Source organism: Pinus tabuliformis, chromosome Q (genome assembly GCF_031772625.1).
Source record: "Pinus tabuliformis cultivar Carrire ecotype Pingquan chromosome Q, CPIR1, whole genome shotgun sequence".
NCBI classification, from domain to species: domain Eukaryota; kingdom Viridiplantae; phylum Streptophyta; class Pinopsida; order Pinales; family Pinaceae; genus Pinus; species Pinus tabuliformis.
Window position 1 is genome coordinate 689,418,472 of NC_142296.1, and position 72,089 is coordinate 689,490,560.

Sequence of the window (72,089 nt, forward strand, 5' to 3'; positions counted from 1 at the left end):
CAAAGAGCTGTCAAGAGGCCTTAGATATTTGAAAGGGTAAGTTAACCATTGCACGAATTCTTCGAGACCCAAACTGGGTGCTCCCTTTTCATATTCATGTTGATGCCTCACACAAAGCCTTAGGATCAGCCTTAGGTTAGGTAGAGGAGAAATTACCCTATGCCATCTATTTTATCAGTAAGAACCTGTCAAAGGCTGAGCTAAATTATACTGTGACCGAAAAGGAACTCCTAGATGTTGTGCATTCATTAAATAAATTTAGCCATGACATTACATGCTATCAAACATTTGTGCATACTGACCATGCTGCAATCAAATATCCAAAGAACAAACCAGATGTGAATGCTAGAATTATAAGATGGTTGCTTTTATTACAGCAGTTTGATCTAACTATTGTTGATAAGCCTGGTAAGGAAAATGTTGTTGCAGACTTTCTATCTAGGATGAATCTGCCTGCAGGTGAAGAAGGAATGGTGGATGACCAGTTACCAGATGAGAATTTATTTTCTATTTCAGATCTCTCCCCATGGTTTTCTGATATAGCAAACTATTTGGTATAAACACAATTCCCACCAAACTTGCCCTCCAAATAAAAGAGCAAGATAGTCAGGAAAGGCACCCTATTCACCTGGACTGGGGGCAATCTTTTTAGACTTGGCCCAGATCAAATATTGAGAAGGTGTGTAAGAGAAGATGAAGTTTTTGATATCCTTCTGACCTGTCATGATGGACCTTGTGGAGGTCACTTTGCAGCAAAGAGGACATCATTCAAAGTGTTACAAGAAGGCTATTATTGGCCCACTCTTCATCAGGTTGTGAAAAAGTACATTAGTTAGTGTGATCGGTGCCAGAGGATGGGAAAGCCTACTCCAAGAGATGAAATGCCCCTACAACCTCAGGTGACTTTCGAGCCATTTGACAAGTGGGACATGGACTTCATTGGGCCTATCAACCCTCCTTCAAAGAAAAAATAGTACATTATTGTGTGCACTGATTATTTGACTAAGTGGGCTAAAACCAAGGTGATTAAGGCAGCAGCAGAAGAGAAGGTGGCTGAGCTCCTAAGGGAGAATGTATTCTACAAATTTGGGTACCCTAGAGAGCTAGTCACAGACCAAGGCAGCGTATTTACCTCCAACATGATTGGAGAACTGCTCAACCATCACAAAATCAAGAATAGGACCTCCACTCCTTATTATCCACAAGCTAATGGGAAAGTGGAGGTGACCAATAGGGCATTGGAAGGCATCTTAACCAAGGTAGTGAGCAGCAGCAGGAAGGATTGGGGAGAGAGACTAGTTGAGGCCACCTGGGCCTATAATACAACATGGAAGACCACCACTAGATTTACACCCTATAAGCTGGTCTCTGGGAAAAAGGCTTTCCTGTCCATTGAGTTTGAATATAACACATTGAGGATGGCAGCCCAACTAGATTTGGATCTCAATCATGCATAGAAAGAAATATTGTTCCAAATGGCTTGGATGAGTTCAGAATGTAAGCCCTCCTACATACAGAGATAGTTCAGCTTCAGAGGAAGATCTGGCATGATAAACATATTAAGGAGAAGCGATTTCAAGAGGACGATTGGGCATTGTTATATGATTCTAGGAATAAATACTTCAAGGGAAAGGTAAGGACAAGATGGCTCAGACCTTATGTGGTGGAAAGATGCCATGATAATGGTTCAGTGCAAATCAGAACTATAGATGAAGAAGCCATTCCATTGCTTGTTAATGGACACCGATTGAAAATGTACAAGAGGCCTTTATCAAAGCAAGAGTTCATTGACAATATAAATAAGACAATGATGATGGTGGATCAAGTTCCAGCTCCTCCCTCATTAGGTCACTAAAAAATAAAAAAAGAAAAAGAAAAAAGAATAAGGACTTAGGTGAAAACCTCCATAAGGTGCGTGAGTCCCATATTTGGGTTGAAAACCTCATGAGGCGGCCCAAGGATGAGAAAAAATAGAGAAAAGGAATAAGAAGATCCCTAGGTGAAAACCTTCCTTGAGGTGCCCAAGGCATACATCTAGGGAGAAAAGCTCTCTGAGGCAGCCTAGGTGTTTTTCGAAAAAAAAGAAAAAAATATAAAAAGAGATAAAAAGATGTAATTGTTATTTGCAGGTGGACGAGAAAGAAAGTCAAGGAGGAAAAAGAGGATCTAAAGGGCACCTTGCCTCAAACATATCCATCACCTCCACTCCTTACCATGCATCACTCCATCATTTCTATGTTTTTCCACTCCATTACTTGTATTTAGGCGAAGACTGTGTTTTCTACAGGATCCCCTGTATTCCTATAGCAGCCTATTCCACAGAATATCAATCATCAGCTACAGGTATTCATTAGGATGATCCAGGAACTCCAAATAGCAGACAACAGACTCCAAACAGCAAACAATAGACAACAGATAGCAGATGGCATACAACAGATAGTAGAGGAGGCGGAAGAATGACCATGCAGTAAATAAACAATGCAGCACCCCTAATCTTCGACAACTGTAGCATGTCATCGAAGACCACATGTAAGTATACCACTCACTCACTCATATGCATCATTTAATCAAAAGTTGTAAGAGTCGCGAGGTAGGTGGTTTATAAGTGGAAAGGTGGCCAAAAGGAAATTCTTTCTAAAATCAAAAGAGAATATAAGAGTCTGAAAACAATGATTTACTTTTGATGGCATTAAAATTTGATGTAAGGTGGGGCCCCCACACATATTAGAGTTCGAGCGATAGCACAAAATTTAAGTAAACATGGGTTCGAGAGGAAAATAAAGTGCTTTGCAGGGGAGCAATGAGCATGAGTTATAACTCAGGCTCAACCCCATAGTTGACCATGACGTCAAGGTGTTTGACCAAGATATATGGCCTGAGATTGTTGTGGGGGGGTTCAAGCCTGATGAACATCACGTACACTCCCTACCCTCGTAATGGTCCACCCCAATCGCTCCACTCCATGTCATCTCCTCCACGTCATCCGCCACCCTCATTCATTATGGTCCACCTCATTCACCGTACCCCTTCACCTCATCTGCCATTCCATAGATATAGTGTTGTTTATGGCTAGATTTGGGGTAGAAACACTAGTTCACCAATGACTCAACATACCCTATTTCTTGATGAAAACACTCATAGACTCCAGCAACAAAGTAAAGGAAGGGAATTCCCAACAATTGGCTCACCATGGGTTGATCAGGATCGTCATTGAGGATGCCCTCCAAAGCCTTAGGATCCCTATAACATGGTCAATATTCAGAGACTTACCAGCAGAGGATGAGATCAAAACCCTCACTTGTGATGTTAGTCCTTTTGTCAATGACGAGGAGGCAAAAGAAAAAGGAGAAGATACAGAGCTAGATGGGGATGAGATGGATGAAGAAGAAACTAATGTAGAGGAACATGATGAAGTAGAAAAGAAGGAGGATGATGCTGAAACAAAGGAGGAAACGAAGGAAGAAACTGATGGAGATAAGAAAGAGTAGCAAGAGGAATAAGATAAGAAAAATAGAGAGGAAGAAGGCATTTAAATAGAAGGGGAAGAACACGAGGAGAAGTCACCTAGGGTGTCTCCAGAGGCCCCTGAGAGGGAGGCAACAGCTGCCTTCACTACTCTCAGCACCCCAGTCAAGAAAAAAGGGAAAAGAAGGAGGAAAACCCCTCTATATTTTAGAACAAGAAAGAGCACAAGAATCAAACAAGCGAAGCCACAAATATCAACAAAAATCCCTATTGAGATTGAAGATTCCCCTACACCAAGGGGCAGAGAAGGAATAATGAGAGATCAACTTGAGAGGAAAAGTGCATGGCTGAGAGGACAACTGTAGGAAAGGGAGAACCAACTAGCATGTATGGCCAGCCTCTCCTTGGAGGCCATCTAGTGTAGGATGCCAACTAAATCCTATTCTCTTTACCTCAAAGAATAATGGCTGCAATTTCAGATTAAAACACTATTGAAAAGGTGCACCATGCCATTTCAGGACTACAGGCAGTTTATTGATCTTTGTGATCAAAGTACACTAGAGGATAAGGCCAAAATCGCTGAGTTTTACTTGCACAACATGGCCCTCACAGACATGATTGTTTGGGATCCTAATGCCAAGCTAGGAGATATGCAATTAATGGCTTTGGCATCATGGATGAACCATGAGGAGTCAAGGGCTGCAGGGATGAAAATAATATTGGCCAAAGAGCAGAATGAACCTATTTTCATCAGAGTTGAACAATCAAATCCCAAGGCCCTAATCAACACCCATAATCTAATTGCAAATGATCCTCAACTAGCACCTAGATATCTTGTTGCCCAAGAGCAAGAAATTTCACATTTTGAGGATATGTTTAGGCTTCTAGGAGATGACAGTATACATGCCTGCTCAAGGAGATGGAACACACTGCCACATAGCTTGAAGATCAGAGAATATCACTCCCTTTAAAGGTTGAGAGAGGCACTCAACAAGACACCTATGTATAAGCAATCAATACAAAGATTGAAGGTCAATTGGATAGGCCTAAAACTCAGTCCGCCACTACTACTAGGAATGCTAGAAGGGAGAAAAGGAGAAGAGAGAAAGAGGCAGTGGGAAGAAGTAGAAAGGAAAGCAGGCTTCTATGCATAAGAAGAAGAGACCACAGCAGAGGCATGGGATGTCAGAGAGGCTACCAGAGCCATGAAGGACATGGACATTGACTAAGTTTCTCAGAGGATGAGAAACACTTTCAGTAGGGGGGTGATGATGAGCCTCATCATTGGGTAATTATATGGGCCTTAATTCACCTCCTAGCTTGGTTTAACCAACTATTCTCACAAATTATTGCATACTTTTGATTATATTTTGTTATGAGATGAGTTAGAGTTGGATATTTTGCTTTGTGGTCTAATGTGCATGTAATGCAGGATTAAAGGATAAAAGCAAGGAATTTTAGCAAATACCTTGGTCAAAAATCGAATGGGGCAAGGGAGAGGATTTATAGGAGGGAAATCCTCCTCATTTACTACCCCTCCGTTCGAATATTCCTCCATAATCTCGAAGTGAAACCAGCCAAATCATGAGGACTTGAAGGCAGTCGAGCAAGTGGAAGTAAAAGCACCCGTTTATCTCGAGTTTTGGAGCCGAGCCTCCCTAATTTTAAGGAATTCGTTGGAGACTTCAGTTGTATAAGTAGAGAGGCCTAGGACTTTAGTAGGATTGGAACTTTATTCAAAATTTTGATCGTAAAAATTTACTTTATTTTCGAGCTGCAAGACTTGTGACAGTTGTTGATGTAATCCATTATTTTTTATAATAAGAATGATTTTTGTTTTGAGCCAACACTGAGTTAACTTAGAGGGTTGAAGCTCTTGGGTTAAGGGCCAACTGTGGCATCCAAAGCTCCTCTTTACTGTACATGTATGCTAGCATAGATCCATGGTTTAATCGGTCATTTGCTTAAATAGTTGCATTTCCATTACACCAGTATAGTGCATAGATTCATGGTTTAATTGTTCATTTGCTTAAGTAGCTGCATTTTCATTACAACAGTGTAGAGTAGATTGGTTGTGTTTAAGATTTCTAGTTATCGAATGAGCTTTGGAGTTTATTGTCTTGATTAGGTACTTGGTTCATTTCATCGTTATCGTCTTCAATCACTCCCTTTCTGTAATAGATCTCATTCATATTCAAATTTCCTTCAGCATGAAATACTTAAGCGCAAGCCAACAAACCACGTCTTAATTGGATTATACCCGTAGATCTCCTTACCGTCTGATCCACAACAAACTTAAGAAATCACCGTCTGATTCATTTCAAAACTTGACTTTATGCTCTCCAAATCTCCACCATCGATCTGTCTAGCCTGATCTAATGACTATCGTGAATTCTTCCACCTAATTTATGCACTCCAAATCTCCACCGTCGATCTGTTGTGCCCTCAATCCAACGGTTTTTACGTCACCCGATCGCCAACTAGCTTGGCCAATCTCCACCATTGATCAACCCGCCTGATCCAATGGCTATTGTGTAATCTTGCATGAATTCTTGCACGATCGATATCCACCCGAGATCACACGAGAAAATGGTTTTCTCATGCTACGTGTCACCTAGTTAGGCTAATCGCGCAAAATTTTGGAATTCCACTTACAGCCTTGAGGGCACGCGAGAAACAGCTTACCGCCTACAAAAACCAACTCTATCATTCCGCATGTTTTGTTTCCTTCTGCCTCCACGTAACTTAATTATGTGTGCCCATAGATTCACTTAAACCCCGCAATAATATCTTCGCCACTCAATCTTCCTTTAATCTTATTCATCCATCTATTCACTTAACCTACGTGATAAGATCTCTGCCGCTCATCTTCCGTTAGTCATGTTCGTTCATCTATTCACTAAATCACCCGTGATAAGATCTCTGCCGCTCATCTTCTGTTAGTCATGTTCATTCATCTATTCACTAAATCACCCGTGATAAGATCTTAGCCATTCATCTTCTGATTAGTCGTGTTCGTCCATCTCTTGACTTAACCTCCCATGATAAGATCTCTGCCATTCATCTTCTGATTAGTCCTGTTCTTCCATCTCTTCACTTAGCCTCCCACGATAAGATCTCAGTCATTCGTCTCCCGTCAGTCTTATTCGTCCATCTATTCACGTAATATTTTGCGATAAGACCTCTGTCATTCATCTCCCATTAATACTGTTCTCGTTCGATCCAACATTTCCTAACCACTTCTGCTTTGTTACGTCCTCCTTTCACTGATTTTGACCTTCAATTGCTCTTCTACTTGACTAGGGCATGCTTAAATTTAACAAAACACCAAAAACGCGAAAAGAGACTTAGTTTAGTTTCCTTGCTTAGACATTAGTTTGGTTTGATGCTCTTTACTTCTGTAACTTAGATAGCAGCATTAGGTTAGTGTTGATTTAGCAATTCTACTTAGTTTAGCTTTTTAAGTGGTTAATTAGGATATTGTGTGATTTAGCATTACATGTTGTTTTCTTCATTACTGTAGTAGAGTAAGCTCTCTTAGAATAGATTTACTCTTCTTCCATCAAAGGATCAAGCTTCTTTTGACTCTATAGAATTTTGGCTTGGAACCCCTGGGGCCTCTTGCCAAATGAACAAGTGACAACAAACAAGACCTTCACTTCTACTTGTGCATATAGCACTGTCACCTCAAAGTTTGTACAAACACCGGGTTGATAAGTAAAGCTAGTAGCCCAGGAGATGCAGCATCCTTGCTGCAATACTGGCACTCATCAATAAGGTATGAGGAATTTTTTCATCAAGCACATGAATGTGGCTAGGGAATTTTTAAGCCAAAATGGAACCACTACCAACTCATAGTGGCCATATCTCGTCCTGAAGGTAGTTTTGTGAATGTATTCATCCTTAATCATAACATGTTTATATTCATATCTCAATTCTATTTTACGAAACACAACATCCCCTCTTAGATGGTAAAATAAGTCATCAATTATAGGGAATAGGTACTTGTTCTTCACAATAGCTTTTTTTGCTTGTTGGTATTTTATACACAACCGTAGTGTACCATCCTTCTTTCTAACAAATAGTGTTGGAGATCCCTAGGGTGATACATTGGATTGAATGTATTATTTATCTAGCATATATTTTAGTTGTATCTTCAATTCCATGAGTTTAGGTGTACTCATATGATATGAAGTATTTGTTGCTAGCACGATTCTCATAATTAATTTAATGTTAGAATTGATGTCTCTTCTAGGTGGTAATCCTCGCAATTATTTCAGAATATGTCACTAAATTGTTTTAACACGGGATGTTCCATGCTACCTTCCAGTTCCTTAGCCATGTGTATTTCGTACAATGCACAACCCGTTTTCTTGCATTGCTTCACTTGAAGTGCAATTATTTTCCCGAGCGTGATTGATATCTTTATCCCTTGCAGCATTAACTTATCACTAGTGCCATTGAGGCATTCCAACAATTTACTTTAATAATCAATCTTGGTTTTGTGGGCTACCAACTAGTCCATGTCGATTAAAACATTATATGATCTCAATGGTATCAAATTGAGAGTAGTTGTGTTGGTCATACGATTAATCTCCTTAAATCATGAATCCACTATGTTTGTGACTCGCCTCTTAGCCCCATGTCCAACTAATCCAACTAGGATAATTCATGAGTTTTATTTATCAATTTTCATTTCTTTGCAATCATCGGCCTAATATATATGAAATTAGAATCTAGTTCAATTATAATTGAAACAGGTTGGTTGATGACCATACCTTCTATTTCGATTACTGCAGCTTGTTGTTCTGCCTTCCTATTGTCCAATGCAACATAAATTTGGGCATGTTCTGAGCCACATAATTCACTGTTGTTTCTTCTTGTATATTTTACACCTTTGCACCAATCCACTATTACCGAGGATAGTCCCTCCACAGATGTTTTTCTCCACATCCAACATTGTACAACCCCTTTCTAAACCCTTCATCCTCTTCTTTGGTTGATTTTGAGGGTTTTTTACGTTTCTCATTGTAGCATTTTGTTGATATTCATTCTTCGAAGAAGTAGTGAACTTCTGCTTCTTCCCTCCTTACTTAAATTGTGAGGACTTCACCCATTTTCCTTTGAATTTTATCGTATCTTTCATCTTCAAATCTATTCAGACTTAAGTCTTGTTTTTCCATTTTTCATAGAAGTACCTCATATTTTAGATGGTGTCCTCTAGGGTTTTTGGCTCATCAAATTCTATTATGTCTTGGTAAGCTTGTATTAATCCACTAAGATACTTTTAGATGTCTACCTTCTCATCCTATTGATGTAAGGAACATACCTCAGTAGCTCCAAGATTCCTTTTGTATACTCATCAGCTGTGAATTTCCCCAAATTGTGCTCGTAGAATTCTTTGATCCTGTTATCATAGTAATTTTTGGATAGGTGCTTTTTCCTCTCTTATCGTTCCTTAGTGTGTGCTTATATGTTTTTACACACACAAAAGTGTTAGCCAACTAAGAATCCAAAGAAACAAATTTACTCATTACCTTATTTTATTTGCAATAAGCATATTGAGTTGAAACCATCTAAAACATCAAATATTATTTCATATGAAAATTTAATAACAAATTAGAAATTTTGTCAAACCAAGCATTATATCAGTTATAACTTGGAATCCATATATATTTGTAAAGAAAAAGGAAAATAGCATATTAAATACTCATCATGTGTGTGTATGTGTTAGCCTCTTTAGGTCCAATGTTGAACCATGCTATGATACCACTTTGTAGCACACCTTCCCACCCTATGTAAGGGAAGGTGTTACATCAAAATTAACTCAATATCCAAGGTTTATTATTAATATGGGGTCACAAAATCCTATTTTTCCAACCTCCTTGTTACTAAAAACAAATTCCACCATCGTGTTCAACTCGTCGAGAGATTTTCAATGATAATATTTTTATCTCAATCTAACTTTTGGATTGAAATTTATGTCCATTTAAATATTTTCTCACTAATATTTTCCACATCAACAAGCATGGCTACATGGTAATGTCAAATGTCATATGTGGCTCTGTTACGTATCTCAAAATCAATGTGTCTCCTACCACATCATAGATCCATAGTGCCACCATGTCGTTGTTCCACTCCTTTTAAAAATACCCCACTCAAATCTCCATGGGCGACAATAACTTTCTCATTATCTATTAGATATGTTCCCATTTAACACTCTTCGTAAACCATGTCCACACCCCAGAGATGCTACAAGTGAACATAGCACTAGAAAGGAGGCACAAATGAAAATTGTCATGTTCCTTAATTGCATAAATTGATCTTTTTCCTTTTTTTAGCTCCAACATGACGTGAACCATGGTGCTACCTGGAAGCCACATCATCTAATGCCACATCACTTGTCTCCTTACTCCTTGCTAACATTTAACTGACATTAGGGTGATTTGAGCCATCCACATGTCATCCAAAATTTGACTCTTTAGCCCTAAAACATGGCTAGTTCTACTTTCCGCATAGGCACAAAATCATCAATAAATCCATGTCACAATCAACATGATGTCCACATAACCTTGTTAGGTCCTCATGGCCTCTACCACCTTAGCTAGGGTCATGGGTCCCACTAGGTTGAGCCCCTTTGTGTTTTGCAATAAAAACATGCTATATTTTGTTTCAGGGAAAATATGGGTTGCATGAGAAATCATGCTACAACAAACTCCTAAACCCCTAGAACCTCATATTACCATGCACTCACTAACATATTTGGGTTTGTCACACGTCTAAGGTTTCTTGATATTATTTTTTGTCCACACTCTTAGATGTCCTAGATTCCTGGAAACATCTCCCTCTTGCAAGGGATTTGACCTCGCACCAAGCCTTTGCTAATGGTACCCACCCCATATTTCTTTCAAAATATGGCTCACGTGTATACCATACTAATAGCCTTCGACTCAAGTGGGCCCTCCACTAGATGTAAATCGTACTTATGACATATCTACATTGAATTGAATCTAGTGTCTCCTCAAAAGGGAATTAATACAAATGAATAGGATTTCCAAAATTTTGGTTACATCCACTGGGTATTCGATGTACACAGATTCAATATAATATTGTGCTTAAGGCTCATTCGGCCTCAAGTATAAGCCCAAAACTCTGTAATACTCATATTTATATTTCCAAGGGCTTTTCTCAAGCTTTCCTTGCTGCATATTATTTCTCAAAACACTATTATTTACAAGAATGAAACTCTCATCCCAACTCTATAATTTTAGTGATTATTAATGGACATGATACTATACATGGATTCATCAACACGCCTACAACTAGGAACCAAACAAGCTAAACCATAGCTAACAATGCTATGTGGATTCAATACACCAACACCATACTTAAATATATAATAAATCCCATGAATGGACATTAGATCCACTTCGAGGTCATGAATTACAGTGATACTTTTCCTACAAAATTAAGAGTTCAACTTATTCACATCAATTTAACTCAAAGCTCTATAAACCTTGGAAGGTTCTTATGCATCAAATAGTGGATATCATTCCATAGAATAAACAATACACATACCATTACTAAGCAATAATAATGAGCCTTTAAATTTATAATCATGCCAACCATCAAAGCACTGGTATTAACAATTATCTGCATATATTCATGCAACCAACCATAATTGCATATATGACCAAGAAAATTCATATCATCCACATAAAGCTAGTATTCCAACCTATATAAAAGAGCATACATTGTAATTTCCCATCAAAGACATGTAACAATTTTCAATGATCATTCAAGAATAAAATAGAGCCATATATTATTCATTAACATACCAATCATGGTAATCAATCTCATTCAAATATACATAAGCCATGGAACTTAATTGAATGGTTTGATATGGATGGATGATGAAGGTGGGAATTCAAATCTCCACCGAACCACAATCCAACTACACCACAATATTTCTTGTAGCTATTGACCCCCAAGTAAAATCCACAATCCAAGGGATTTTTTTCTCAGGGATCCCAAGCAGTTTCAACTAGGGTATTTCTCAATTTTCTAAGAGTATGGGTTTTCTTTATAAGTGCTTTATAAGTTGTATTTTAAAGGAAAACACTGCAAGAGAAGTAGCACATTGTCTTGGTGGTTTATCATCTTACTTGGAAAGAAAGGAGTGGTTTATCATCTTCCTCAACAAGAATTATGTGATTCATCATCCTTTTTCTGCAAGCACAACAATGGATTTCCACCCTGACTAGTGGTTTATAAGACTTGCAACACACCTAATTTTTTTATTATCTTACTTAGTCGGAAATAAGTGGTTTATTACATTCCTTATCAAATTCTAAGTGGTTTATCAACCACTTTCAGTAAGCACTCATCACCCAATTCCTCCTCTGAGCCTCCCAATGATCTTTGAAGCTTGGACACACATAGTCCAATAACACCAATGCATTAATACTGGGAATTACATCCCATCAGTCTTAACAGAATTTCTCATGTGTGCAACACCCTTTCTCTTGTGCTCCACACTTTTTTCTCTCTCCAAAAGGTTATCACATGGTATTTCTAGTGTTCATCTATTCTCGAGTCCCCCATTTTTCTTTTCATTCTTTCTTTTTTCTCCAGGCTCTTCAAGGTGCCCCCCATAGGAGTGTTCACTTCATCTCCCCTTCATTTTGGTGAAGTAGGGAAGAATGTGGGCATCTCATTTTCCCCATAATGTCTTTTCCAATGACTTGGTGGTGGGTATTTAGCTACACCATTCACAACTCTGCCTCAGATCATGGATTTGTTTGTCCCACTTTTTATACTAGCCAAATATAAATTATTTTATAATCATAGTCATCATTCTTCATTGCAAAATTAGGTGCTGATAAAATGGGTGTTAAAAAAATGTAATATTAGAATTTGACACATCAACCCCTCTCATCATAGTCAACAGGGCGCAATGTTACATTGGACAACTTTGTAAAACCTCCAAAGTAGACATAGCACATGATTCGTAGACTCAGTCCTCAACAAATACTTGAATTTTGGGTATCCCTAGCATTACGATTATGTGTAGACCTATGGAAAACAACATTAGTTGGGTGTATAATTGTCTCTAAAGTCTTACCTATCAAGAGATTTCCATTAGAAGAAGTTTGGAATAGTGAGTCCTTATACAAAGAACTACTCTCGTAACTGTCATAATTTTTCACTATCATTTCCCATAATAACATGTGATGCACCTCCTTTTGGATTTTTTCTTGACATACCCCCATGTGAAGGAGGTGAGTAGTTCACAACCATTTGTTGTTATTTCTAGTAAGAGAATGGATTTGTCAAAACAATAGGTAACTTACCAATAAGATATTATACAAAAAAGTGATGAATATCACAAATATGTGATCATTCATGAGTAGCATGGTCTCCCTAACAATTTTCACATGGGAATTTAACTTTTTATTTCCTTTAATTAATTCTTTCACCTATGTAGGTTTGGGTTTTGTAACTCACATGAGAATTTTTAGAATTATTTGGTTTTTTTTCTTTTTTTCCACTAGGTTATTGGGAATTATTTAGTTGCATGGAATGCAACAAATGGACACTAGAAATATGCCCAGGACTTTTAGCTTCTTGAAAACTAGGCATAATAATTAGAGAATGTGATACCACAAAACTTTGGCCTAATTAATCAATTAACTAGCTCACAACATCCATGGATAGAAAAATGACCATGCCATTAGCATGTGGTCTTGATTTTCAATAAGATCAATCAATTAATTGATGAGGAGGGTTAGTAGTAATATCATACAATGTGTCAAGCTCTGAATCAATAAAGTTAAGATATGTGGTTATTAGAATATCTTGCTCCTTGGTAGAAGCACCAAACATTAAAAAGTCATTAGAAGTTTTGGATAACTAGCACTGGCTGAACCAATATTTCAATAGTTGATTGGGAATTTCTATTATAGTCAACCACTTACATCATCTCCACTCATGAATATGATTACAAATGTCAGTGGAAGTATCCTTCCTAATTTAGAAAACAAGTAATTCATGATCTCTTGCTCTAAAGGTAATTAGAAATGGTTCAGAAACATTTGCACTAAGGTGGTATAGTCATGATAGGATTTTTGATTAAGTTCTATGTGCGAATTAGCCATGACAATAATTTGGCATGCTAGAGGAGATGCAATTGAATACTGTCATCCACTAGAGAAATTGATGAATACTAGAACTGGCTATGTGAATCAATGGGTTCTCTCTTGGATTTTGATGAGCACCAGTATTGCAGTAATAATGTTGCAACTCCTGTGGCTACCAACTTTACATTATCAACCCTTGGTTCGTACAAACTTGAAGGTGATAGCGTTGTATACACAAGCAGATGCAATGGGTCCACTCTTTGTCACTGCTAAGCTTGGGATAGACCACTATGGTTTCTCAAACCAACCTTCAATCAATTTAGAAGAAGTTTGACTACCAATGAAGAAAGGGGAATTTTGCACTAGTTGGGAGAATTGGAAGATTGTCTACTGCAGTAAGGAAAGACTGAAATAAATTATTTAAACACACCACTTATCTGACTAATTGCTAAGAGATCTTACTTCAAAATAGTTCTAAGATAACATGTGCGTAATCCTAACTGTCCTAGGCATGCAATCTGAAATAACAAAAAATTCTATTGTTGTTTATATGAATGAACACAATAACTCTTTTTTCCTTTTTGTCCCTTTTTGTGAAAATGTGAATGCTAAATATTCTTGGTGATGTGGCAGGTTTGTTAGAGATGGTGATGGAAGGTCAGATTGTTTGGGAGAAAATTTTGGGTCTTCTCCTAACTTCCTAGATGCTTTTTCCACAAATCGGCCTCAAAATAGGCCATTATAGGTCGTCCTACAGGATGTCCTTATGCTTCCTATAGGATGTCATAATGCTCCTACAGGATTTGGCTGAGAGAAATAGGAGTGAGTTGGAAGGTAGTATAGGGATTAGGTAAGGTGAATGATGGAATAAATAAGGCAAGGGGGTGGCTAGGACTTCCTCAGCGCTCAAACCAAATTTTGTAAGATGGCTAGATTTGCTCAATAAACATGGAAAGTTGTTCTTATGAAGTGATGAATTGGTTGAGGGAATTGGTGCATTTTGGTTATCATGGAAGGATGATATTAGGCTAGGGTTTCTGGCATGAGATCTTCCTGCACTATTGAAACTCCTACAATACATACATTACTGGCATTTATCCATGAATCATATCAAACAAGGAAGATTTCCAATCAACTTAAGAAAACATAATTTCATTATTTAGTTGCCTAATTCATACATGGAAATACTTGCATAATATTATGAAACACCATGAGATCTAATAAAAATATGAAGATATCAAAAATGATAATCGAAACCTATTCTTGAAAATTGAAAAGATGCTAGCCTATGTAGCAAAAAACCCTAAATTCCATAAGAAATCAGAATTCTGTCTTTTTGGGGCTAAATAGGAGTTTTTCCTCAAACCATGGTCCCTAAAGGGAGGAGTGAGGCCAAATCCACCTGCTATCAGCCTTTTTGGTATTCCTTTACCTCTCTAAACTATTGCTGAAGCTATGCACAAATGGAAGCAAACTAATCAAATTTACCACTACTTGCAATGAAACAATGCTAAAACCAATTCAACACTTAATCTATGCAATAACCTAAACATACAAGTATAAGAAGAGGATCCTTTTCTGCTAGGGTTGGCACCTAACCCAAGAGCTTCAGCCCTTTAAGTCAACTTAGTGTTGGATCAAGGAAATGTTCATTCTCATATCAGAAAAATTACATAACAATGTTTTTCCACAAAGCTTAAACTCGAAAATGCTTAGTTCTCTTACATAAAAAATCCGAATCATAATGAGGCTCTAGGCATCCTTATTAATAAAACTAAAGTATCCAAAAACTTCCTTAAATCTAGGGAGGCTTGGCTCCCAAACTCAATATGAACTAGCTCTTAACTATCACTGGCTCAGCTGCCCATGATCTCCATCACTCGGTGGCTTGCAACTCCGAGCTAGTGTGATTTCATTGAGGAATATTCGAATGAGTGAGGATTTAATGAGGAGGATCTATCTCTTATAATCTCTCCTCCTTGTCTCATTCGCGTTTCTACCCTTAATTAGCCAAAATTTCCATGATTTTCTCTCAAAAACCTGCAATCAATGCGCATTAGACCACTAGACATACATCTTATTTTTAATCGTCTCATTAAGAAAAATATAACTAAAACATGTAAGGAGTTATGAGAAGAGTTGATTTTAATAAGCTTGGAGGTGTATTAAGGTCCATATAGTTACCCAATGATGATTCTCATCATAACCCCCCTACTGAATGTGTTGCTCATCATGTGAGAAACTTAATCTATATCCATGTCCTTCATTGCCCTGGTGGCCTCCTTGCCATCCCATGCTTCTGTTGAAGTTTCTTTTTCTTGTGAATAAAATCCTGCCTTGCTCTCCATCTCTTCCCACTGCTTTATTTCTTCTTATTCTTTCCTTCCTTCCAACATTCCTAAAAATAGTGGTGGACTAAGTCTCAAGCCAATCTAATTGACTTTGAGTCTTTGTAGAGCTTGCTTGTACATGGGTGTTCTGTTTAGTGCCTCTCTCATTCTCCAAGGAAAATGTTTTTCTCTAATTTTTAGGCTGTAAGGTGAGGTATTCCATCTCCTTTGGAAAGCTTATATCTTGTCATCTCCTAGGAACTTGAAAATGTCTTCAAAGTGTGTGACTGCTTTCTCTTGTACAGCAAGGTACCTAGGTGCAAGCTTAGGATCATTTGCAATCAGGTTGGGGGTGCTGATGACATCCATTGGACCGGATTATTCAGCTCTGACCATAAGTGGTTATGTCTCTTCTCTTTCCATTACCTTTTTCATCTTTGTATAGCTTGCCTCCTCATGATTCATCCATGATGCTAAGGCCATCAATTACAAGTATCCTAGCTTTGAATTTGGGTCCCGCACATTCAATTTTGTCAAGGCCAAATTATGTAGGTAAAACTCAGACATCTTTTCTCTATCTTGCAAGGTGATTTGATCACATAGATCAATTAATTGTCTATATTATTGGAAGGGCATTGTGCTTCTCTGTGCTAAAGTCTTAATTTGGAATTGTAGCCATTATTCCTTGAGATACAAGCCATAGGACTTGGCTAGCATCCTGCACTAGATTGCCTCTAAGGATAAACTAGCCATAGCTACCAACTGGCTTTCCCTTTCTTGTAATTGTCCCCTTAGCCATGCATTCTCTGGTTCTAACTCAGATTTCATCATTGCCTCTTTGTCCCTTATGCTTCTCATTTCTCTGCCCATCTCCTTCAACTTTTCCTCCATGTGGCCTACATCCTCCACTCCTTTTGATTTGGAAATTTGCATCCACCTATGTGTTCTTTCCCTTTCTTTATCAAGTTCAAAGAATAAGGGGATGGAAAAATTTTGTGGGATGACCCTACCCCTTTCAATGAACCTGTAGTAAGAGCTGAGGTTGGGTTGTGGACTAGGCTCTCTGAGAGCTAGGTATTCCTTCTTTGTTTCTTGTTGAGTGACAGCTTCTTGGTCCATTTTCTGAGTTTGTTGTAGGTTTAACAGAGTTCCTTGTAGGATGGCCTCTGTTTCCTATAGTTATTTATGTATCTCCTATAGGAGACCTTTTCCCTTTGATGAGGAAGTCCTTGTGACAGGCCTCCTAACATATGTGATGGGAGATTTGGGAGAGGCTTGTCTTGATGATCCTTCTCCTTGATTTTTCTCAAGAATAGCTATATTTTCTTACTGCTTTGAGGAGTCTTCAATAACAATAGGAGTTTTGGTGGGTGTTTGAGGTCTTCCTTGCCTAATCCTTGTGATATTTCTTGTCCTAAGGTACAATGGGTTTTGTCTTTGTCTTTTTCCTTTTGAATTGATAGTTGTACTTAGGGAAGTAAGACCAGTTGCTGCCTCCTCTGTGGGTTCTGGACATACCATTGATGATTCTTCCCCTTCTTTGCCTTGACCTATAGACCTTTGTTCCTCCTTTTGTTCTGTCTCCTCTTTCCCATTCTACTTCTCATCCTTGTCTCTCTCTTTCTCTTCCTCCTCTAGTTCCTCACTCTGCTCATCTGTCTCTTCTTTTGTTTCTTCTTTTGTCTCTTCTTTATTTTCTTCTTCCTTTTCTTCATCTTTTTCCTCCTATGTTTCCTCTTCATTTTCTCCCTCTTTTTCTTCATCCCTCTCACTAGCAGTGGGACTTTTTTCATATTCAAGAGCTTGAATTTCTCCATCTACTTGCATGTCTTTGAAAGTTGTCCATGTAATAGGGAGTCTTAGGTTTTTTAGAGCATCTTCTAGCATTATTTTGATCAACCCATGATGGGCTAGTTGCTGACGTTTTCCCTCCCGCACTTTGATGCTCATATCTATCAGTGATTAAAGAAGAAAGTAGGGTATACTTAACCTGTGTTGAGGAGGTGTGTCTGGTTCAAATATCAGTTCTTGGAGGAGTCTGAAATGGTATGCATACACCGCACTATATCTCCCTTCACATGATATATATTTAATGAGGTGGTAACTAACTTCATTCCAAGGGTATGGAAGGCTTTCTCTTCTGAACCCATTTTTGTCCTCCATTTCCTCCTCCCCTTCCAAAAAGAATTTATTCTTTGCAAGGGTGTTGTTTCCCTTATCTTCTTTTCTCCAAGGTAACCCTAAAGGGAGTGTGGTGATTATGCTTATAACCTCAGGGGTGATTTCTACTGATAGGCCTTTCACCACAGTAGTTTCATGGGTGCTAGTGAGGTGTATGAGTGAGAGAGAAAAGTCTCTGACCACCTCATCATCATATCCTCTCATTCTTTCAAAGTAACCCATCCAATCGTGCCTTGTGAAAATTTCTACTACAGGAGGTTGCTGATTAATTCTTACTGTATTTGTGGGTTACCTCTCGTTAAAATCTCCTATCATCTTTCCTTGGTAATTATGGAGGCTTGTATGGATATAATTCAAGGATTCTAGTGGGTGAGAGATTCAAATGATAACTATGAAATATAATTCTCCTAGACTGCAACTTCCTTAACCAAATTGAGGATTTTTCTTCTTTTTTTAGCTGGAAAACATGGGAAGGTATAGCTCCTACCTCACTGGTTACTATTTAATGAGGACAACCTTTGATCTCTCCTCCCTTAATTCCCACTGATAATCTTGTAAATGACTTCTTTGTATCCTATAGGTCTTCCTGTAGGATCTTGTAGGTTTTCCTGTAGGATCTTGTAGGTGCCTCTGCACTACAAAATGCTCATTGTCTCCTGTAGGTGCCTCTCCACTGCAAAATGCTCATTGTCTCCTGTAGGTGCTGCTTCAAGAAGGTTGAGGAAATCCTCTTTTTGATGAATTCTCGAGATTGCTAATGCTCTTTTAGTGTGGGAATCAATGTTTTCTTTCCTTATATGGATGATCGTGTGGGATGATGTGCTAGCTATCTAAGTACGAGCACCTCCTTTGGGACTGTTGGTCCCACTATCAGTGAATCATTTCACTCACCTTGTAATCATCTCACACTTCACTCCTCTGTAACTTAACCATTTTTGGCCTTATCACCTTTTTCTACTGATTTGACTGCTGCCACATGTGGAGTGGTCTAACTATTTTCTCCTTGTTGACTGGTTGAAGGTGGCCAAGTTAACTGGCCACCTTTTCTTATAAAACCAACTGTTACATAATCCTACATTTTTTATCATATCGTGCTAACGAGAGAGTATGAGTAAGATGACATACCTGTGGGTAAGATGCCTTAATGATGATGCTCGTTGGAGAATGGTGTCCCTATGTTGTGTATTTGCTGCATATTTTTTTTTTTGTTATTGTCCTCTTTTGATGCTTGTTTCCTTGGATGGAGAGTGATGCCGATGATATTTCTTCTACTACTAATCTCTGAAGGAGCTTCCTTAACCTTGGAATATTTATGCTGAAGATGGCTGCAACCCTATGAAATTTCCTTGGTGGGATAGGCTGCTACAGGATTTCCTACAAGAAACCTACAGGATGTCCTGTAGCTACCTCTCCCCTAAACTTTCATACCTTTCTTTTCAGTTCTTGAGCATGAGTATTGTTGACACGAGTATAAAAGGGTTCCTATTAATGGTAGGTGAGAGGTATATCCCTCAGGTATTGTCCCTATGTCCTCTATTCTCACCGTCTTCTGTTTGTTTTTTTTCTTCTTTGAAAACTGTATATATTTTTTTGAATTGAATTATTGAATGGATGCAGGGGTAATAAGGTGAGGAAAGGCATGTTGATGATGTGGTGGAGTGATTATTTTATTTTTTGACACAGGATTGTCATCCCCTTGCTCTAGGGTCACTTTTCTTGGGATTCCAAAGCCACTGTAATTCCTATAGGAAACTCTTGTAGGTTTTTAGGGAATCCTATAGGGTTTCAGGGAATCCTATAGGATTACAGGGAATCCTGTAGAAAACACAGAGCATGTGTAAACTGAGCTAGGGGAGCTCATAAATGGAGGGATTTATGGGATAATGAAGAATATGGGATGGAGGAATGAAAATATGGATTGTGTAGGTCCTTATGTTCCTCTCAAGTTACATTGATCCTCCTCCTGCTGACCTGCAAACAACATTTTCAAACTTTTTCTTTTCTCTCCTTTTATTTTTTTTTCTTTTTTGAAAACAACTAGTCTGCCTCCAAGAGATTTTCATCCTAACAGCTTGCCCCAGGTGCCTCAAAAGAGGTTTTCACCCAGAGATATTTTTATTTTTTCTTTTTGTTTCAACACCATTGGGCCACCTCAAGAGGTTTTCAACCCAACAGTGGGACTCAGGTCCCTCATGTAGGTTTTCACCCAAGTCTTTTTTTTTTAGGGACTTGTTGGCTTATTGGGGCCTGACCTAGGTTCGGAGTTGAGTTAGCCAAACAAATCCTGCAACTACTGGCCCTTTTAGCAACATTCCGTGGAGCGCGGACTGAGGTCTCACCCGAAGTAGTATGGGAGGGTGCTAGAACTAGGTTTCCACACCCTGGAGATGTCTGATGAGTTCAACTGGTCTGCAGTGTGACCCTGCACACAGGTTGCTTCACGCACTTTCCCATACCTCGCAGTCTGATATATTGTTTCCGCGTAGCCCTACCTAGGGGTTGGATGTCGTGCTCTGCATTATTACCTAATACCTTACTAGTATTCCAACATTAGTTGATTATCTTAGCCTACTTGCATGATTTAAGTTATACTTAACAACATAAACCATTCATACAGGGGCGCGCAGTAAATAAATAGTATATTTGAAAACTATATCAAACATGCATTAACCCAAGAATAGATACACAGAATTATGATAAAACTTCTCTTTATTAATTCCTTCCTCGATTACAGACTTGACTTCGCCCTACGCACTTAGCTGCGGACTACTAGGCATCTTTGCACTCAGTTGTAGAGCCTTCTCCTACTCTTCAACCCAAAGACACACTTTACACTTTGACTCAATCACTTAGACTTGTTCTTACTTCTTCCTTCTCCATCTTCATCTCTACTTAGAGCCTCACTCTATTTATATAATCCCATGGTCCGCGAACCATCGGTAGGGCTATCCAGCCGACCTTACATTACAAAACTAGGGTGGACAACCCTGTGACTCTATCATACTTTTGCGCCCCGTGCCCACAATTCACGGATATTTACAACAATATTCGATCAAAACTTGGGCTTTGAGCCCCAAAACATGCCTTGTGGGGATTCCATGCCCAACAGGCCCCCAACACAAACATCGTGACTCGCCCTCGAGTCACTCTGTCGGCGCGGCGATCTTTGCACGAAGTCCCTCTAACTATTCTCGAACTGCGTGGAGGTCAGCAACGCACTGAGCTGCTACCTACTGGATCTGCTGCATTCATTGTTCCAAGACCTCTGTGTCCAAAATTCTTCTCTGCATCTGTGTCGGTATTGCTTGCATTTATTTATGGTCCCTCGCCTTTGTTTGGATCCTTGGAGCACGAAGCCTATGCCTCTGTCGGTTAGTCAGATAGTCGGGCCACCCGTGTAGCGCTTCAAGTAGCTACCATTCACTTTGCCTAGGAAAGGCTCTCCATTTATTTTGACTAGTTGTACTGCGCCTCCGTCTGTGACCTCCTTAACCATGTATGGTCCCAGCCAATGCATTCTGAACTTTCCCGGGAATTTTTCGAACTTACTGTCATACAACAGCTAAGTCATTTACCTTGAAGGTGCGCAACTTAATATGGCGATCGTGGTAGGCCTTTTCACGCTGCTTTTGTACCTGCTAGTGAAAACCCACCAGGAACCGTTCCTCCTCAAGTTCTTACAATTGTGTGAGCCTTTCTTCTAGAGATTCATAGTCCATCATACCTGTAAGCGCTGCTATGCGCAGACTAGGTACAATATATTCCATTGGCATGACAACTTCCACGCCATAAACTAACTGGAAAGGTGTTTGTCCCGTCAGTTTCTTGCACGTTGTCCTATAATCCCATAGTATTGCAGGTATGCGTAGATCCCAATCGCTTCATTGCACACTTTGGTTAGTGTAGTCTCTAGGATTTTGTTGAATGCTTCTACTGTCCCGTTGCCTTGTGGGTGATACAGTGTGATTTTCTGATGATACACCTATAACTCTTCTGTGAGCATGCTGATGGTTTCATTCAGGAAATGTGTATCACGATCACTCATTAAGATTTTCGGACAGCCAAATCAAGTCAACAAGTGTTCAAACAAAAACTTCACAGCCGTGGTGGCTGTGCAGTCTTTGACTGGCTATGCTTCCGCCCAACGAGTCAACTACTTTGTCGTGGTGATGATGTATCGCGCGCCCATTTTTCCCTGAGGTTTGATAGGTCCTACAAAGTCGATTTCCCACTTTTCAAAAGGTTGCAATGTCATTTTTGGATTCAACGACATCTCATCCCTTTGCGATGGTTTACCGGTCCTTTGACATATATCGCAGGCCTTACAATGTGCTTTTGAATCCCGATGAAGGGTTGGCCACCACAACCCTGCACGGAGAATCTTTTGTGCGGTTGCTCGTCTTGCATACTGTCCTCCTGCAACACCCCCATGTGCTTCCACAAGGATCTAACTTCGTTCAAATTCAGGTACCACCTTCGTAATATCTTATCATTTCCCATTTTGTATAGGTGCCTCGCGATGATAGAAAAATCTACTGCGCGCACCACCAATTCCTTCTTCTGTTGGGAGGAGTATTCCTTCGATGCAGTCCCTGTTGTCAAAAAGTGGATTATATCTTCGAAGTGTCTGTCCACAATGCGCATAGCAAAGAGCTGTGCGTCAGGTAATCCTTCTTCCAAACTAGTAGGTTCCTCGCTCATCTCAATACATGAAAAGTGATCCGGTCCTGCGTTCAAGCGTCCAACTTTTACCATGACCTCAAAGTCATATTCTTGGAACAATAAGAGCCACCTACATATGTGCCCCCCCAACACAGGCATATTGACCAAGTACTTTAGCACGGAATGGTTTGTATACATCTTGAAATGTCCTCCTAGAAAATAGTGCCAATATTTTTGGAGCGCGTACACCATAGCCAGTCCCTTGCGCTCGGTTGTGGAATAATTCTTTTCAGCTTTAGACAATCTACAACTTGCAAACGCAATAGGGTGATCTAATCCTTCTCTGCCCTCTTGTGTGAGCACCACTCCCAGCGTGATACATGATGCATCAACATGGACATGAAACTCCACATCCCATTTTGGGAAGACCAGGATTGGAGCAGAGGCCAATTTCCCCTTTAGGACATCCAAGCTCTTCATGCAATCGTCATTCCAGTAGAATGTGATGTCCTTTTTCAATAGTTTCTCCATCGGCGCAGAGATCTGAGCATAGCTTTTGATGAACTTCCTGTAGTATCCTGTGTGTCCCAAGGTAGCACGCAACTATTTAACACTTCGCGGCGCTTCCAAATTCAGAATTACAGCAATCTTCACGAGGTCTACCATTAGTCCCTATTTGTAGACCACATGTCCCAGTCAGTTCCTAAAGGTAATGAGGAACGTACACTTATTAAGGTTTAGCACAATCTGGTATCATCGGCAAGTATCCAACATCAAGTGTAAGCTTTCTACGTGGTGCTTAACCAATCCCAAGACAGTCCAATAATCCAGATAGTCCTCTAGGAACTTGTGGATATATTCTTTGAAGGCGAAAACTATGTGTGAAAAGATGGCTGGCACATTTTTTAACCCAAACGGCATAACAGTGTATTGAAAGCAGCCCCATTCAGTGGTGAAGGTTGTCTTGCTCCAGTCTTTCGATGCAATTTTGATCTAGTGGTACCCTGAGAACCCATCAGTAAAAGAATATGCTTCTTCCCCCCCGACATTTTCTAATACTTCATGTGTGAATGGAGTTGGGAATGGGTCGTGTACACAAGCGTCATTCAACATCCTAAGGTCCATGCATATTCTTATCTCGCCCTTCTATCTTTTCTCCTACACTACCATAGGGCTTACCCAGTCGAATTCTTCCACCGGCTCAATAATTCCGGCTGTGAGCATTTTGTCCATTTCTACATGGACCTTTTCCTTGTACTTTAGATTCAAGTAGTAAGGCCTCTACTTAACCAGTTTCGCGTCGGGTTTTAGGGTGATCTTCATCATCCCTAAATTGCCAACGATCCCCTTTAAGTCCATAATCTTGGTAGGGAATAAACCTTGGTACTCGTGGAATAACTCAGCGACCTTATCCACCATGGCATCATCCCAATAGTGACCAAGCATTGCAAACTTTGGTTCGGACTCCGTCGCAATGTTTACCTGCTTTGTTTTTACTAGCGCGGTGATGTCAGGATCTTCAATCAATGGTCCTTGAACCTTGCGATATCCTTCAACTTCTGGAATGTTAATTTTTCGTGGATCTTCGTCATCCTCCTTAATGTTTACATTGTAACACTCTAGCGTGGAGCTCAGCTGGTTCGCTCATTTCGGTTGAAGCACTTTCATTGGCTCCTGGGGTATTTTGAAGATAGATACTTTTACTGCTTGTAGTGCATCATCAACAGTATCCCACCAATGATCCTCAAACATGAAGGTTAACAGGAATCCTTCGCACAAGATATCCCATTCACTCATGCCATGGTGGAGCTCCATCTTAGTATACCAATTCATGGGTATGATATCCAGGGTATGACAGAACAGGTGAATCCACTCAGGTTGTGCCTCTTCCCCATAGACCTTGGTCCATTTCGCGAGGTGTGCACGTGGATCATCCCGTCCGTCATATTTTTCTGTTAGCCACATCTGAGGCTTCCCAAACCACATGTGCATCATCCTTCTACATTCACGCCAGTACTCAAAACTTCTTTGATGCGTACCCCACCATTCTTGCGGGCATAGCGCACAGTACCCATTTCAGAGCGTCGAAACGCTGTTGTCCCGGTATTTCTCTTTGAAATTTGTTTAAGAAATATTCCACCTCGCTCAACCCATCATACATAGGAAGACCTCTTACATATGTTTCCACGCAACGCGATGACCTTGTCATCATGTTACAGTTGAGCATGGTTACCTCGTGTAACTAGTTCTGCCATCATTCTATTTCCTCATCCGAATCTGAGGTGCAGGAGCTTTCACACTCCCACGAGAGTCTGCCATCTGTTGTTGGATTCACCTAGTCCTGCTCCCATGCGGTTATCTTGTAGATACAGTCTAGATCATTATCACTATCATAGTCATGCACTGGCTCTATGTAGCGCGATCCTTCCGCAGGGTCTAAAGGTACCACTATGCGCAGTGAATTTTTCTCAAAAATCATCTTGTGCTTCTTTAGATTTATCACTCCATTCATGTTAGTGGCCCAATCTATTCCCAGTAGTGTGGGATAGGGATTGTTGTCATCAACAATCTCTATCACTTCGAAATATGCAAGCACGCTCGCACCTTCGATATCTACCATTATTCCCTACAATCTTCCCATAGGTAGGACCTTTTGCTGATTCGCCATTCGCAATTGAATAGGAGACCATTGTAGTGCAGGCCTGCCCATTTGCTCCCATGTTTGCTTTGGCAGGATGTTCGCATCCAATCCTAGATCCAAAATCACTTGATCCATCTCGTATTCCCCGATCTGCATGGTCAATCTCATCTCTCTTCCTGTTCGCGTTGTGTGCTTCCCGAGCTTTCAGACTACGTGTGGTTCTCCTGGCACAGTCCCAGCAAATCTAGTTATGACTTCTTGCAGTCCCTTCACAACTTTTCTATCACGTAGCAGCTTCATGCATGTCTCTAAGAATGTAGTGAGCATTGATGGGTCCATTTCCGATTCTAGTTTGTTTTTACTTCCTGAAGTAGAGGCATCTACGAAGCTCTTCTTAGCCTCCATGAATGTCTCCTTAGCACGCTCTAAATCGAATTCTAGTTCCTTTGTTGGAGACTTGTGAACCTAGGCACTCTCTTCAAGCTGCTTGCCCTTGTCATCCCCAATCATAATACCACTTCAGAGCACGATATTTACATTCGAGTCTTCCTCGCACAGCTTAGAACTCATCATTTTCATGTTCTGAGTCGGGGGAGTTTTGAGTGCACCTTTATCACGCAACCTCATTATCAGTGTGGGACATTCCTTTGCCTCATGATCAAACTGGGTACCATATAAAAATGATGGTCTCGTCGGATTTGTACAATCATGGGCATAATTTCCCGGTCCTCCACAATTGTAACATATCAGTTGCCTACGACCTCTTCCTAGTCCCATTCCACCTCGACCTTGTCTACGCCCCTAAAATCCAGTGCGCGCCATCCCTGCATTTGGATCGAGGGCTCGTGTTTCGGTCTGAACTCTGTAGGTAGGAGTTTGATCCATCATCATTTCATAAATTCTACAGGTGCACTCATTTTGGCCTACTAACCCGTAGAAATTACAGAACAACTGCTGGGAATTCTGCGTATACTTCTGTAATAGATGGTAGTTATCCGTAGCATGCTTCCCTCCTATCTGACAAATTGCGCATCATAATGCAGGTGCCGCACTCAATCCTGCTTGTGCCTCTGGTCTCAATGGCATTGGTCCTCCTCCTGCCAGGTAGTTCGTGAAGATTGGACAATGGTCCTTGTCATTCCCCTAGCCCTTGCACTTTACGCACCATACCTCTTCGCGCACTTTTGGGCGAGCTGTCCTATCTTGTTTCAAGATTTGCATCTCAAGGCACAAATTTTTCAACTGTGTGTGGATCTGTTGATCTCCCAGGTTAGGATCTTGTATCAGGGTCTCGTGCAGTCTCATTTCGATTTCCAAGGCCTCAGCTTGAGTGGCTAGCTTCTACTATGACAACGCGTTCCTTAGATGTGGCATTAGCGATGCTACAAGCCATGTGTAATGTAACCCATCTGTCAAGGTCATATTGGCTTCAAGCATTGTACACTTTAGTCTCTAATCCAGCTCCCAGGGATTCTTTCTTAGAAGCATCGTGATTTCCTTAAATCCAATGATCAATTGTGTCTCTAAATTTGGCCTGCTAAATTCCTTGTTTAGCGCAGCTTGAATGTCTGTGATCCCTGCGTTCGAATTGTCATTGGAATGATTAATGTACCAAGTTAGTGTGCAATCCTACAGAGCACTGACCAACGTTGCTTTCATTATATTGTCATCCGTGACTCCCTGTGCTTCCCATACAACCCTTACCACGAACCAAAACTGGTCCAGATTTTCATTCCCTACTCCTTTGAACACCGATAACTTTATCGCAGTTGCCATATTGAACTGTGGTGCTGGCGGAGGTGGTATGGGCGAACACGGGGGTGAAGATGGTGAGACTGGCGGTGGTGTAGGTGGAAGTGGTATGCATGGAATTCATTTCTTTATCAAATTGATCACACTTCTTGATGAAACCTTTGCAAGCTCTTCCTCGCTTTCTCATGGAGGTGAAATCAAGGGGCTAGTTTCTAGTTATGTGCTACCTTCATTTCTGTAGATCCTCCCACTTCGCGTAGCCCCAAACATCAATTTATCTGCATAACCCACTTTTCACACAGTAGCATTTTAATCCAAGTGTTCAAAGATTTAATGTACTTACTTTGAGGAAGCGTCGTTCCGCCTTGCTATAATTGACTGAAGTATCTACCATGAACTCGGTGATAAATCCTCCTATAATTTGATCGAGCTAGTGATCCACAATGCACGCAATCTTATCTTTTGATGCTTCCAGTCTGCACACCAAATTTGAAGTCCACACAATAGGTTTTTCGAGCCTACACCTTCCTTGATTGTCATCTAACTTCGTGATCCACTCGTACAACTCAGAGGGAAAGGATGCGAAGAAAATTTCATGGATTTCTGTATATAAGTAACAGTCTAACCACTCTTCCTTTGATAATCATGGATTTCTATTTTCCTGCGCTGCGAACTCATGAATATATCTGTCTAGCCACTCTTCAATTCCTTTCTTTGTTGGATTCTAGTGATACAACATCAGACATCTCTATGAGGATCCTGGTCTTGACAACAAAATCATTTGTTTGCTTATTGGGGCCTGACCTAGGTTCAGAGTTAAGTTATCCAAACAAATCCCAGTACTACTAGCCCTTTCGGCAACATTCTGCGGAGCGTAGACTGAGGTCTCTCCCGATGTAGTATGGGAGGGTGCTAGAACCAGGGTTATGCACCCTGGAGATGCTTGATGAGTTCAACTGGTCCGTGGTGTGACACTGTGTGCAGGTTGCTTCTCGCACTTTCTCGTACCTCAAAGCCTGATATATTGTTTCTGTGCAGCCCTACCTAGGGGTTGGAGGTTGCGCTCTGCATTATTACCCAAGACCTTACTGGTATTTCAATGTTAGTTGATTATCTTAGTCTACTTGCATGCTTTAAGTTATACTTAACAACATAAACCATTCATACAGGTGCGCACAGTAAATAAACAGTATATTTGCAAACTATACCAAACATTCATTAACCCAAGAACAAATACACAGAATTATGATAAAACTTCTCTTTATTAATTCCTTCCTCGGTTACAAAGTCATCTTCACCCTCCACACTCAACTGCATGAGTCCGCCCACTCAGCTGTGGACTACTAGGCCTCTCCGCACTCAGTTGTAGAGCTTTCTCCTACTCTACGACCCAAAGACACACTTTACACTTCGACTCAATCACTTAGACTTGTTCCTACTTATTCCTTCTCCATCTTCATCTCTACTGAGAGCCTCGCTCTATTTATACAATCCCATGGTCCGTGAACCATGGGTAGGTCTATCCAACCAACCTTACATTACAAAACTAGGGCGGATAACCTTGTGACTTTATCATACTTTCGCGCCCTGCGCCTGCAATTTGCAAAGATTTACAACAAGATTCAGTCAAAACTTGGGATTTGAGCCCAAAAACATGCCTTGGGGGGATTCCATGCCCAACAGGACTTGATGGGGTAGAAGATGAGACTTTCTCCACCACCATCACTGTCTTGTTTATTCCATTGATGAATTCTTTCTTTGACAAGGGCTTCTTGTAGACCTTACATCTGTACCCATTGATAAGTAAATGGATAACCTCTACATCAATGGTTCTTATCTATACTGAACCATTATCATGACACTTTTCTATGACATAAGGCCCTAACCATATAGTCCTTAATTTTCTTTTAAAATACTTCTATCTGGAATTATACAACAAATCCCAATCACCTTCTTGAAATTGTTTGTCCTCTATGTTCTTGTCATGCCAAATATTCCTTTGAACTTGAGCCACCTCTGTGTGCGGGAGGGCTTGCATTCTAAATTCATCTAACGCATTCAGTGGGAGAAATATTTCTTGTTATTCTCTAATGAGATCTAGATCTAGTTGTGTTTCCATTCTTAAGGTGTTGTATTCAAATTCAATGGCCAACGGGGCCTTCTTCCCATGGACCAGCTCATAAGGAGTGAATTCTGTGGTGGTCTTCTAGGTGATTTTTTAGGCCCAAGTGGCCTCAACTAATCTATCTGCCCGATCCTTTCTGCTACTACTAATAACTTTGGTCAGAATTCCTTCCAGCTCTTTCTTGGTTACCTCCACTTTCCCATTAGCTTCTGGGTGGTAAGGAGTGGATGTTCTATGCTTGATCTTGTGTTGGCTTCACTAATTTTCAATCATGTGAGATGTGCATTGACTGCCATTATCAATGACCAGGTCTCTAGGGTAACCAAACTTTTAAAATACATTTTCTGTTAAGAAATCAGCCACTTCCTCTTCTATTGTTGCTTTGATGGCCTTGGCTTCAGCCCACTTGGTTAAATAGTCAGTGCACACAATGATGTACTGCTTTTGCATAGATTGAGGGTCAATGGGTCCAATGAAATCCATGATCCACTTGTCAAATGGCTCGAAAGTCACTTGAGGTTGTAGAGGCATTTCATCCCTTGGGGTAAGTTACCCCATCCTTTGGCACCGATCACACTGACTAGTATACCTCCTCACATCCTGGTGAAGAGTGGGCTAGTAATAACCAAATTGCAGCACCTTGAATGATGTCCTTTTGGTTGAAAAGTTACCTCAACAAGGCCATCATGATAGGTTAGAAGGATGTCATAGACTTCCTCCTCCCTAACACATCTTATCAGAATTTGATCCAGGCCTAGTTTGAAGAGGATGCCCCCAATCCAAGTGAATGGGGCGCTCTTCCTCACAATCTTGCTCTTTTCCTTGGAGGACAAATTTGGTGGAAACTGTGCAGACACCAAGTAATTTTCAATGTCAGAAAACCATGGAGAGAGAAATGAAATGGTGAATAAGTGTTCAACCATTAACTGATCATCAACCATTCCTTCCTCCCCTGCAGGAAAATTCAATCTGGATAAAAAATCTACAACAACATTCTCCTTGCTAGGCTTATCAATAATAGTTAAATCAAACTATTGCAATAAAAGTAACCATCTAATAATCTGGCATTTACATCAGCTTTATTCATCAAGTATTTAATTGCAGCATGGTCAGTATGTACAAACATTTGGTAACCTGTAATGTAATCCCTAAATTTATTCAATGAATGCACAATATCTAGGAGCTCTTTTTCAGTCATTCTGTAGTTCAGTTCGGCTTTTGACAGATTCTTACTGATGAAGTAAATGGCATAAGGTAGCATGTCATCTATATAGCCTAGAGTTGCTCCTATGGCTTTGTGAGAGGCATCAACATGTATGTGGAAAGGAAGAACCCAATTTGGGACTCGGAGAATAGGTGCAGTAGTCAACTTGTCCTTTAGGGTGTCCAAGGCCTCTTGACAACTTTCTAACCATAGAAATTCGGAGTCTTTTGCCTATAACCCAAATAAAGGAGAATATAACTTGCTGAAGTCTTTTATAAATCTCCTATAGTATCTAGATAAGCCTAGAAAACTTCTGACATCCCTCCGTTTTTGTGGAGGTGGGTGTTGGGTCAAGAAAAAGGTATATTTTCTCCTTGGTAATTGCTTTATTTCACATTCATCCCTATATGATTATCTCTGTTTATGGATTGAAATAAAGGAAATAATATCTAAAGTTGGATGAAAGAACTTGGTAACAAATTAGAAAAATATAGTACAAGAAACTGACATTTTACTATCCTTGTGTGTAGAAGACGCGGATTGGTCAATAGCCATTCAATTGACAGAGCAGCACCAGGTCGTAAAAGGAAAAGACAACATCTGAGGCAGGCAAGGCAGAAAGAGACCAGGTAAACCAATACTATTTCATGATAGAACCAGATTATGTATTACGAAATCCTCAGGATCCCCTGATCTTGAGGATTCGTTTTTATCTAGTTTACTCTTCTAATGTTATATATAAGGCCGAAAGGCAAACAAAAAGGAGTTTAGACTTATGTGATATCTAATCATTATTTTTGAGACATATAAATTGTTATCTTAGTGAAGCTGTAATCTTGTTACTTATATTAATGAAGAAAGACTGCATTTGATCTTTACTTATATTCTAAGTGTTCCTTAGCAGAGACTTCTAGTGACTCTGGGCCCGATCAAGAGAAGTTCTACTGCTTTCTTGTGTTATAATCTTTCTATTGAGTCTTTATTGATTGTTAATGTTTAGTTAATATCATTTCACTTATTGTGAGGATTGATGATTCCAATTCATACTACTATTCATTTAGATTCACACTTAGCCATGCGATATATCTGAGTAATGCTTTAATTGGATTGGTTATATTAGTTTCAGTAGTAGATTGTTGTTCATTCTGAGTTATGTTATCGTAGATCTTAGAGATATCATTAATTGATTTCCATAATTTGATTACATAGATTAGTTTTTGTTTAGAAGTCATTTATCGTTATTTTCTTTCTTGCTGTTCAATTATCAGTTGTCGTTCAATTAGGAATAGTCGTTCAATTGAGATTGTCATTCAAAATAGGATTTGTTGTTCAATTTTGATTTTCTGTTGATTATCATTGTTGTTTAGTTGTTACAGTTCTCTTTCTTGATCGAGTGAATTAGTCTTCATTCTATTTGAAGGTTGTCAAGCATGATTCTTTACATTCACATCCAGATTCATTTGATTTCAGAATAATTTAGACAAAATTACAGAGTGTGCTAAGAGTTCTTTCAAAGTTATTTATTCCTTAGTTATTTATTTCTTAATTATGTGAATTGAGTTGAAGAGATAGTTATTATTGATTGCAACAATTTACCCTTAGATAACCTCTGAATTCACTGCATAGATTGTTCTGACACTCTTGAGATAAAAAGACTTACCTTGGGTTTACAATTTATGTAGGAATTAAGATTGCCTATTAAAAGACATCTTAGTGCACCAAGCTTTTGGGGTCGTTGTAGGGGAAAGTGTTTCAAGTGATTTCCTTTTTATCTTGATGTGAAAGAAATAGGTTTTAAAAACAGAAGGTAAGAACCTGCGTACCTAGAAGGTAAAGTGCTTGCTTACCAGCCCGCTTTTCAACAAAAGCTTAGAGGTTAAATAGGAATTGGTTTTTATGAATGACTAGGAATAGAAAGATAGAAAAAGAGTAGAACCACCCACCTAAATCTGCAAAACCTAAAGGGTCGGTGAACCTTGGGAGAACGACCTTTGTAGAGGAAATCATAAGAAAAGTAGAGTCTCAAGCATCAGTAGGATTTTGGGCAGTATCTGGAAAAAGTTCTACTATAATCCCTCAAGCAGCAAGCTCACCATCTGTAGCTTACATTGAGATTCAAAGCCAAGTTGGAGGATCTGAACAGAGTCCTAAAGATACAATAATTTTACATTCTGATCCTCTACAAGAGGGAAAATATTGTAACTTAACAGAAGGAGAAGGAGAAACTAGTGGGACTGCTAAGGCAGAACCACAACTATCTAAATAGGGGTCTCCTGTGATCCCAGATCTAGGCAGTGTTGCAAAGCCAGCTCGGGTTGCTAATCCTCCGCTTACTCAAAAAGAACCCCTTGAAATCCCTGAAGGTTATTGGCACATATTTGACCAAATGTAAAACCAGCCACCTCAAGGTCAAACCTTGACATTAGAGTATCCCATAGTCGACCAAGTGGCCAATGCCCCCATGAAAACTATTCCTCTACAAAGCATCCCAACTTTCCATGGGATTATCATAGAGGATCCCAATGCTTTCCTGTTTGAGTTTGATGTCCTCTACAAAGGGTATGATTACAACACTGACCCCCAAAAGCTAAAGTTGTTCCCTTCTACCCTAAAAGGGGTAGCCTTAAGATGGTTCATGGGTCTGGGTGGGTGAACTATTAATTCTTAGGATGATATGAAAACCTCCTTTCTCACAAGATACCAAGACTTTTGTAAGACTAGGGAGCTAAAAGATGAAATTTTTAAGATGACTACAAAAGATAATGAAACACTAGAAGAATATGTAGAACGGTTTAATTATAATTTGCGGAGGTCTCCACACACCACCCTACCGAAAGAGGTCCTAAGAGCTATCTTAATTAAAGGAATAAAAGAGCCATGGTTAGAAACTCTAAAATTAATGGGCAAAGGAGATATTTCTCAACAATATTATGACGAAATCATTCGCTTGTGTGTTAGGTGTTCATGAGGAAGCACACGTACAGGAGCAGGAAGCCAAGATCCCATGAACAGGGGAAGAAAATCACATAGTGGAGGCATAACGTGGATGGAAATCGGTAACCTCCTAGAAGATTTCAAGACGGACATCTTGGGCACTCTCACAACACAGTTGGACATCCTACAGGCTACACAAAAACAAGCCTTATCAGAACAAAACTTGGCCATCTTTTGTCCACGTTGTCGAAATAAGCACAGCCAATGGGAATGCCCATTAGACATGGTGCAAACATGTGCTATCTGTACTAAAGAGCACACCACTAAACAATGTCCATCATTGTCGAGGTTGAAAGTAGTATTCAAGGAAGCAAAAGAAGAAACAAAGCTAATATATATGATGAACTAGCATCGACACTGATAGGCTAAACCTACAGGTATGTCACAAGACACATCCCATTTCTTTCCTTCTTCACAGTTTAATCAGGAACAGAACCTTGGGGCAGCATTGCAAGGCCAATCACCTTACCCAAATTAGCAAACCTAACCATGCCCTATGGCATCCTAGGCAACACAATCATTTCCGGGTAATGGCTGGCCAAATTCTCCTTTTAATCCTATTTGGCAGGGAAATCCTAATCAATCCTAGTGGACCGCCTCCACCTCTCAAAATCCGAATTGGTCTACAAATTGGTAGTGACCTCTGGGGATATCTAACGCACCTATGGGGACAGGTCCTCAGACTCAACCTACACTATCAGCTCCGTATACATTACAGAAAAAATCCCAAACCTCTTCTACGCTCTCAATTTCCAGCTCAGCCGAATCTGAATCCTAATAATAGACCGGTTTAGTTGGTGCATATTATTGAAAGCTCAGATTATGAGATTGAGCAGAAAGAATGTAATGAACTTAGAGTGAGGTCGGGATGTATCATCACCCCTGAGGAAAATAGGGACCAGCCTTCAATCAAAATTGAAATCCCACCTATACATATACCACCACTTGTAATTAATACCGAACTAAAACAATGAGACGAGATAGATCAACATGAAGGCCCTGAAAGACTTACAGTCACTTCTCCCCCATTCCTCAAAAGGTTAATGATACCTAAAGCTACTATTTATCCAGATTTTGATCTTGTAGGGGAACTAAAAAGTATTTGTATTAAAATTCCTCTGCTCCAGGCCATTCAAGACATACCCATCTATGCTAAAACAATCAAATAGCTATGTGTAAAGAAGCCTGCGAGGAAAGAAAAAACCTCACCACCATTCACATTGTACGAACCTTATCTGATTTACTCTTGGAAGGGGAAACTCTAATAATGTATGAAGATCCTAGAAATCCCATAGTGACAGTTCAGATATATGGCCACTCTTTTCCCAATACTCTAGTTGATCTGGGTGCAGCCATTAATATTTTAATAGCAGAAACCTGTCAAGCACTTTGTATTACAGCCCTAGAACCAACCACCACTTTATTAGAAATTGTTGATTGTTTGGTGGTAAGGCTAGAAGGAACCTTATAGGATATTACAATTTCTATTGATTTGTGGGAATATCTAGTAGATTTTCTTGTTATAAACCCAAAGAGTCGATTGGATGGGAACCCTCTGATTCTGGGCCGACCTTGGCTGGCGACATCTGATGCTTATATTGGATGCCGAGAAGGCAGCATGACTATTGCAAAGGGGAATGTTGTAAAAAATCTTGTGTTATATCCTCCTGCCAAGCCAAGTCTGCCCATTGTAAAAATATGTAAACAACCACTAGCGTACCTGGAGGAAAGCATTCATTCACCACTCACAGTAGCAGAGGCACTAGAATTTAAAGATCAGACCGAAGATGACGTTATCAATAATTTTATAAATCACCCAGCTAATGTGAGAAATGTAAAGTGTCAAATTTTGAAAGCAATCCTTGATAATGAAGCCATGTAGGATCCTCTAAAGGATACTGATGACCAGCATATTCAGACGACTATTGTTCATAACAGAAAACCTGTTGAGATCGAACCAGGTAAAATTCTAAATATTAATGATAGTCTCGATAGAAATCAACAACAAAAGCTCATATAGGTCTTGTAGAAATATAAAGGGGCTTTTGCCTGGGATTATCCTAATATGAAAGGAATAGACCCACAGTTATGTACACACCACATATATACTGAGAAGGACTCTTGACCCATCCAGCAGCCTCAATGGAGATTGAATCCCCATCTCAAGGACATTTTGAAATAAGAATTACAAAAGCTGCTGGATGTAAACTTCATTTATCCTATCTCAGACAGTAAGTGGGTCTCTCCATTAGTGGTCGTCCATAAGAAAAATGGGAAGTGGCGTATCTACGTAGACTACTGGGAGTTGAACAAGGCGAGACAGAAAGATCAATTCCCCCTCCCATTCATTGACCACGTCCTTGATACTTTGGTAGGTAAGCAGTTCTTTTCCTTTTTATACAATTTCAGTAGCTACAATCATATTCAGATCGCCCTTGAAGACTAGGACAAAACAACCTTCATATGTCCCTGGGGTACATTCACGTATAGAGTATTACCATTTTGCTTGTGTAATGCCCCAACTACATTCGAGATAGCTATACTCAACATCTTTGAGGATTTAATAAATGAATAACTTGAGGTGTATATGGATGACTTTACTCCATATGGGGATGACTTCGACCAAGCATTGCAAACATTAGAAAAATTCTTAGAACGATGCATTGCCACCAGGTTATGTTTGAGAAATGTCAAGTGTCACATGATTATGACCAAGGGCGTAAGCTTGGGACATTATATCTCTGTAGCAGGAATACAGGTAGATCCAACAAAAATTCAGGTAATTCTCTTACTGCGTAACCCTGTACTTAGACAGAGGTACGTAGCTTCCTGTGATATGCACGCTATTATCGTAGGTGTTATCACTCATAATTTTCCTTAGAAGTTATGAGAAGAAGGAAGCATCCGAGGTAGCCACAAACCAATCTTTTAGTCTTAGGTTCTAGCCAACCTAAGTTTAGAGAGGGCTTTCTCTTTATAATTTAGCTTTGTTTTATGGGATTTTAGGCTAGTTCTCAGTGTTCATGGGATTTTGGTTTTGATTTTGAAGGTTGGGTGGTGGAATTTTCAGAGAAGATGGATACAACTAGGTCTTCAAGCCATTGGGCTATGGAGTCAACAAATGGATAGCATAACTGGATCAGATCATTAAAGGGAATGTTCACAGGGCAGGCTAGCAAAACAAAATGCAAATCTGCAGGCCTAATGGGTGAGATAATTCTAACCAGGGCGGAAAGGCACTTAAGAATCCTTGGACCAGGATCAGAATAAATAACATAGGATGATCATGAGCAAAGGGTAGTTAAAAATACTTTACAATAGACCAGAGGAGAAACTACAGAAGCTAAGGAGAAGTTAAGAATTCCCTAGCTAAGATAGTTTAGGAGAAAACATTCAGAATGTAAAACAATCAAGACAGAGTGCATTCAAGAAATTTCTGAAATATCATTCCATGCTATACCTTTAGATTTTAGAGATACAAATAAGATTATGGAAAAAACATAAGGAAAAACAACATTGAACATAGGAGAATACTTATTTGTATTTCACTTTACTCAAGAATCATGTAAAATATCTGATCTTCATTCCTTGATCCAACAAGCCAATCCAATCATTAATACAATAGAACTTTGATTTGAGAGAAAAAGTCTATAGAAATGTCTTGGAATCCACCCTACATACTTCGAAATGTGAAGTATTTATACAAAAAATAATTACAAAATATCTCATAACAATTTGAGATTTAATCTAGGGAATAAAATATCTTCATGCATGAAGATAGACACAGATGTAGAACTGCTTTTGGTTGTCCCTTTTATTGTGGTTTTGCTGGCTGTTTCTGTTGAGTTTGATCCCTTTAAGCTGGCTGATAGTTGTGGTATTTCTACGCTGGAATCTTCTTTACTTTGATCTTTCACTGATACTCTTTGACTCTGTTACTCTTTGACCCTGTTGATCTGTCTTTTACTTGTTTCACCTGGCTGCCTTCAGATTTACTATGGTAACTTTCTAATGTAAAAAATTTTCATAGAAAATATGTCATTTTATCCCATAATTCTACCTCAGGCAATATCACTTTCAACATTCTTCTGTAAATTTCGTCTGCCTCTGTGTATTTTGCAAATTTGGGCTTGGTGAGAAATAAATGTTTCACCTCATGTTCTAGGAAAAATAGGTTCTCTAATGTATCATATAATACTTTGCCTGTTGGCAGGGCTTTAATGGCCGAAGAGCTGGCTTGTTCCTTGGCCAATCTCCTAAGTCTATCACTATAGTCCAATTGGGTCATGAGTTTGTCATTGATGACCATAGGACTGGGAAGACCTTTGTCCCTCAAAATTTGAAATTTAGCCATAAACCTGTCAATGGCTACCTGCATGTTGTGGCACTTCTCTTCTAAGTTGAGCATGAGGTTTCTTTTGGAAAGAACCTTTCTAATCTCCAGAATGGCTTCAGTCCTATCTTCTATGTTAAGCTCTTGGAGCTCATATTTGTTCTTGTTGTTCAGGAAGTGGATGAGTCGATTTGCATCCTCTGGTTTATCTCCCAATTCTTCCTTCACTTTTTGGATGGCTTCAGTGGCTATCTTCACCAATTCTCTTGCTCAAATATAATTTGGATTGATGGCCAAATATCATTGACAGAGTCAATGATATTGGCCCAGAGCATCTCTTTAGTCTATCCTAGTGGCTCCTGCAGTGTCAAATATTTTTCCAGGACTTTGATTTTCTCACCCATTCTTTGGGCTTTCTGTGTTTCTTCTCTTTGCTGAATTTGGGAAAGTTTGAAATCATTTTCCAAACTTGCCACTTTCTCCTTTAATATTTTGAGCTCTGTATCCTGGATGGACATCTCCTCCATGGATTTTACCAGTTATGTTTCTTTCTCAGTTGATGTACCTGCTTCTGTAGTGGACTCAATTGTAATCGGCAGTGTTGTGGCAGGTGGAGTTGTAGGTGCCAATGATGCTACCATTGTGGAAGGAACTATTGTTGACACTACAAGGATGATAGTTCTAGAAGTTGTGGCGAAGCCACTTTGCTTAGATTGAATTAAAGTGTCCAACTCCTTCTCTGTCTCCTTGAGTTGATCATTTAGCTTTAGGACCAAGTCCATGAGCTCTTCATGTCCTTGTTGTGCTTCTAGGACTTCTTGTGTCTGTGGGTGATGCAGTTGGGGTATCTTTAGCTACTTCTTGAGTGCAACAAAGTCATCATTTTTCTTCTTAATCAACTGCTCTGTAGCTTTTACATTTTTGGGATCGTGTCCCAACCCAATCACTAAGTCCTCTAAGGACTTGATTCTAGTATCTTTGGCCTGTGAGGAGGCCTTCTTCAATTGGAACTGTGTTGTTATATTGTTAAGAGAGTTTTGCAGTTGGTGGGCAGCAATGACTTTCCCTATTAAGGTGGAGTATATCATCTCCTCTGTTTGCTTGTGTAGCTCAATCTGGTCAATGGGATGAACATCCCTTGCCAGTACTTCAAAATACACCTTCTTAAAATCTGATGATGTTCTTGGCTGCTGAGTGGTTGGCTTGATGAAGGTCATCTGAATTTTCCCCTCTTTGACATCAAAGGCTGAAAAGCCTTGTTTGATTGGTAGGGGTCATCTTTAGATATTATGCATAGGTTTGGGCTTTCATCCACTCATTTCTAGCCTTTATTTCTTTGTATCTCTCCTTAATATCTTGGTCTTTATCTGTTGGCATTCTGAAAGAGGATACCTCAACACTTTGCTGCCTTTCCAACATCTGAGTGTGTGATGTGGAAGGTTCTAGGATTCCTCCAGATGGAGTGGCAAACCTGCTTCTATCTCTTTATGTTCTTGTAACCTCAGTTGTCTCCTTTGTATATTCCTGTTCAGAGACAAGATTCACTCCTTTGTCTCTTAGCCTAGCTTGTCTCTACATGGGCTTGTGATGTTTCTCTTTCTGAAGTAGTGGCCCCTTCCCTGTTTGTCTTGAGGATTTTCTCCTCATTTAGAGGAGTCTGTAGAATTGGAGGGGTACTCATGGTGGTTTCTGGTTTATATGATTTCTCTGGTATGTCTGCTTGATCTCGCACCTTTGACAAGTCTGGTACTTTTGATCCCTCTGGCACCCGTGATTACTCTGGTACCTGTGATTCTTTTGGCACCTGTAGGAAATAACCTTCATCAAGCTATTTCTCTAGGTCAATAAGCAAATTCTCAATGTCTACATTGGTGCTGTCTTGATCTACTAAGGTCCCTTCTACCCATTCTGATTGGTTTGCAAAGGCTTCAATTTCAGGAATGGGGTGATGAATGAAAGGTCCTAGCTTGACCTTTTGTTTATTTTTGGTTATGAATTCCAAAGGATCATATATCCAAACAAAAATTCTTTGGAATTTCATGCTCTACAATATTAAATATGCTTCTCAGCCTGCTCCCCTAGAGTTACATATGAAGGGGCCTAGTTGGTCCTTTATTTTGAAGTTAGCCTTCTTCTTGGCATTGACAAAGTTTGTTTCATCTGCACTAATAATCTATCTATAGTACTCTAAAGCAAATAACCTCATTGGGAGGTATTTAGGGAGTTTGTATGGTGCCAGCATGCAACCATAGATTCTAATATTGGTATGGTTCTGGTACAAGTACCAATCAATTACCTTGGACTGTTTTGACAATTGCAAGACCCTTTTATGTCTGAACTGATTCTTGGAGGAGGGCTTCCTATCAACATTGTCACAATTGGATGCACAAATAGGTCAATAAAGTTAGCATATGAATATGGGGAGTGATATTTGTGGACCAATGGAGTCCAAAAAATGACTGATCTAGGCTGACCTTTTGTATCAAGCTTCTGCAGGGTGAATGGAAACTTGTCTGACTAGAAATATAGAAAAAGGTGGCACAAAACAAAGGAGTATTTGAAGACTCTCTCATTTCTCATTCTGAGAAATTGGTCATGCATCCTATCATCTATAAACTTGGCATAGTCATAGATAATAGTAGGAGGCTGCCCTAGAGTGTAGATGGACATGAAAGCTAGGATAATTTCATCAATATATTCACTAGTGGTATAACCTAGGACACTAGATATCATGTCTACAATGTCCTGAACAAATGGGGAAAATGGCAGTTACATATGGAGCAGGATCCTTTGGGATATGTCTTTCTTCTTTGATGAAAGTTTGGAACATCTTAGCCAGTTTTGCAGTGGTAAGTTTGGGGAACTGGGCTAGTGAGCTTCCAATTGAAACAGGAGTCAGGTTTTTCCCTCATTGAAGTTGCAACATCTCATTGATAGATTTAGCAGTGATGGTGAAAAGTATAGTCTGGTTAGGGGACATCATTGCTCTTTGACTAGGAATATAATTGGCATGACAATAGTAGGCAATTTCTGGGAAAATGTGGACTTCTGGGAACTGGTACTTGTAAATTGGACTCCCAAAGACCAATTTGATCAGCATGGTTCAAGTATCTATCCCTGCTTCGACAGTGTACTTTGAGCAGGTATTCTAGGACAGAGGTGTCCTTTATCTAGAAAGCCTTATCAACTAAGGGAAGGTGGTTCAGGTCTAGAAGGGGAGTGGTGACAGGGCTTACATCCATGTAAATTGGGGTAGCAATTCTCAGTTCTTATGGACTTGAGAGTGGGGGAGGTAATTTGCAGTTTTTAGGGCAATGGTGGTTCAACACAGAGTAGGTTTGAGTTCTTTGAGCTTCTTTAATTAATTTTTTACTTTAACTTAGAAAACTCAGTGACTGTTTCTAAAATGGACAGGTTTTCGGTGAATTATGGCTTAAATACCTGGAATTTAATGAAAACTAGCTCTGAATAGGGCGACTGGCAACTACGAATGGACAAAAAGGCTCTGTGTAGGCTGGAAAGTGAACTCGGTGCTCTGTCACATCTTTACCGTGCAATTGGACATAGGTTGACAGCTTCAATGTTCGCAGATGCATGCATGGAGGTTTATAGTTGAAAAAACGATAAAAACAAATGATTGGGGCTTTTTGGCTTTATGCACGAAAGTCAATTTTGGCAGGTACGAGTGTACAGTTGCCATTTTGTCATGTAGCATGGTGAACAGTAACCATTTTTTCGTGTAGCAGGAAGGTGGTAAATGGTTTCCATCGCACCACTTTTGGGCTGTTGGTGGTATTGGGGGGAGGCCGCCCGATTCCATACGTTGAACGACACGTAGCATCAGGGGCCCGACGGAAAACAGCTTTATTGGGTGGGTATTGTTCGGATGCTAGGTCCGCCCGATATGGATAAGGGCTGTCGGATGTGAAGGAAGATGATCTCATGGTGATCGGGCGGGGAAGCTGCACAAAGGCCAATGGGGGGCCCGGCGAGTGATTAAGTGCAGGTGTATCTGGGTTAATGGGGGATTAAGGCGGGGTTAAGGCGTCGGGGTCATTAGCAGAGGGATTAATTGGGTTTTTGCCTAACTTAATCGTAGATCGATTAGTTAGTGGGTTTTCGGGGTTTGGGTGAAATTATAGTTTATATTTAAACTAAGGGTAGGGTTAATTTATATGTAGGAGTTAAATATATATGGGGAAATGGGTTTTTATCGGGATTTAATAAATAAAATTAGTAATTAAAAAATTGGTGGAAAGGGGACACCACACACTATGTAAATTATTTTTCATGTTTTAATGCTTTTCCAATATTAACATAAATACTTAGGATAAGGTGTTTTTGTGGGTTTTTTGGGAAAAAGGGGTTTTACATGGGGGTGATTGCTTTTCCTAGGTAAATAGTGTTTAACCTTAGAAAAAGGGGTTTTATTAGGGAAATGAGGGGAAATGAAGGGGGATGAATGAACTAAAGGGGGGATGAATCTTTATGAGGGGGTTTTAGTACTTATTGCCTATAAGTCATTGATCCGAGGGTTCGGTCCCTCCAAAAGTCAGAGAAATGCTCTGAGTCTCTTTAACATAAAGGTTTTGGTACTTTGAACTTTATTTGTGGGAAATTAGTAAAGTGAAAGGATGAAATGGGTGGGGGAAGTTAATTAATTGACTTTGTAAACCTTATGCACGCTTAATTTTCCCACTCACATTTGGAACTTTTATGATGAGAATGATAAATATGCTTTTTGTCTAACTAATCATCATAACTTCTGCAACCTTTCTTCTACTTCCCCATCTACTCATCCTACCATTTTTACTTCTCTTTATTAGGGTGCATTTGAGCTAGCAAACCCTTATCAACATCTTTCTTTTCTTTACAATAGAGATCGAACTAAATCTAACCTTATTACATCCAAGGGCTCAGTTTAAATAGTTGAGCTCCTTTTACTTACTCTACCTATCTACTTATCTGCCAAGGTTACACTATTTGGCCAGATTTTATTCTCTATCTATAGACATGAAATTGAAAACATGACATAGCCAAGTTTAAACATTTTGACCATCATGGATTGTGGCAAGGATTACAAGCTACACACAATCATTTATTCTGCACAAAACGTAAAATAGGAGTGGCATTTTGGCTTGCTCACTTTCATGGTCCTTTTCTTTTCTTAGGGTTCATATTTTTCAATTTTTTTGACATTTTTGTTGTTTTTGTCCTTTTATTATTCTTTTAGGACATACCCTCTTTACATTTTTTAATTTATCGATATGGAAAACATTTGCAGAAAGCAAAGGTATGTACATATTACAAGTTTTAATATCAGCCATTCAAAAATTATGACTCCTATTGGTATAAGAACCTAACAGTGGCTCCACTTGGGGATGGCATTTCCTTGTGAAATGTCAAGAACTTTGTAGATCAATGACCTTCTGAATTGTTGTGATATTACCCTGCAACTTTCCCTTTTATGCTTCTTCATTATTACTATTTATGACAGTAAAACTTTTAAAGCTTAGGGCCTTCTCTCCGGGCCTCAACTTCAAAAATCACCATCCAATCAAATCTAAACTTTTGAAAGTAAAGTATGTACAAATGCTCAGAGATTTTAGTAACTAGGTTCAATATAATATTTACGCATTCTACCATTCACTGGTCCTCCTTCTGCTTCTGTGCCATCCATTTCTCTAAGGAAGAAAGCATTATTACCTCTAAAAGCATAAATGATATATGGGCCATTCCATAGGAAATCAAATTTCCCATGTTTACCTTTATCTTCTCTTCTTGAATCCCATTTTAGAACTTTGTCCCCTAGGTAAAAATCTTCTGCTTTAGTCCTTTTATCAAAAGTCTTCTTGATCCTTTCCTACACAACCTGAGATTTGATGTACACTTCTTCCCTAGTTTGCTGCAAGTGAATTGTTTGATTGATTCTTCTTTGGATGTCATTTGGTTCAACATGTAATTCTTGGAGCAACTTCATTATTGGTGTTCCCAAGGAAGATGGGAAAACATCGTCCATCCCATAAACTAATTGATAAGGACTAGTACTAATTGATTTCTTTGTGGTTAGCCTGTTTTCCCATAAGGAATTTACTAGATTTTTGTTCCATGTTTTCTTGTTATCCTCTAACAATTTTTTGATGATATTTGCCATACTTTTGTTTGAGGATTCTGCTAGTCCATTTCCTTGGGGGTAATAATCTATGGAATGACCTAGATTTATGTGATACTTACTACAGAAGTCTATCATTTTTCTATATTTGAAAGCTACTACATTATCAGTGATGATTTTGGGTGGGCACCCAAATCTAGATAGGATGTTGACCTCAAGGAAGGTTATTATAACAGTTTTAGTGGCTTTCCTTGATGGTCTGGATTCTATCCATTTGGTAAAATAATATGTAGCAGTGAGGATCCATTTGTGTTTGGCAAAGGAAGGTTGGTGGATTTCACCAATGAAATCAAGACCCCATTGTTAAAAAGATGCTTCAGTAGAGATTGGCTTTAGGGGCAGGGGTAAAAGTTTTTTCTTCCCTTCAAAAATTTGACATTTACGACAGGAGGTTACATATTTCTTTACATCAGAAAACAAAGTAGGCCAATAGAAACTAGCTCTACGAATTTTATCAGCAGTGGTTTTCTAGTAAATATTTCCTCCATAGTCACCTACATGAAACTCTTGTAACACTTTGTTAGATTCTTCTTTTAATAAAAAAATTGAGAAGAATACCCTCATAATTCCTCCAAAACAAAGCATTATCTACTATGCAAAATTTTAAGGATTTCATTTTTAAAAACCTTCCTTTGGTCCTGGATAATTCAGGAGGAGCTTGTAGATTTAGTAAAACATATATGATGTCAACATACCAAGGTGATTCAATAAAGGCTTGGCTGATTGGTGGAGTCACCATCTCCTCTCTATTATCCATTTTCTACAATTAAATTTATATCTAAGGCCTAACAGTTCGATTCAACCATGAGCTTAGCTAGACCTTGGCCTTTGATTAACTTTGTTGGTTTGATTTCTAGGTCATATTCTAATATGGTAGCAATCCATTTCCCTCTCTTTCCATTTGGACCTTCCTGAGTTAGGATGTCCTTAACTACTGAACTAGGGACATAGGCTATTATATGAGATTATAAAATGTTATCTCTGAAATCTTTGATAGCTTTGACCAAAGAAAAGGCTTTCTTTTCCATTATGTTGTATTTTAAGGGGGCATCTCTCAGGGCTTTGCTAAAAAAGGCAATAGGTTGTTCATAACCATGATCATTTTTTTGCAGTAAAAATGCAGCGATTATATGTTCTAAAGCAAATGAAAATGAAATGAAGTCCCTGTCAAATTTTGGACTGATCAAAAATGGTGTTTTAGTTAAGGCTAGCTTAATGTCTTCAAAGGATTTCTTAGCCTCAACGGTCCATTTTAAGGTTGAATCTTTTTTCAACATATTGTTCAATGATCTAATCAATTCTGCCAAGTTAGAAATAAATCTCCTAAGAAAGTTAATTTTCCCTAAAAAGGATTGTAATTCCATAATGTTCCTAGGATGTTGTATCTGTAAGATGGCTTCTATTCTTGCAGGATCTATTCAAATACCATCTTTTGAGATTATCTGGCCTAATAAATTTCCCTCTTCTAACCCAAATAAACATTTCTTGGGATTTAAAGAAATTCCATACTTCCTGCATTTGATGAAACCCTGCCTTAGATGATCTAAGTGATGATTATCAGATTTTGAAAATACAATGATGTCATCTAAATATATTACTAGGAAGTCATGAATTTCCTTGGAAAATTTTATGTCCATGGCTCTTTAGAAAGTGGTCCCTACATTCATCAATCTAAAAGGTATCTTCACATACATGAAGGTACCCCAAGGAGTAGTAAAAGCAGTTTTGGCTTGGTCATCTATGTGAACTAAAATCTGATTGTAACTAGAAAACCCATCCAATAATGAGATTCTGGTTGATCCAACTACCCTTTGTAAGATATGATCCATTTTAGGGAGAGGGTAATTGTCTTTGAGTGAAACTTTATTAAGATTCCTGAGATCAACACAAAGTCTGATCTCACCAGTTTTCTTTCTTGTTGGCACTAAATTTGAAACCCAATTAGAGAATCTGATCAGTGCTATTATCTTGGCCTCATACATCCTTCGGATTTCATTTTCAATAGAAGGCAATAGGATGGGGTTAATCCTCCTAAGCTTTTCCCTGAAAGGTTTCTGGTTTTCTTTTATGGGGATGGTGTGTTGTATGATGCTGGTGTCATAGGAACTGAGGTCCTCATAACTCCAAGCAAAGACATCTTGGAATTCCTTTAATAGTTCGAGGTATTTCACTTTTTCCGTAGGAGGTAATGACTTCGAAAGTTTAATTAATTTTGGGTTTTCCCTAGTGCCTATATTACATTCCTCAATATCAGATTTTAAGGGTTCCATCTTTGGTCTTCTAGGGACATCATTTGAATGAAACAAGTCTTCCAAATGGGTTAATCCTTTGCGCAAAAGGTTGTCTTTGAGATTAATGACTTCAGAGTCCTCGTCCATGTTTCATCAACCTCAACTTGCTTTAGGTTTTCTACATCTGATTTTGCAAATTTAGTGGGGTGAAATCTATCTATTTTTTCATTTTCTATTTCATTAGTTTCTATTTCATATTTAAAATCAGGATCTAATGTTATGTAAATATCTATATTACTATTTACAAATTCTTCTTCTAAGGTTAAAAATTTATTTATCTGTTGGTCATTAATAAATACTTTGCCAGTTTTTCAACTTATCTCGGATAACAGGTCTGTTCCTGACCTCAACAGTGTACTGATGGTTAGGTTGAAAAGGTAACTTACAAGTGCTGGAAAATATTGCTAAACTATGGGATTGCATATTATGTTTCTTTGGGATGACTACAAGCTTAGTTTCTAGGAAAGCATTCATTCTTTCTACAATTGTTCCTCTATAAAAACTTAACCTAGGATTTGTGGTCATATAGACAACATTAATTTGTTTTATAACGAACTCAGAGTCTCCCAAGGCAGAAACTCTTTTGGATCCTAAATTCCTAACTAGTTTGAGACCTAAAATGAGGGCTTCATACTCAGCCATGTTGTTAGTGCACCTAAAATTCAATATGTAAGCATGGCCCTCTGAGTGCTCATTCTCCAGATTGTATATCCACACTCCTACTCCTACTCCTAACTTATTAACTGATCCATCAAATTCAAGGTGCCATAATATCTCATGTTCATAATTATCATTGTTTGGGGGAGCAAAATTTCCTTTGTTTGAGGTGTTTTGATCATTCTTTTCATTGGAAAGCTCTTAAGTTTGGACAGTTTCATTTTTAGCTGTAACTACAATTTCTTTTGGTTCTAAAACTATGTTGTTTGAAGTAGTTTGTTGTGTTTGTTAAACATTATACAAATTAAAAGAATCAATGTCAGAATGCATGGAGTAGATGGGGAAGTTTTGAGGCCTATCCCGGATACTCACTATGCATTTCATTAGGGTTTCTTTGTACAACTTTTTGGGTTGTCCGAAAATGAGATTGTGGCATATGACATGTCAAGTTGTAAAGATCCTTGGATTTTAGCTCCCCATGATCTAGACAATAGCATGCCATATTTAGGTGGGATGTCAGCGACTACTATATCGATGAGAATGATCTTAGTAGGATATTGTACTAAGGTAACACACAGGTCTTTGATTAACCCTAGACACTTTACTTGACTTGAGTCCAATGAAAACAAGTCCCTGTAAGGTCTTGTTATGTCTAAGTTTAATTTTTCCATAACTGATTTGGGCATTAAATTGTTTTAGGCCACAGAATCTAACATTTCATTTTGTAAGATTTTATCATGAATGCTAAGGCCAATATAAAAGGGTGGTAACCCACCTTCTAGTGGTTTTCCATTAACATTAGGACCAAATATAAGCTCAGGTTGATCATCAAACAAGTTGACAGAATCTTCATTCCAAACAATGTTTAAGGTTTAGTTTATTTGAGACTTATAGGTTTCACTTTTAATTAGCTCTATTAAGGGAACTGAAATTTTCAGTTTAGCTACCTCTGCTCCCAAATTGAAAGGAAAAGGGCCTTTTTTGTTTGAGTGCTTGGAATTTTCATAGCAGGAGTTGGAGTAGGTTGCTCATCTTTTTCTGTATTTAAGGTCTTTTTACGTGGATTTTCTAATATGGTGCTTGGTTATTTTTCCACTATCTCCTTGGAGAGGATTGAAGTGGATGGTTGATCATTAGTGGGTTGGTCATTAGTTATATCAACAATGGTGGGGCCAGGAGGGTTCTGATTTGGTCTAGGGAGGATTTGGAGAGTTTTAGTAACTTGAGCTACTTTGATTTTCTTGGGTTGATTTGGCACTGTTTTCTTGGTTTGGTCAGGAGTATCAATTCCTTTTACTCCTCAAGTTGTATTGCTTGTGTACTTCAAAGATGGCATAATCATATCCTTGTTTATAATCAAATGATTCTCCAGATTGTGCCTGCAATTGCTGCAGCATATGCATTTCGTGCTCATCTTGGGTCAAGAAGATAGTTTCCTCATTATCTAATCCCATAAAGTTAATGTGTGTGTCCTATTCAGGGTCATCTGAATGGGATGTTTCAACATAGTTTTCTTGAAAGGGAGGCCCAATATTCTGATCATGTCCATTCTTTCCAATATTTTGACTCTGATTCTTTCTAAAGTTTGGGTTTCTCATTGGAGGTGCCTATTGATTATCCCATTGAGGCTTACTCTCAATGTTCTCTATCCTATCCATCAGTTTTTCCATACCCTTGGTTAGAACATCTATTTTAAGGTCAGATGGTGAGGCTTCATATTTGGCAGATCCTCTCCTTTCATTCCTAACCCTAACTCTTTTTGCTAGCAAGTTGACTTCTACACTAACTGCTACACTCTGCATGTCTTCTAAGGTTTGGGGATTTCTCTCTCTGAGATGGAATGCCATATCAGTATCAAACCCATCAAGAAATTTTATCAGTGCTAAGTTAGGTGTGGGCCTAAGATTGACTGGTATTGCATTGTATATATTGTTAAATCTAGTACAGTAATCGTGGACTGTTTCATTTGGTCCTCTTTTAATGTTTTCGTATTCTGAAAGGATCTTTAGAGGGTTCTTTTTCTTTTCCCATCTATTTAAAAATTGCTGATAAAATATATCTAGACTATCTATGCTATTAGCAGGTAAAGATCTAAACCATTTCCTAACATCACCAGCTAGAGTCTAAGCAAAAAGTCTCATTTGAACATCTCCAATATCAATTTCGTGCAATTCAAAGTAGTCTATCATTTTGTTTACATGATGTTGTGCTGTATAAGTTCCTATGCCATCAAATTGGACAATTTTGTTTTGGTATTCTTGTGGCATGGCACCAAGTGGGGCAAGTAACACAAGAGGAGCATATCTATTTGCCATGGCTCTAAGTTGGGCAGGGCTAAGAAGTGGGGTTGGGGTACTAGGAGATGATACAAGAGTTGATGGAGAACTAGGAGTAATAGGTGATTGATGGGTAATGGTAAATTAGTAGGGAAGTGAAGGTATAAATGGAGGTGAGGAATGAACTTCAGAGGTGGAAGGGAATAATGGTGAACTAAGGGTAGTGGACGCTGGTTTAGAAAACTCAGGGATCTTAGCAGTAGTAAGGGATGATTGAGGGGAATTTAGAATATACTCATCAATTGACTAGTTTGCCTTTTGGACTTCGAGATTTGCGATAAACTCTTGATCTAGAACTATGTCATCAAGTGCACTTTCAAACCTAGTTCTAAATAAGGAAAGATCAAATGACTCATCAAAGGGGAGGTCTTCTAAGAAAAACCACTCATCAAGGCATGAATCTGCTTTGATTTAAGGTGTTGGACTGACTGAACTCTCTCGTCTTTTGGATCTTCTCAAAATTAGGTTGGTATGATCCACTACTAGGGCAAGGTTTAGATCTGGATTAGCCCTAGTATAGTGAGTTCTCCTTGAAGCTAGAATTTCAAGCTTTTCTAATTACTTTATTTTTGTGAAATTTTGTAAATAACGTCTAATAAACCCTTCAAGAGGCTTGAAACAAATATTTGAAATTTTCTAAAAGGTTTATTAAGACTGAGGATTTGAGTCCCCAATATGGTCACCACTATGTTATCACTCAGAATTTTCCTTAGAAGTTATGAGAAGAAGGAAGCATCTGAGGTAACCACAAACCAATCTTTTAGGCTTAGGCTCTAGCCAACCTAAGTTCAGAGAGGGTTATCTCTTTATAATTTAGCTTTGTTTTATGGCATTTTAGGCTAGTTCTTAGTGTTCGTGGGGTTTTGGTTTTGATTTTCAAGTTTGGGTGGTGGAATTCTCAGGGCAGATGGATAGAGCTAGGTATTCAAGCCAATGGGCTATGTAGTCAACAAATGGATAGCATAACTGGATCAGATCATTAAAGGGAATTTTCACAGGGCAGGCTAGCAAAAAAAAATGCAAATCTTCAGGCCTAATGGGTGAGGTAATTATAACTAGGATGAAAGGGCACTTAAGAATCCTTGGACCAGGATAAGAATGAAGAACAGAGGATGATTATGAGCAAAGGGCAATTAAGAATCCTTTGCTATAGACCAGAGGAGAAACTACGGAAGCTAAGAAGTTAAGAATTCCATAGCTAAGATAGTTTAGGAGAAAACATTTAGAATGTAAAACAACCAAGACAGAGTGCATTCAAGCAATTTCTGAAATATCATTCCATGTTATACATTTACTTTTTAGAGATACAAATAAGATTATGTAAAAACCATAAGGAAAAACAACATTGAACATAGGAGAATACTTATTTGTATTTCGCTTTACATAAGAATCCTGTAAAATATATAATCTTTATTCCTTGATCCAACAAGCCAATCCAGTCGTTGATACAATAGAACTTTAATTTGAGAGAAAAATTCTATAGAAATGTCTTTGAATCCACCCTACATACTTCGAAATGTGAAGTATTTATACAAAAAATAATTACAAAATATCTCATAATAATTTGAGATTTAATCTAGGGAATAAAATATCTTCATGCACGAAGATAGAGACAGATGTAGAACTGCTTCTTGATGTCCCTTTTATTGTGGTGTTGTTGGTTTTTTCTGTTGAGTTTGATCCCTTTAAGCTGGCTTATAGTTGTGGTATTTTCTATGCTGGAATCTTCTTTACTTTGATCTTTCACTAATACTCTTTGACTCTGTTACTCTTTGACCCTGTTGATCTGTCTTTTACCTATTTCACTTGGCTGCCTTCAGATTTACTGTGGTAAATTTCTGATGTTAAACTTTTTCATAGCAAATCTATCATTTTATCCCACCATTTTTCATAGAAAATCTGTTAATTTCGTCTGCCTCTGTGTATTTTGCAAAATTGGGCTTGTTGAGAAACAAATGTTTCACCTCATGTTCTAGGAATTTAAAACAGGTTCTCCAATGTATCATATAATACTTTGCTTATTGGTAGGGCTTTAATGGCTGAAGAGCTGGCTTGTTCCTTGGCTAATCTCTTGATTCTATCACTATAGTCTAATTGGGTCATGAGTTTGTCATTGATGACCATAGGACTGGGAAGACCTTTGTCCCTCAAAATTTGAAATTTAGCCATAAACTTGTCAATGGCTACCTGCATGTTGTGGCACTTCTCTTCTAAGTTGAGCATGAGATTTCTTTTGGAAATAACCATTCTAATCTCCAGAATGGCTTTAGTCCTATCTTATATGTTAATATCTTGGAGCTCATATTTGTTCTTGTTGTTCAGGAAGTGGATGAGTCGATTCGCATCCTCTGGTTTATCTCCCAATTCTTCCTTCACTTTTTGGATGGCTTCAGTGGCTATCTTCACCAATTCTGTTTGCTCAAATATAACTTGGATTGATGGTCAAATATCATTGACAAAGTCAATGATATTGGCCTAGAGCATCTCTTTAGTCTATCCTAGTGGCTTTTGTAGTGTCAAATCTTTCTCCAAGACTTTGATTTTCTCACCCATTCTTTTGGCTTTCTGTGTTTCTTCTCTTTGCTGAATTTGGGCAAGTTTGCAATCAGTTTCCATACTTGCCACTTTCTCCTCTAATATTTTGAGCTTTGTAGCCTAGATGGACATCTCCTCCATGGATTTTACTATTTCTGTTGATTTCTTAGTTTATGTACCTGCTGTTGTAGTGGACTCAGTTGTAATTGGCAATGTTGTGGCAGGTGAAGCTGTAGGTGCCAATGATGTTTCCATTGTGGAAGGAACTATTGTTGACACTGAAGGGATGACAGTTCTGGAATTTGTGGCCAAGTCACTTTACTTTGATTGAATTAAAGTGTCCAACTCCTTCTCTGTCTCCTTGAGTTGATCATTTAGCTTCAGGACCAAGTCCATGAGCTCTTCATGTCGTTGTTGTGCTTCTAGAACTTTCTGTGTCTGTGGGTGATGTAGCTGGGGTAACTTTAGCTGCTTCTTGAGTGTAGAAATGTCATCATTTTTCTTCTTAATCAGCTACTCTACAACTTTTACATCTTTGGGATCATGTCCCAACTCAATCACTAAGTCCTCTAAGGACTTGATTCTAGTATCTTTGGCCTGTGAGGAGGCCTTCTCCAACTAGAACTATGCTGATATATTGTGAAGAGAGTTTTGTAGTTGGTGGGAAAAAATGGCTTTCCTTGTTAAGGTGGAGTATATCATCTCCCATGTTTGCTTGTGTAGTTGAATGTAGTCAATGGGATGAATATCCCTTGCCAGTACTTCAAAATCCACCTTCTTAAAATCTAATGTTGTTCTTGGCTGCTGAGTGGTTGGCTTGATGAAGGTCATCTGCGTTTTCCCCTCTTTGACATCAAAGGCTAACATAAGACTTGTTTTATTGGTAGGGGTCATCTTCAAATACTGTGCATAGGTTTTGGCTTTCAGCCTCTCATTTCTAGCCTTTATTTCTTTGTATCTCTCCTTAATATCTTGGTCTTTATCTGCTGGCATTCTAAAACAGGATACCTCAACACTTTGCTGGCTTTCCAACATCTGAGTGTGTGATGTGGAACGTTCTAGGATGCCTCCAGATGGAGTGGCAAGCCTGCTCCAATCTATTTTTATACTTGTAACCTCAGCTGTCTCCTCTGTATATTCTTGTTCAGAGACAGAATTCACTCTTTGTCTCTTAGCCTGGCTTGTCTCTGCATGGGCTTGTGATGTTGCTCTTTTTGAAGTAATGGCCCCTTCCCTATTTCTCTTGATGATTTTCTCCTCATTTAAAGGATTCTGTAGAATTGGAGGGGTACTCATGGTGGTTTCTAGTTTATCTGATTTCTTTGGTATGTCTGTTTCATTTGGCACCTCTGATTGGTCTGGTACTTCTAATCCCTCTGGCACTTATGATTCCTCTGGTACTTGTGATTCTTCTAGCACCTATAGGAAAGAACCCTCATCAAGATTTTTCTCTAGGTCAATGAGCGCATTCTCAATGTCTACATTAGTGTTGTCTTGATCTACTAAGGTCCCTTCTACCCATTCTGATTGGTTTGAAAAGGCTTCAATTTCAGGAATGGGGTGATGAATGAAAGGTCCTAGCTTGACCTTTTGTCTCGTTTTGGTTATGAATTCCAAAGGGTCATATCTCCAAAAAAAAATTCTTTGGAATTTCATGCTCTGCAATATTAAATCTGCTTCTCGGTCTACTTCCCTAGAGTTACATATGAAGGAGCCTAATTGGTCCTTTATTTTGAAGTTAGCCTTCTTCTTGGCGTTGACAAAGTTTGTTTCATATGCACTAATAATCTGCCTATAGTACTCTAAAGCAAATAAACTCATTGGGAGGTATTTGGGGAGTTTGTATGGTGCCAACATGCAACCATAGATTCTAATCTTGGTATGGTTATAGTACAAGTACCAATCACCTACCTTGGACTGTTTTGACAATTGCAGGACCCTTTTTATGTCTAAACTGATTTCCAGAGGAGGGCTTCCTATAAGCATTATCGCAATTGGATGCATAAATAGGTCAATAAAGTCAACATATGAATATGGGGAGTGATGTTTGTGGACCAATGGAGTCCAGAAAATGACTGATCTGGGCTGACCTTTTGTATCAAGCTTATGCAGGGTGAATGGAAACTTGTCTGACTGGAAATATAGAAAAAGGTGGTACAAAATAGAGGAGTATTTGAAGACTCTCTCATTGCTCTTTCTAAGAAACTATTCATGCATCCTACCATCTAGAAACTTAGCATAATCATAGATAACATCATGAGGTTGCCCTGGAGTGTAGATGGACATGAAAGCTAGGATAATTTCATCAATATATTCACTAGCGGTATTACCTAGGAAACTACATATCATGGCTACAATGTCCTAACCAAATGGATAAAAAATGGTAGTTACATATGGAGGAGGATCATTTGGGATATTTCTTTCTTCTCTGATGAAAGTTTGGAACATATCAGCCAATTTTGCAGTGGCAAGTTTTGGGAGCTAGTCAAATAAGCTTCCAATTGAAAGAGGAGTCAGGTTTTTCCCTGGTTGAAGTTGTAGCATCTCATTGATAGATTCAGCAGTGGTGGTGAAAAGTATGGTCTGGTTAGGGGACATCACTACTCTTTGACTACGAATATAATTGGCATGACAGTAGTGGACAATTTTTGGGAAAATGTGGACTTCTGGGAACTGGTACTTGGGTAAATTGGACTCCCAAAGACCAATTTCATCAGCATTTTTAAAGTATCTATCCCTACTTCGACAGTGTACTTTGAGCGGGGATTCTATGACAGAGGTGTCCTTTATCTGGAAATCCTTATCAACTAAGGGAAGGTGGTCGAGGTCTAGATGGGGTGTGGTGACAGGCCTTACATCCATGGAAACTAGGGCAGCCATTCTCAGTTCTTGTGGATTTGAGAGTGTGGGAGGTAATTTGTAGTTTTTAGGGCAATGGTGGTTTAGCACAGAGTAGGTTTGAGTTCTTTGAGTTTATTTCATTAATTTTTTACTTTAACTTAGAAAAATTTGTAACTGGTTTTGAAATTGATAGGTTTTCGGTGAATTATGGCTTAAATACTTGGAATTTAAGGAAAACTAGCTTTGAACAGGGTGGTTGGAAACTGATAATGGTTGAAAAGGCTCTGTGTAGGCTTGAAAGTGAACTGGGTGCTCTATAGCATCTTTAGGGTGCAATTGGACATAGGTTGATAGCTTCGACATTCGCAGGTGTGTGCATGGAGGTTTACAGTTGAAAAAACGATAAAAACAAATGATTTAGGGCTTTATGGCTTTATGCATAAAAGTCAATTTTGGCGGGTATGGGTGAACAGTGGTCATTTTGTCGTGTAGCAGGGTGAACAGTAACCATTTTGGCGTGTAGTGGGCAGGTGGTAAATGGTTTCCATCGCACCACTTTTGGGCTCTCGGTGGTATTGGGGGGAGGCCGCCTGATTCCAGACCTTCAATGACACATAGCATCGGGGGCCTGGTGGAAAACAACTTTATCGGGCGGGCATTGTTCTGATGTTGGGTCTACTTGATATGGATAAGGTCGTTGGATGCGAAGGAAGATGATCGCACAGTGATCGGGTGGGGAGGCTGACATGTGTATACACAGATGAATTTGTGAGGATGAGATTTATGACATCTTGAAGGCGTGCCATGACAAGCCCTGCGGGGGATATTTTGCAGATCGAAGGACGTGGCATAAGGTATTGCAGATGGGCTATTATTGGCCCACTATTTTTAAGGATGCTAAGAAATATGCTCAGGCTTGTGATAGCTATCAAAGGATGGGCAGGCCTGGCCAATCTGATGAAATTCCTCCGCAACCTCAACTAGTCATAGAACCCTTCGAGAGATGGGAATTAGACTTCGTTGGTCCTTTCCATATGCCATCCAATCAGAAGGCCTACATACTAGTTGCCATGGATTGTGTGACGAAATGTGTGAAAACAGTAGATTTACCAAGAGCCACATAGGAAGTTGTGATTAACTTCATTTTTGGACTATGTGTGCAGTATGGGTTACCACAAGAAGTGATCAGAGATGGGGAAGGGAAATTCGTAGGACACAAGATTACTTCCACTCTCACAAATCATCATATTACGCACAAGATCACTTCCCTGTATCACCCATAGGTGAACGGGCAGGTCGAAAGCACCAATAAGGTCATTGAAGCGATTTTGACCAAGACAATCTCAACACACCAAGGAGACTGGGCTGCTAGACTACCAGAGGCCTTGTGGGCCTATTGTACGACTTGGAGGAATACTACACGATACTCTCCATACTAACTTGTGTTTAGCAAAGAACTTATTTTTCCAATCGAATTCGAAATAAAGACTCTAAGGACAACCCAGGAAGTGGGGTTGGATCTAATAGAAGCCCAAACCAAGCGACTCTAGTAGATTAACGAACTAGAATAGGCTTGACTACTTGCTTTGCAACAGACTGCAATTATTTAGCAAGAAAGGGAAAAATGGCATGACAGCCTTATCAAGAAGAAAACGTTTCAAAAATGGGATTGGGCATTGCTTTACGACTCTAGATTCCAAGATTTCTCGGGCAAGTTGTAAACAATATAGCTCAGCCCTTATGAGATTCAAGAAGTGCATAGCAATGGTACTCTTACCTTGACTACCATTGATGGATCTGGCCATTCTTTTAAGGTGAACGGGCACCGAGTACGCCTCTATCACAAACCACTCACCAAGGAGTCTTTTTGCAAGCAAGTGCGCGAGGACCCCTCCATACAAATCTTAGCTGCAGGGAGTGATGACCCAACAACTTTTCTTTCAAAAACTTGAGATTTCATTAAAAATTGTAAATAATGTATATACTCTTTTTGATTAATTACAATTAAGAATAGGCATTACTATGTAAATATTAGATTTTTTATTGCTTTGTGTGTTTGATAAGTTTTATTCAATCAATTGAATGATTGATGTTCAATCGATTGAACAACACATTTTCAATTTGCGATTCTTTTGCTATTCAAATGATTGAATGATTGTTGTTCAATCGATTGAACAACAATTTTGCATTTTTATTTCTTTTGTTGTTCAAATGATTGAATGATTGTTGTTTAATTGATTGAATGACAAGTTTGCATTTTTATTTCTTTTATTGTTCAAATGATTGAATGATTGTTGTTAATCAATTTAACAACACCTTTGCAGTTTTTCTTTTGATGTTCAAATGATTGAACGATTGTTGTTCAAACGATTGAACGATTTCTGTTCAAATGATTGAATGATTGTTGTTCAATTGATTGAACAACACTTTTATGTCTACATTTTTGTTGTTCAAACGATTGAACAACACCTTTACGATTGCAAATTTTTTTGCTGTTCAAACGATTGAACAATTTTTGTTCAATCAATTAAAGATCACTTTTATGTTTTCATTTTTGTTGTTCAAACGATTGAATGATTGTTGTTCAATCGATTGAACGAAACTTTTATGTTCACATTTTTGTTGTTCAAACGATTGAACGATTGTTGTTCAATCGATTGAACAACACTTCTATGTTTTCATTTTTGCTGTTCAAATGATTGAACGATGGTTATTCAATCGATTGAACAACACTTTTTGTTTGCATTTTTGCTATTCAAACGATTGAAGGATTGCTATTCAATCGATTGAACAATGCTTCTATGTTTGCATTTTTGTTGTTCAAATGATTAAACAATCGTTGTTCAATCGATTGAACAACACTTTTTATTTGTGATTTTTGTTGTTCAAATGATTGAACAATTGTTGTTCAATCAATTGAACAACGCTTTTGTTTATGATTTTTGTTGTTCAAACGATTGAACAATTGTTGTTCAATCAATTGAACAAGACTTTTATGATTGTAATTTTTGTTGTTCAAACAATTGAACGATTGCTGTTCAATTGATTGAACAACACTTTTACGTGTTTTTTATTCTTTTCTTTTTAATTTCTACTATTCAGTCGATTGAACAATTGTTGTTCAATCCATTGAACAACACTTTTTGTCTTTTTAATAGGATAAATCTTGAATTTTTTTTAACGGTCATTACGCCATCTTTTTTCTTTTCCTTTGGATTATGAATAAACACCATTTGAATGGATTTGTGTCTGATATAAGAAAAAACGATAATGACAATACCATTATGACCTATGAAGCCTTTTTGTGGTTATCTTTATTCAAAAGCTGATATAGTGTACCTTTATAATGACTGACTAAACATCTCTTTTTTGGACACATGATAAAATGATTCATTATTTTCAAACCATGCTGGCTTATGTTTACACTTACAAATGAATAAATCTCATTGAAATGATGATATGGGGATAAGAGTATAAACTTTCATTGGAATCTTCTTACTTCTTACACCATCCCTAACTCTTAAGGAGCAAATGAGCCTCTCTCATTTTAAAAAATAAAAATTTCAATAGAAAAAATGGACACAATGAGATGTGAAAATGAATCAAACATTGTCTTAAACATGATAGGGGGTCTCATCTCGAGCCAGACTACCATGATCATAAGGATCTAATGATTGACATTCCAATTTGGCTACCAAACCAAGGTAATCACCTTCTTGATGCTTAAAACTGTCAGAAGGGCAAGGGGTCTCATCATGAGCCAGCCTGATCACCTTGTTATATCCTGGTGAATGGCACTATGGTCATTTGGTCACCATGCCAACATAGTGGTCTCTTTATGACAATAAAAGAAGAACCATCTACATACTAAAAGGAGGAATCTAGCTCATTTGTGGGTTTAAAAAGCAACCATGTCGAGGCTATGAACGCCTACTGGCAGCAGCGGCTCTGCTTGTGGTATTGAAGTATCATCTTATACTGCCAAATGTTCTCTAAGTTCTTATCACCTATGGATTTTATTCTAAAGGGAATTTTCCATTTGAACACCACTCTTACAAGCCGATATGCATGGTAACTTATGTCATATATTCGTTATATTCTAATTTTCCAATCATTTTACAACAGTCATTAATATATACCACTGATTATGCCTTTGCTATTAATACCGCTTACAGTGAAATTTTTTTGACATAATGCATTAACATATATGTTCTTGTTGGGCGCGGGATCCCGCAAATGAAGTTTTGGGGCTCAAAGCCCAGATTTTGACTAAATTCGATGTAAAGAGTTTGCGTTTTGTGGGTGTGGAGCGCGAGCTTGTAAATGAGTCATGGGGTTTTCCGCCCTCAATTTTGTAATGTAATGTCGGCTTTAGAAATCTACCCATGGTCTGCAGACCATGGGATTGTATAAATAGAGTGAGGCTCTAAGTTGTAAATCAGTGGAGAGAAGTTGAAGTAATACATGGAGAATTAAGTCTTATCTAAGGGTAGATTCGAATATTGGGTCGTAGAGTAGGAGAAGGCTCTGTAGTTGAGTGCGCAGACCGCTGCAGTTCAGTGCGCAGGACGAGTCAAATCTGTAACCTTTGGAGAAGTAATAAAGAGAAGTTTTACGTCATTTCTGTGTATCTTTTTCCTTTTTTGTGCATTGAATGGATCAAATATAAATTTCTTTTCTATTGTTTATATGATGCGTGAACTTATATGAATGTGTTGATAAAGGGAATAGAACATAAAGTATCTGTTTAGACGAAGCTAACTAACTATCATAAGAATATAAGTAAGATATGTGGTGTAACTGGCGGAATTACTGCAGATCACTACTTTTGGAGCGCGAAATCACCTCCGCCCCTGGTTAGGGCTACGTGAAGGCGAATATAACAGATCACAAGCATTTTGCAGGTCAGGATAGTGCACAAAGTGACCTGCGCGAAGGTACTCACAGTTAGACTAAATCGACCCCTCAGACATCTCAAGGGTGAGGAAACTTGGTTCCAACATGATCCCTCTCCGCATGAGACCTCAGTCCGTGCTCTACGGGCTATTACCGAAAGGGCCAGTAGTATAGGGATTTGTTTGGCTAATTAAATTCAAACCTGGGTTAGGCCCCACTAAGACAACAAATGGTTTCATTGTCGGGACCAGAATCTGCATAGAGATGTCTAATGTCATATCATTGGAATCCAACTAAGAAGGCAATTGAAGATTGGTTGGACAGGAGGATTCACAGGTTTACGGCGCAGGAAAATAGGAACCCATGACTGAAAAAGGGACAGTGGTTAGAGGATCTTCTTCGCATCTTTCCCTACTTAGTTGTACAAGTGGATCACGAAGTTAGCAGATAGCCAAGGAAGGTGGAAACTTGACAATCCTATTGTGTGGACCCCAGAGTTGGTGCGCAGATTGGAAGCATCAAAGGATAAGATCGCACACATTGTTGATCACTGGATCGATCAGATTATAGGAGGATTCATTACTAAGTTTGTGGTAGATACTTCAGTCAGCTATAGTGAGGCAGAGCAATGGTTTCTCAGAGGACTGCGAGGTAAGTACGTAAAGTCTCTGAATACTTGGATTAAAATGCTATTGTGTGAAAAGAGGGTTATGCAATTACCTTGATGTCTAGAGCTACGTGAAGTGGAAAAACCTACAGAAATGAAGGAAGTAAGGGACCAAAGAATAGCCCTTTGATTTCAGCTCCGTGAGAGGACGTGGAAGAGCTCATGAAGGTCTCTCCATGAAGTACGATCCATTTTATAAGGCAGAGGATTCTATGCATACCACCCCCACCCACACCACCACCAGTTTCACCACCTTCACCTTCGTCTTCACCTGTACCACCTTTGCCAGCACCGCGAGTCAGTATGGCAAGCACGATAAAGTTCCATGTGTTCAAGGGAGTAGGAAATGAATATTCGGACCAGTTTTGGTCCATGATAAGGGCCATATGGGAAGCACAGAAGTTATAGATGATAATATAAAGAAATCAACTTTGGTCAGCGCCCTGCAAGACCACATGCTAACCTAGTATATTATGTATTCTAATGACAATCCGAATGCGGGAATCACGGATATCCAAATTGCACTAAATAGGAAATTTAGCAAACCGAAGTCAGAAGCATAGTCGATCATTGGATTCAAAGAGATCAAAATGCTACCAGGCGAAACTCCTTGGGATCTGGATCAGAGATTGAAGTGTACGATTCGCGAAGCTAATATGACTTCGATAGATGGACAACACCACAAATGGTTTGTAGCATCGCTAATGCTAAATTTTAGGAACGTGTTATTGCAGCAGAGGTTAACAACTTAGGCAGAGGCCTTGGAGATCGCGATGATGCTACATGAGACCCCAATGTAGGATCCTAACTTGGGAGTTCAGAAGATCCATGCACAGTTGAAAAACTTATGCCTTGAGATGCAGAGTCTGAAACAGGACAAGAAAACTCACCCGAAAGTGCTCGAAGTAGTATGGTGCATAAAATGCAAGGGTCAACGTCATGATAAGGATCACTGCCCTGTGTTCGCGAATTACCTTATGGGAGGGGGACCGATGCCCTTAAGGTCAAAGGTGCAAGTAAGACCTAGTGCGGCACCTCCTTTGTGGTGCGCAATTTGTCAAATAGGAGGAAAGCATGCTATGGACAGCTGCCATTTGTTGCAGAAGTACACGTAGAATTCGCAACAGTTGTTCTGTAATTTTTGTAGATCGGTTGGACACGATGAGTGCACTTGTAGAAGCTATGAGTTGATGATGGATAGAACTCCCAGCTATAGAGTTTAGGCTGAAATGCGGCACATAAACTAGAATGCATGAGTGGCGTGAACCGGATTTCAGGGGTGTGAACGAGGCCGAGGTGGAGGAGGACCTGGACAAGGTTGCGAACAGTTGATATGCTACAATTGCGGAGGGCCAGGAGATTATGACCGATATTGTACAAATCCAACGCATCCATCATGTCTATATTGTTACTTGTTTGATAATGAGGTAGAGGGTTGTCCTACCCTATTAGCTAGGATATGCAACAAGGGAGTTCTACCACCTCCCCCAACTCAAAACTTGAAAATGATGAGGTTTGATCTACACGAGGAAGATCCAAATGTCAACATTGTGCTCTGAAGTGGAATCGTGACAAGAGATGATAAAGGCAAACAACCCGAAGATAGTACTTGGGTTCGCAAGGCTCTGGCAAAAGAAGCAGAGTTTGATTTGGAGCACGCTAAGGAAACCTTCATGGAAGCTAATAAGAGCTTTATTGATGCCTCCACTTCAGGAAGAAAAGATAGATCGGAGCTGGAAATGGACCCATCTATGCTTATGATGTTCTTGGAGACATGCATGAAGTTACTACGCAACAGTAAGGTTGTAAAAGGATTGTAGGAACTGATTAATAGATGCGCTGGGACCGCTCCAGGAGAACTGCGCGTAGTCTGGAAAATTGGAAAACACAAGACTAGGATAGGGAGACAAATGAGGCTAACCATGTAGATTCGAGAATAGGAGGTGGACCAAGTAATTCTGGATTTAAGATCGGATGTGAACGTTCTGCCGAAGCAGACATGGGAGCGCATGGGGAGGCCTACACTGTAATGGTCTCCTATTTAGCTGCAAATGGCGAACCAACAGATGATAATACCGATGGGGCAATTGCAAGGAATCACCATGGATATTGAAGGAGCGAGTGCTCTAGCAGAATTTTAAGTGACAAAGATTGTTGATTACAGCAATCCCTACCCTGCACCCTCTAGAATTGATTGGGCCACTGACATGAACGGGATGATTAATCTAAAGAAGCACAAGATGATTTTTGTGAAGAAGTCTCTACGTGTAGTTATACCCTTAGACCTTGCTAAGGGATCGCGCTACACTGAGTCGGTATGCGACTATGAAATTGAGGATGATTTGGACTACATCTACAAGATAACTATGGGAGAGTGAGACTGGGTAAATCCCACCGCGGACAGACGGATCTCATGGGAGTGCGGAAGCTCTTGTACGTCAGATTCTGATGAGGAGATAGAGCGATGGCAGAACGTGTTACACGAGGTAACTGCGCTTAATTGTAACATGATGACAAGATCATTGCGCTGCATATCGATAGAAGTAAGGGATCTGCCTACTTATGATGGGTTAAGTGGGATGGATACCTTCCTAGATAAGTTTGAAAGGAAGGTGCCGAAAAAGAAATGTTTCCACGCCTTGAATTGGGTGTTGCACGCTACGCCCACAAGGTGGTGGGGTACACACAAAGGGAGCTTTGAGGACTGGCAAAAATGCAGAAGAATGTTGCGCACATGGTTTGGGAAGCCTAGACTACACATGGCAGATAAATGCAATGTGCAGGATAAATCGCACGACCATCTAGCCAGGTGGATACTGGCATATGGTAAACAACCTGGGCGGATGCACATGAACTTTGTGTTGGGAGATACGGTCAATTAGTGTCGGCTTGAGGGGGCCTAACCTAGGTTCGAAGTTAATTAGCCACACAAATCCCTGTACTACTAGCCCTTTTGGAAACAGCCCGTGGAGCGCGGACTGAGGTCTCACCCGAATTAGTATGGGGGGATGTTGGAACCAAGTTTCCACACCCTTGAGATGTTTGAGGGGTCGGTTTAGTCTGACTGTGAATACCTTCGCGCAGATCATTCACGCACTATCCTAACCTGCGAGGCCTTCACGATATGTTATAATCCTCTTCACACAGCCCTAACCAGGGGTTGAGGTGCTTTCGCGCTGCTAAAGCAACGATCTACACTATTTTCCAAGTTACACCATAGATCTTACTTATCTTCTTATAACTATTAGTTAACTTCGCATAAATAGATACCTTATCTTATATTCCCTTAATCAACACAATCATATATGTTCACGCAGCATATAAACAACATAAATGGAATTTATACCCAATACATTCAATGCAAAAAATAGTAAATAGATACACGGGAATGGTATAAAACTTCTTTTTATTAATACTTCAATCGATTACAGACTAAACCTTCCCTGCGCACTCAGCTGTTGGGGTCTGTGCACTCAGCTACAGACTACTAGGCCTCTACACACTTAGATGAAAAGCCTTCTCCTACTCTACGACCCAAAGACTTGACTCTACACTTAGATAAGACGAAATTCTCCATCAATCATTCATGACTCTACTTCTCCTTTACAACTTAGAGCCTCACTCTATTTATACAATCCCATGGTCTGCAGACCATGGGTAAATTTCTAAAGCCGACATTACATTAGAAAATTGAGGGCAAACAACCCTATGAATCATTTACAAGCTTGCGCTCTGCACCCACAAAGTCTGGGCCTTAAGCCCCAAAACTTCCCTTGGGGGATCCCAAGCACAATAGTTCCCCAACACACATCGTGACTTGCCCTCGAGTCACTCTGTCGGTGCGGAGATCTTCGCACGGAGACCTCCCAACTCTACTCGGACAGCTGCAAGGTCGGCAGCGCACTGAGTGGTTCCTTACTGTATCTCCTAGATGCGTTGTTTAGATACTGCTGAACTGCTTCCCTGCATCTACTCATGCGTTCCCTACATCTGTTTATGGTCTTGTACCTCCTTTCAGCTACCTGGAGTGCTAAGGTTGTGCTTCGGTGGGCTAGTCAGATAGCTGGGCCACCTGTGTATGGCTTCAACTGACTGCCATTCACTCTTCTTGGGAAAGGTTCTCCATTTAACTTTATCAACTGCACTGTGCCTCCATCTATGATCCTCTTAGTAACATATAGTCCAATTCAAGGCATCGAAATGATCAACTCTTAGCAGTAGTCCCCAAACTTGTCAATGTAATCGTGTGGATCCTGTTTTACCATAGTTATCTTATCAATAAAGTCCTTCTTTATTATTTTCTCAGGCTTCTTGACTTCTTCTTCCACTATGATGCTTTTCTCCCTCAACTGAACTCTTTCATTCATGAGTACTTGGAGCCTAAGATCACCCTGCTGAATTCCTTCATCAGGTCCCAAGTGTTCTTCTTTGTCCAAAAACGCAATCCCTTCTTCCAAGGCTTCGCGATCCATCATATCCGTGGGCGCTGCTACGTGTTGACTAGGCATGATATACTTCATCATTATTACAGCGTTCACTCCATAGGCCATCCTAGAAGGCACCTATCCCATCAGTTTCTTGCACATTGTCCTATAAGCCCATAAAACTACTATTATGCACAGGTCCCGATCACTTCACTGTGCACTACATACCTTGTTTAATGCTTTGCACACCTCATTAAATGCTTCCGTGTGGATAACCTTATGCGTGATCATTATCTCCATATTTTTTCATTCTAACTTGAGGAGTCGTTTGTGCAATTTCCCCCCCAACATATGCTTATTGACCGTATCTCCCAATGCGGAGTTCATGTGCATCTGCGTAGGTTGTTTACCATATGCCTGTACCCACCTGGACAGATGCGTATGCAGATCATCCCATCCATTGGATTTATCATCCAATCACACTGTAGGCTTCCCAAACTATGTGCGCATCATTCTCTTATATTTGTTCCAGTCTTCAAAGCTTCCTTTGTGCATACCACACCACCTTGTGGGCGTAGCGCGCAGTACCCAGTTCAAGGCTTGGAAATGTTGCTTCTCTGGCACCTCTCTTTTGAATTTGTCCAAGAAAGAATCTGCCTCACCTAAGCCATCATACATAGGTAGATCTCTCACTTTTGTCGTTACACAGTGTAGTGACCTTGTCATCATGTTACAATTAAGCGTGGTTACCTCGTGTAACCGGTTCTGCCATCGATTTATCTCCTCATCAAAATCCGACGTACAGGAGCTTTCATGCTCCCATGAGATCTGTCCGTCCGCAGTGGGATTTACCCAGTCTTTCTCTCGTGCAGTCATCTGGTAGATGCAGTCGAAATCATTATCACTTTCCTAGTCGCGCACCGGCTCAGTGTAGCGTGATCCTTCAGCAGAGTCTAAGGGTATAACTACACGCAGATACTTCTTCTCCAAAACCATCTTACGCTTCTTGAGATTAATCACACAGTTCATGTCAGTGGCCCAATCAATTCCTAAGAGTACGAGGTAGGGATTGTCATCATCAACAATCTCTATCACTTCAAAGTATGCTAGCATGCTCACTCCCTTAATATCCACGGTGATTCCCTGTAGTCGCCCCAAGGGTATTATCTTCTACTGGTTCACCATTCGTAGCTGAATAGGAGAACATTGCAGCATAGGCCTCCCCATGCACTCCCATGTCTACTTCGGTAGAACGTTCACATCTGATCCTAAATCCAGAATTGCTTAGTCCATCTCATATTCTCCAATCTGCACGGTTAGCCTCATTTCTCTCCCCATCCTAGTCTTGTGTTTTCCAATTTTCTAGACTACATGTGGTTCTCCTAGCGCGGCCCCAGCACATCTATTAATGAGTTCTTGTAATCCTTTTACAACCTTAATGTCATAAGCATATATGGGTCCATTTTTGGCTCTGGTCTATCTTTTCTTCCTGAAGTTGAGGCATCAGCGAAGCTCTTCTTAGCTTCCATGAAGGTTTCCTTAGCACGCTCCAAATCAAACTCTACTTCTTTTGTTGGAACCTTGTGAACCCAAGTACTATCTTCAGGCTATTTTCCTTTATCATCTCCCATCGCAATTCCACTTCAGAGCACAATGTTCAAATTTGGATCTTCCTCACGCGGCTCATGCCTCATCATCTGCAGGTTCTGAGTCAGGGGAGGTGGTAGCTCTCCCTTTTCGCATATCCTAGCTATCAGCATATGAAAATCTTCTATTTCATGGTCAAACAAGGTAAAATACAGAAATCATCGACATGTTGGATTTTTACAATCGTTGGCATAATGTCCTAGCCCTCTGCAATTGTAGCATATGAACTGTTCGCGACCTCGTCTAGGTCCTCCTCCACCTCGGCCTCATTCGTGCCCCTGAAATCTGGTTCATGCCACTCCTGCGTTCTGGTTTAGGGGCTGCGTTTCAGCTTGAACTCTATAGGTGGGAGTTTTATCCATCATCAGCTCATAGCTTCTACAAGTGCGCTCATCGTGTCCAACCAATTTACAAAAATAACAGAACAACTGTTGCGAATTTTTCATGTACTTCTACAACAAATGGCAATCATCCATAGCATGCTTTCCTCATATTTGACAAATTGTTCACCACAAAGCAGGTGTCGCGCTAGGTCCTGCTTGTACTATCAACCTTAACAGCATTGGTCCCCTTCCTACAAGGTAATTCATGAACATAGGGTAGTGGTCCTTATCATGAGCCTGACCCTTGCATTTTATGCACCATACTTCTTTGCGCACTTCCAAGTGAGTTGTCTTGTCCTATTTCAGACTCTACATCTCAAGGCATACGTTTTTCAATTGTGCATGGATCTGCTGAACCCCCAAGTTAGGATCTTGCATCGGCGTATCATGCAGCCTCATCACAATCTCCAAGGCCTCTGCCTGAGTCATTAAACTCTGTTGTGACAGCACGTTCCTCAAATTCGGTGTTAACGATGCTACAAACCATTTGCATTGTTGTCCATCCATCAAAGTCATATTAGCTTCGTGAATCATACACTTTAGTATCTGATCTAGCTCCCAAGGAGTTTTGCCTAGTAGCATTGTAGTCTCTTTGAATCCAAGGATCAACTGCGCTTCTGACTTCGGTCTCCTAAATTCCATGTTTATCGCAATTTGGATATCCGTGATTCCCGCATTTGGATTGTCATTAGAATTCTTAATATACTAGGTCATCACACGGTCTTGCAGAGTGTTGACCCACATTTATTTCTTTATATTATCATCTGTAACTCTCTGCGCTTCCCAAACGGTCCTTATCACGAACCAAAACTTCTCTGGATCTTCATTTCCTACTCCCTTGAACACGGGCAACTTTATCATGCTTTTCATATTGACTTGCAGTGGTGGCGGAGGTGGTACGGATGAAAAAGGAGGTGAAGGCGGTGAAGTTGGTGGTGGTGTGGGTGGGGGTGGTATGTGCGTAATCCTCTGCCTTATCAAATGGATTTCACTTCACGGAGAGACCTTCTTGAGCTCTTCCTCGTCCCCTCATGGAGGTGAAATCAAAAGGCTATTCTCTGGTCCCTTACTTTCTTCGTTTCTGTAGGATTTTCCACTTCGCATAACTACGGACATCAAGGTAATTGCGTAACCCTCTTTTCCCACAATATAATTTTAATCCAAGTATTCAGAGACTTTACGTACTTACCTCACGGTCCTTTGAGAAAGCGTCACTCTGCCTCACTATAACTGACTGAAGTATCTACCACGAATTCAATAATGAATCCTCCTATAATCAGATTGAGCCAGTGATCAACAGTGCGCGCGATCTTATCCTCTGATAATTCCAATCTACGCACCAAATCTGGGGTCCACACAATAGGATTGTCGAGCTTCCACCTTCCTTGGCTATCTGCTAACTTTGCGATCCACTCGTACAGCTCAGTAGGGAAAGATGCGAAGAAGATTTTGTGGATCTCTTTGTATATATATAAATCTAACCACTCTTCTTCTGTTAGTCGTGGGTTTCTGTTCTCCTACGCCGCGAAAACGTGAATCCTCCTGTCTAGCCAACCTTCAATTTCCTTCTTAGTTGGATTCCAATCATACGACATTAGACATCTCTATGCAGATTCCAGTCTCAATAACATAACCATTTATTGGCTTGAGGGGGCCTGACCCAAGTTCGGAGTTAATTAGCCAAAAAAATCCATATACTACTAGCCCTTTCAGCAACAGCCCATAGAGCGTGGATTGAGGTCTCACCCGAAGTAGTATGGGGGGATGTTGGAACCAAGTTTTCACACCTTTGAGATGTTTGAGGGGTCGGTTTAGTCCAACTGTGAATACCTTCGTGTAGGTCACTTCGCACACTATCCTGACTTGTGAGGCCTTCGCGATCTATTATAATCACTTTCGCACAGCCCTAACCAGGGGCTGAGGTACTTTCGCGGTTCTAAAGCAGTGATCTATGCTATTTCCCCAAGTTACACCACAGATCTTACTTATCTTTTTATAACAGTTAGTTAACTTCACATAAACAGATACCTTATTTTATATTCCCTTAATCAACACAATCATATATGTTCATGCAGCATATAAAAAACAAAAATGGAATTTATACCCAATACATCCAATGCAGAAAACAATACGTAAATACATAGGAATGGTATAAAAATTCTCTTTATTAATACTTAAATCGATTACAGACTCAACCTCCCCTACACACTCGGCGATAGGGGTCCGCGCACTCAACTACAGACTACTAGGCCTCTGCCCACTCAGCTATAGAGCCTTCTCCTACTCTACAACCTAAAGACTTGACTCTACACTTAGATAAGACTCAATTCTCCATCAATCATTCATGACTCTACTTCTCCTTTACAACTTAGAGCCTCTCTCTATTTATACAATCCCATGGTCCGCAGACCATGGGTAGATTTGTAAAGCAGACATTACATTACAAAATTGAGGGCGGACAACCCTATGACTCATTTACAAGCTCGCGCTCCACGCCCAAAGAATGCGGAGTATTTACATTGGATTTAGTCAAAATCTGGGCTTTAAGCCCCAAAACTTCCTTGGGGGATCCTGTGCCCAACAATAAGCATGTGTTGGGGGGGAAATTGCACAAACAACTCCTCAATTTGGAAATATAAAATATGGAGAGAATGATTGCGCAGAAGGTTATCCACGCGGAAGAATTTAATGAGATGTGTGACGCACTGAAAAAGGTATGTAGTACACAGCGAAGTGATTGGGACCTGCACGTTCCAGCAGTTTTATGGGCTTATAGGACAACATGCAAGAAACTGATGAGACAGGTGCCTTCTAGGCTGGCATATGGAGCGAACACTGTAATACCGATGGAGTACATTGTGCCTAGTTTGCGCATAGCAATGCTCACAGGTATGACAGACCGTGGAGCCCTAGAGAAAATACTTGCGCAGTTGGAGGAACTTGAGGAAGAACAATTTCTGGCTAGCTTTCACCAATAGGTACAAAAGCAGCATGAAAAGGCCTGGCACGATTGACATATTAAGTTTTGCACCTTCAAGGTGAACGATTTGGTGTTACTGTATGATAGTAAGTTTGATAAATTCTTGGGAAAATTCAGAATGCATTGGCTGGGACTGTATGTTATTAACGAGGTCATAGACGGAGGCATGGTGCAATTGGTAAAGTTAAATGGAGAACCTTTCCCAGGAAGAGTGAATGGCAGTCGGTTGAAGCCATACACGGGTGGCTCGGCTATCTGACTAGCCCACCGAAGCATAGTCTTAGCACTCTAGGTAGCTGAAAGGAGGCGCAGGACTATAAACAGATGCAGGGAATGCATGAGCACATACAAGGAAGCAATTCAGCCATCTCTTAACAACGCATCCAGGAGATACAGCAGGCAGCCACTCAATGCATTGTTGACCTTGCAACGGTCTGAGCAGAGTTGGGATGTCTCCGTGCAAAGATCTCTGCACTGATAGAGTGACTCGAGGGCGAGTCACGATGTTTGTGTTGGTGTCCTGTTGGGCGCAAAATCCCCCAAGGAAAGTTTTGTGGCTTAAAGCCCAGATTTTGACTAAATCCAATGTAAAGACTTCGTGTTTTGTGGGTGTAGAGCATGAGCTTGTAAATGAGTCATGGGGTTGTCTGCCCTCAATTTTGTAATGTAATGTCGGCTTTAGAAATCTACCCATGGTCCACGAACTATGGGATTGTATAAATAGAGCGAGGCTCTAAGTTGTAAATCAGCGGAGAGAAGTGGAAGTAATAGATGGAGAATTAAGTCTTATCTAAGGGTAGAGTCAAGTCTTGGGTTGTAGAGTAGGAGAAGGCTCTGCAGCTGAGAGCGCATAGGCCTAGTAGTCCATAGCTGAGTGCGTGGACCCTTGTAGTTGAGTGTGTAGGGTGAGTCGAATATGTAACTTTTGGAGAAGTAATAAAGAGAAGTTTTACGTCATTTCTGTGTATCTTTTTCCTATTTTGTGCATTGAATGTATCGAATATAAATTGCATTTCTATTGTTTATGTGATTCGTGAAATTATATGAATGTATTGATAAAGGGAATATAAGATAAAGTATCTTTTTACGCAAAGCTAACTAACTATCATAAGAAGATAAGTAAGATACGCGGTGTAACTGGGGGAAGTAACACAGATCGATGCTTTAGCAGTGCGAAAGCACCTTTTCCCTTGGTTAGAGTTGCGTGAAGGCGAATATAATAGATCGTGAGGGTTTCGCATGTCAGGATAGTGCACGAAGTGACATGCATGAAGGTACTCACAATTGGACTAAATCGACCCCTCAGACATCTCAAGGGTGTGGAAACTTGGTTCTAGCATCCCCCCAATAATGCTTCAGGTAAGACATCAGTCTGCGCTCCATGGGCTGTTGCAGAAAGGGCCAGTAGTACAGGGATTTGTTTGGCTAGTTAACTCCGAACTTGGATCAAGCCCCACCAAGCCAGCAATTTTAAGTTATTTTCAACCATTTCACATTCGGTGATGTGTATTGTTTTAATTGCTTTACCAATTAGCGTGCCATTTTTTGGATTGGTTGCCATAATTTATGTATTGTTAATGCTTTCGCTTGCTTTTCACATGCTGAAAGGATGTGGGCACCCTTTTCTCGTCAGAGGGGGGATGGCATGCATATGCACGACATGTGTGACAGTTATGGATAATTGTATGATCATCATTTGAATTAAATTCCGGGTAAGGACAACATGATGATTATGAATGCGTAATAATTAGAAAGTATTTCTGACTGGGGAAAGGATGGCAACCATTATGGCTGACATGTAGACTCATGATCCTACGTTAAGTATGGTTGACAAGACAAATGACTTAACTAAATATGATATTAATTCCCAAAACATCGCCATTTCTCTGTTAATTGTTGTAACGTTCTCTGCTGTTCTTCTGAATTGTGGAAGTGTAAAACAATTTCATACAAGTGAACTAGTTACACGTACAATAACCATGGGAGGAAGAGCTATTTAGAATGAACCGCCAGTCGTTATGGTATCAGATCAAGCTCATGAAATTCTCAAGTGCATAGGATGACTGCAATATTTGAATAGGTTGCAAGGGTTTCATGAGGTGCTGACGTTGAAATTTCTGCAGAATTTGCAGAATGACAGCACCACAGTCAGAGGTAGAAGTATAATAGTTTCTGAAGCAGTCATAGCCAAAGTCACTGGAATTTCGGCTGAAGGAACCAAATGGACAGAAAAACATGTCCTTCTGCACAATGCGATTGAATAATTCCAGGATCTAGGCAAGCAACTGGTGCAAACAGGAAAAGGGATCCATCCTTTGGTGTTAAGTCAGTCGTGGCAAGAATTGTTCGTCATCGTGTAAAGGTACATTACCTGCGACGGTCGACACGATGTGGTAAATCCCTGCCAACTGAAACTTCTAGTCATTTAAAAGAG